The sequence below is a fragment of the Bremia lactucae genome, linkage group LG1 (genome assembly GCF_004359215.1).
Source record: "Bremia lactucae strain SF5 linkage group LG1, whole genome shotgun sequence".
Lineage (NCBI taxonomy): Eukaryota > Oomycota > Peronosporomycetes > Peronosporales > Peronosporaceae > Bremia > Bremia lactucae.
This window is the reverse complement of record NC_090610.1, coordinates 3,634,334-3,703,175: the sequence shown is the minus strand read 5'-3', so window position 1 is coordinate 3,703,175 and position 68,842 is coordinate 3,634,334. Positions and strand designations below refer to the sequence as shown.

At 44.6% G+C, this 68,842-nt stretch overlaps 19 protein-coding genes across 19 annotated transcripts; 11 read left to right on the top strand and 8 right to left on the bottom strand.

Moving 5' to 3' along the window:
• Positions 1-6,483: 6,483 nt before the first annotated feature.
• Positions 6,484-7,082, top strand: CCR75_003722 (uncharacterized protein; the record flags this gene model as incomplete). The annotated part of the gene is made up of 2 exons (XM_067961815.1): positions 6,484-6,525; positions 6,678-7,082. The coding sequence occupies 2 exons, from the start codon at positions 6,484-6,486 to the stop codon at positions 7,080-7,082; spliced, it is 447 nt and encodes a 148-aa protein (XP_067822516.1).
• Positions 7,083-14,154: 7,072 nt separating this feature from the next.
• On the top strand, positions 14,155-15,107 carry CCR75_003720 (uncharacterized protein; the record flags this gene model as incomplete). Its single annotated transcript, XM_067961813.1, has 2 exons — positions 14,155-14,428; positions 14,458-15,107. The coding sequence occupies 2 exons, from the start codon at positions 14,155-14,157 to the stop codon at positions 15,105-15,107; spliced, it is 924 nt and encodes a 307-aa protein (XP_067822518.1).
• Positions 14,194-14,376, bottom strand: CCR75_003721 (uncharacterized protein; the record flags this gene model as incomplete). Its single annotated transcript, XM_067961814.1, has 1 exon — positions 14,194-14,376. The coding sequence occupies one exon, from the start codon at positions 14,374-14,376 to the stop codon at positions 14,194-14,196; it is 183 nt and encodes a 60-aa protein (XP_067822517.1).
• Positions 15,108-15,189: 82 nt separating the features above from the next.
• Positions 15,190-17,738, bottom strand: CCR75_003719 (uncharacterized protein; the record flags this gene model as incomplete). Its single annotated transcript, XM_067961812.1, has 6 exons — positions 15,190-15,630; positions 15,706-16,085; positions 16,152-16,733; positions 16,815-17,343; positions 17,414-17,499; positions 17,573-17,738. 6 exons carry the CDS (start codon positions 17,736-17,738, stop codon positions 15,190-15,192), a joined length of 2,184 nt encoding a protein of 727 aa, XP_067823006.1.
• Positions 17,739-17,863: 125 nt separating this feature from the next.
• CCR75_003718 (uncharacterized protein) lies at positions 17,864-20,833 on the top strand (the record flags this gene model as incomplete). The annotated part of the gene is made up of 1 exon (XM_067961811.1): positions 17,864-20,833. One exon carries the CDS (start codon positions 17,864-17,866, stop codon positions 20,831-20,833), a length of 2,970 nt encoding a protein of 989 aa, XP_067823005.1.
• Positions 20,834-21,392: 559 nt separating this feature from the next.
• Positions 21,393-22,787, top strand: CCR75_003717 (uncharacterized protein; the record flags this gene model as incomplete). Its single annotated transcript, XM_067961810.1, has 1 exon — positions 21,393-22,787. One exon carries the CDS (start codon positions 21,393-21,395, stop codon positions 22,785-22,787), a length of 1,395 nt encoding a protein of 464 aa, XP_067823002.1.
• Positions 22,788-22,912: 125 nt separating this feature from the next.
• On the bottom strand, positions 22,913-23,773 carry CCR75_003716 (uncharacterized protein; the record flags this gene model as incomplete). Its single annotated transcript, XM_067961809.1, has 1 exon — positions 22,913-23,773. The coding sequence occupies one exon, from the start codon at positions 23,771-23,773 to the stop codon at positions 22,913-22,915; it is 861 nt and encodes a 286-aa protein (XP_067823001.1).
• Positions 23,774-23,825: 52 nt separating this feature from the next.
• CCR75_003715 (uncharacterized protein) lies at positions 23,826-25,550 on the bottom strand (the record flags this gene model as incomplete). The annotated part of the gene is made up of 1 exon (XM_067961808.1): positions 23,826-25,550. One exon carries the CDS (start codon positions 25,548-25,550, stop codon positions 23,826-23,828), a length of 1,725 nt encoding a protein of 574 aa, XP_067823004.1.
• Positions 25,551-27,020: 1,470 nt separating this feature from the next.
• CCR75_003714 (uncharacterized protein) lies at positions 27,021-28,772 on the top strand (the record flags this gene model as incomplete). Its single annotated transcript, XM_067961807.1, has 1 exon — positions 27,021-28,772. One exon carries the CDS (start codon positions 27,021-27,023, stop codon positions 28,770-28,772), a length of 1,752 nt encoding a protein of 583 aa, XP_067823003.1.
• Positions 28,773-28,787: 15 nt separating this feature from the next.
• Positions 28,788-28,988, top strand: CCR75_003713 (uncharacterized protein; the record flags this gene model as incomplete). The annotated part of the gene is made up of 1 exon (XM_067961806.1): positions 28,788-28,988. One exon carries the CDS (start codon positions 28,788-28,790, stop codon positions 28,986-28,988), a length of 201 nt encoding a protein of 66 aa, XP_067822999.1.
• Positions 28,945-30,156, bottom strand: CCR75_003712 (uncharacterized protein; the record flags this gene model as incomplete). Its single annotated transcript, XM_067961805.1, has 5 exons — positions 28,945-29,139; positions 29,227-29,317; positions 29,383-29,607; positions 29,669-30,013; positions 30,084-30,156. 2 exons carry the CDS (start codon positions 30,154-30,156, stop codon positions 29,745-29,747), a joined length of 342 nt encoding a protein of 113 aa, XP_067822998.1. The 3' UTR covers positions 28,945-29,139; positions 29,227-29,317; positions 29,383-29,607; positions 29,669-29,744.
• Positions 30,157-30,275: 119 nt separating this feature from the next.
• Positions 30,276-30,684, top strand: CCR75_003711 (uncharacterized protein; the record flags this gene model as incomplete). Its single annotated transcript, XM_067961804.1, has 2 exons — positions 30,276-30,519; positions 30,575-30,684. The coding sequence occupies 2 exons, from the start codon at positions 30,276-30,278 to the stop codon at positions 30,682-30,684; spliced, it is 354 nt and encodes a 117-aa protein (XP_067823162.1).
• Positions 30,685-47,902: 17,218 nt separating this feature from the next.
• On the top strand, positions 47,903-49,966 carry CCR75_003710 (uncharacterized protein; the record flags this gene model as incomplete). Its single annotated transcript, XM_067961803.1, has 3 exons — positions 47,903-48,733; positions 48,805-49,200; positions 49,260-49,966. 3 exons carry the CDS (start codon positions 47,903-47,905, stop codon positions 49,863-49,865), a joined length of 1,833 nt encoding a protein of 610 aa, XP_067823000.1. The 3' UTR covers positions 49,866-49,966.
• A 112-nt stretch (positions 49,967-50,078) lies between these two features.
• CCR75_003709 (uncharacterized protein) lies at positions 50,079-50,841 on the top strand. Its single transcript, XM_067961802.1, has 3 exons — positions 50,079-50,282; positions 50,518-50,578; positions 50,647-50,841. Exons 1-3 carry the CDS (start codon positions 50,107-50,109, stop codon positions 50,785-50,787), a joined length of 378 nt encoding a protein of 125 aa, XP_067822575.1. The 5' UTR covers positions 50,079-50,106; the 3' UTR covers positions 50,788-50,841.
• A 236-nt stretch (positions 50,842-51,077) lies between these two features.
• On the top strand, positions 51,078-51,971 carry CCR75_003708 (uncharacterized protein; the record flags this gene model as incomplete). The annotated part of the gene is made up of 1 exon (XM_067961801.1): positions 51,078-51,971. The coding sequence occupies one exon, from the start codon at positions 51,078-51,080 to the stop codon at positions 51,969-51,971; it is 894 nt and encodes a 297-aa protein (XP_067822576.1).
• CCR75_003707 (uncharacterized protein) lies at positions 51,178-53,193 on the bottom strand (the record flags this gene model as incomplete). Its single annotated transcript, XM_067961800.1, has 4 exons — positions 51,178-52,282; positions 52,350-52,916; positions 52,972-53,047; positions 53,102-53,193. 4 exons carry the CDS (start codon positions 53,191-53,193, stop codon positions 52,052-52,054), a joined length of 966 nt encoding a protein of 321 aa, XP_067822579.1. The 3' UTR covers positions 51,178-52,051.
• An 89-nt stretch (positions 53,194-53,282) lies between these two features.
• On the top strand, positions 53,283-57,030 carry CCR75_003706 (uncharacterized protein; the record flags this gene model as incomplete). Its single annotated transcript, XM_067961799.1, has 8 exons — positions 53,283-55,361; positions 55,475-56,057; positions 56,124-56,137; positions 56,162-56,338; positions 56,398-56,463; positions 56,524-56,574; positions 56,635-56,681; positions 56,751-57,030. 8 exons carry the CDS (start codon positions 53,283-53,285, stop codon positions 56,857-56,859), a joined length of 3,126 nt encoding a protein of 1,041 aa, XP_067822580.1. The 3' UTR covers positions 56,860-57,030.
• A 6,503-nt stretch (positions 57,031-63,533) lies between these two features.
• On the bottom strand, positions 63,534-64,599 carry CCR75_003705 (uncharacterized protein; the record flags this gene model as incomplete). Its single annotated transcript, XM_067961798.1, has 2 exons — positions 63,534-63,550; positions 63,582-64,599. The coding sequence occupies 2 exons, from the start codon at positions 64,597-64,599 to the stop codon at positions 63,534-63,536; spliced, it is 1,035 nt and encodes a 344-aa protein (XP_067822577.1).
• Positions 64,600-66,880: 2,281 nt separating this feature from the next.
• CCR75_003704 (uncharacterized protein) lies at positions 66,881-67,597 on the bottom strand (the record flags this gene model as incomplete). The annotated part of the gene is made up of 1 exon (XM_067961797.1): positions 66,881-67,597. The coding sequence occupies one exon, from the start codon at positions 67,595-67,597 to the stop codon at positions 66,881-66,883; it is 717 nt and encodes a 238-aa protein (XP_067822578.1).
• Between the last annotated feature and the right edge of the window lie 1,245 nt (positions 67,598-68,842).

Sequence of the window (68,842 nt, the reverse complement as noted above, 5' to 3'; positions counted from 1 at the left end):
GCAACCTTAGCTCGATATGAGCTCAAAGATGTGTATAACATGGATAAATAGGTCGGATTCATATCATTAAAAGCATTAATATGCGAGAATCATACTGATTTTTTTAGGCCTACCTACAGCATGGTTCCAGAAAAGACCATTTCACAGGAAAGAATTGAAGGTCTAAAGAAGGACAAAGTGAGCTATATCTGGATTTTGAGTACCTTATCCTAACTGTACTTTACAAAAAAAAATCTTCTGGTTCTTTCTTTCGCATTCAGACGCGTTTCACTATAGCATTTACCGCCAATGCTGATGGCTCCGAGAAGCTAAAACCATTTTTTATTAGGAAATCCAAGATGCCACACTGTTTTAAACGGCAGATAGGAGAACGGCTGGGGTTTTATTACAGGAACAACAAGAAGGCATGGATAACTGGAATTCTTTTCCAAGAGTGGCTAAAGAAACTTGACAATGACATCAGGGTTAGTTGTATTCCATGTGATATTGCAAGCGTACCTGGAATTCAGTTGAACCAAGTCTTGCCAGAGAAAGGGCAGAAAAAATCTTCTATTGCTAGATAATGCTCCGTCCACAGAATGGAAAAACTGGAGCTCGGAAATATAAAGGCCGCTCTCTTTCCACCAAACTGCACATCAAACATTCAGCCCATGAATGCTGGCATCATCGCCTCATTCAAGTGCCATTACGTCTGAAATTACCATAAACCCTGCTGTAACGGGGTGTATTTTTACATGAAATTAACACCTAAAAGTTGTTATTTAATATTTTATCTTAAAATAAATAATATTTGGAGAATATTACTTTACATAGTAATATTCTAAAACCTTATCCATTGGAAGATATATGCCATTATATCTACTTGCTCCACGGTCCAGTCAGCACTGGACGCGCGCAAGAGATACAGATAATACTTTATTTATATTTTATGTTTTAAATAAGTTTATAATTAAGTTAGTAGTAAATAGAGTGAAACAGAATAACTCAATTATACTAAATACAGTTTACTTTTAATCCTCTTCAAAGCAAGTGTTTCAAAGAGAGCCTTCCTCTGCACGTACTAGTGTACGTGAAGTGACGTGAGGCACCACACGCACTGAAGCAGTGCGAAGTTGACTTGTACTGAAGCAGAGTGCCCCGTTACACCTGGAATATAGAGCAACGCGAATAAGAATTTCAATATTACACTAATTTCCAGCCCAAACCTGGGCCTCCACGATGCAAAATATTTCCAGTTACGGGCAATGGGAAGTACAGGAGAATTTGACCTCAAGAAAATCGGTACAAAAACGTTTCCATCAACGAATGCACAGGCCATTGGCTTGGCTGCTTCAAAAAAATTCTATGTGGTAGAATTGTGATCATTTGCTCTGCACTGAAGAAGTGTACTGGCCGGCCATAACAGTTCGCGAGAGCATGACCGAACTTGGGGAAGCAAATCCAGTAATCCAATCCGCATGGTCCGTCTTCCCATATGACCGAATTCAGCATTCTTTCGACTTCACGTTAGTTTCCAGCTACGTCAATCTCTTTATAAAGTTGTTGTTCTCCATAATTTCCGCTCAGATGCGTTCTGAAAACTTTGCCATTTAGATTTCCATAATTATGGTGACGATTCGGTAACCACAATTCCCATCACCCTTGGCATCTAGAACCTGTATAATGTATGATTTGGCAAACTTAGGGGTATTGAAGATGGATGCATGTTCTGATAATGCCGAAGAAAAAAACTAGTTTGAATTTTATATGAGTTTTAAGATTTCTTATCAATTTTGCTTACCTTTACTAAATTCATTGCCATTATATGGCGACATGATAACCGAAGATGGGATATCGGAGGAGGATGCATGTTCTGACAATGCCAAGAGGAAAAGATTAGTTAAGGAATATGACATCAGAATTTGAAATGGCCTTTCGTTTTGCTTACTGGATGATGGTGGTTTTGACATCTTTGTGGGACATTTTCGGATATCTTATCCCTCCTGACTACAAATTTTGCATCGCCGTTTCGGCTTTATTGCGTAATTTATAAAAATATGGGCTGGGATATTAGTAAAAAGCGGGAGATACATTTGGAAGCACGAATTTGAACATTTGTCACTGATGCAGAGAGGGAGAGAGAGAAATCCCCACATAGGTGTCCCTCGATAACTTATCCCTCATTACTTTTAACCTCACGTAACTTATAGGGCATTGGCTCCACCATTACCGATCTATGGTGTCTAACTTAGAGCTAATAACTAATAAGATTTGGAGAAAATGTATGTTTTCCGATGGAGAAAATTTATAACCCAGCCCATCACTAAGCTAGTGCAGCCTGGAATCCAAGGTAAGTTGCGCATAAGCTGCTGTATGTATGGAAATTTGAAGGTCCGGATGCGCCTATGTAAGGCCCTATCAAAAGAATTTGACACATTAAGAAGTGTGCAGTTAAAGTTAAGGAGTTTAGCTTTTCATGCTTGCTGACCTGAACTTCCTCCACATGCTCTGGTTCCTGATTCTCATCCTCTTCCTTTTCTTCTGCCTGCTAAACCATTGCAATGATTTCCTCATCACCCAGCTCTTCGTGCGCCACCTTCTTCTCATCTGGATTCAATAAATACTCAATTGTCATAGCGTTCCTCAGTGGTAGCCTCTCTAAGGCTTCATGCAGCTCTAGCTCAATTCCTTGCTCCTCTGTGTTCACCATCTGCAACTGCGGTGCTGCTGCAAAGAGGCCCGTATGTCTAAAGCAGTTTACCACTGTGGTAACTAAAATAACATGTAAACCGAGATAATTGTTGGTTCGTCCTTCGGTCTGTATAGTGCGGCCCTCCAATAAAAACTAGGTTGTCTCGGTCCACCTCGTCGTGAAGCAACAAGGAGAAAATTTTCCGGAATTTACGAAGAGACAAGTCTAAGCAAATATGCGCGTGATGTCGAACATGTTCATCACTTCCGCTGGAGTCTTTGCATAACAAGCCGTGCCATCTACGAATCCGGCCACCTCGAGCCGGATGGGAAAACGGCCGTTATTTAGCGTTATGCCCTCTAGCCGAGGAGAAGAGTTCAGCTTTCTGTACAACGCTTCCAGCACGATGAGGAAGAGTAGGTGGAGCTAGTGAGCAGCCACCGTATGCCGGACGCGGCTACCGTTGGCCAGGAATGTGACATTTGTGCCGTCATGGAGTGTCCTTAAAGTCTTAACATACGTCGTGAGAAACCGAAGCCACGTCAGCGCTTCATAGAAGAATGCTTTACTTATCGAGTCATATGCCTTTTTGAAGTCCAATAGTAGCGCAAAAGCTTGCGCCAGTCCCGGGTCCGCGTTGAATACCACCCTCGCCGCCATGTATAGGTCGATCGTGGTGTGAAAAGTCCTCTCTGGCACGAGCTCATTTTGGTTCGGGCGTATGAGCAGCGACAGTTTTGCTCTCGTCCAAGTTGTGAGAATGCGGGGGTAGACTTTATATAGTCGAAATTAAGTAAGGCCTGCGGCCTGGAATTCACGGTTTCGTCGCTGCGCCTCCCTTTTCAAGGCGAAATATATCTGCCTCCAGGAAGCTAGCAGGAAAAAAATAGGCTATCCTTTGATTGTAAAGCCGGACAAGTATTGGAACGAATTAGTCAATGTAATTCTGATACCAGTTGTTCCCCAGCCTGTCAGGACCGCGAGCGTCGCCCCGATAAATGCTTAGGGTCGCAGCGCGTACTTACACTTCCTAATGGGAAACTCAGCGCGCTGCCGTTTCGCACGCAAACATACAAGCACCTGCTTGCACCCTTGCGCGTCCGCGGCCTCCTGCTGGAGGATGGAAGTCCATGCGGAGCTCACTCCTCCGGCTCAAGTCAGGTTGATGACACCCCCATACCTGAAATAATATGGTCGAACACGGATTGTACGGTATTTCCTGGTGAATAGACTGCATCTCTGAACAGCCTCGGTTGGATATAGAGAATCTGTTCACGGACGCATTCATTCAATGCCCAGTGGGCTCATTGAACGGGGTGCCTCCATGGTCGTCTTGTAGCGTCATGGTCACGGAGTCAAGCAAGCCCGTGTTGCTCTCAATTATCAGGGCCGTCTCGTATTTTTGCTTTTGGAGCCGGCGGATCCGTTTAACAATTCGGCAAATTGTTTACGTAACGATGCTCGCCTTTAAGAAAGAGACCGGCGATGTTTGAGTCGCTTTGCCAGGATGGCAAGCGAGAAGAGGCGACCGTTAGTTTAGCGAACGGCGCGCTCGTTAAGTCTGAGGGAGTTCAGGTAGAACTTTCCTTCAGCTTTAGTGACTTCTCTTGTAAGGAGAAGCTCATTGTGCTAGGTATGGAGAGTCCGTATGACCTAATCCTAGGAATGCCATGATTGACAAACACCAACTATGGATAGACTGGCATACACGCACAGTTGCGAACTCTACGCAGGACACCGGAAAGGATGTGTGCGAGAGGCGTATGCAACTGATGTCGTGTCGAACACAGTTGAGGGTGCGTAGACGGGATGTCAAACGTCACCAATTCCTACCCAGCTCGTGAAGACTGGGGTAGTGAAAAGGATGATGGCAAGAAGTCATGCGTCCCAATGTCCTGCACAGAGCCGAGAGCCTGCGGCAGTAGACGGCGAGCTAACAGGAAGTCATGCGTCGCATAAACCGGCACACTGCCTAGAGCCTGGTGCGTTTGAAAGAGGTGCGTTAGCCAGGAGTGCAAAAAGCCCTACTGACGCGGACTCTAATGCTACCCTAAGTTCAAAGTTGTGGAACAAATGGGTAGCATAGCCCCTGAGATCTCGAAATTTCGGACCTCAACCCTGCTACTCTATAGCGCTCAAGTAAGTGGATATGACCAGGTGATGACCCTCCTGGTGGATTCGGGTGCATCACAAATTTTGTGAAACTCGCGCACCGCCGCATGCGCTGCCTTATGACAGTGAAATATCTCCCGGCGCATTTCGCATTTCATTTAATTCCAGGAAGACGCAGATGTGAATGCCGTCAGTTTTGTCATTCAACCAGTCTTGAAAATTGATCAACATCTCCGTCACCTCGGTCCGTACCACATTTATTAAGTCCAATGGAAGTGGATACACCCTCGGTTGCTTGCGCACCCGGAGCGGGTCTTTCGGCAAGCGTAAAAATGACGTTACACAGCATCATAGTAGGATGTCTCGCCAGAGATTGTACCACCGCTGCAGCGATCCGCTCCAGGTCCACAGTCGACAGATACCACCATTATAGCCGAGCGGAAGCATCAGGCCCCTGGAGATACCAACTTAAATTCATCATATGGGTTGACGAGAACAGCAACGCTCCCTTTCTGTCTGCTGCTGGCGCCCAAAAAAGGAGCTACCGGCAGCCTGGTCCCGAGCGTAAACCCAACGCCCGAGCGTGAAGTCGCCTCATGTGGTCAATCTTGGATCGATATGTGTACGTCTATTGCGCAAACACGGCATCGTTGCAGCCGTGGTTGTCCTTGCGGCGGAATGCCCTCATTCATTCATTCCGCCTACCCGCGGAGGATCCAAATCCATTTTTTTGACATTCTTCTGACGAGCGACAGAAACAACAACCGTACTCAGTGCTTCGTATCTTGCCCATACGTGAGCATCTCTTTCTAGCTTCCTGTATGCGTCTCTCCTGTGCTCCGCCGTGCAAGCAGCGGCCCGGTTGGCGAGGAAAAACCCTACCGGCGACGGCTGGTATTCAGCGTCAAGCCGCTTCCGTAGCTCGGCTCTTAAATTCCCTCTGTGGGATTGACTATGCCTCCACCTCGGTAAATGGAAGTTGATGCATCTGACCCTGCAATTGTGTCATTGTGCCGACCTCTCAAGGCGTCATGCCATCAGGCCCAGCAATCCTCGACAAGAAGCTCAAGGAGCCGGTTTGCCGTGACATGGAGGCCAGAAGCCCATTTAGCAATCACCTCCAACAAAATGCGTTGCCTTCTGGTTGAAAGAGCGTCTCTACGTCTAGTTGCTCGACGGGTCCGCTTCCCGGATGAAATTTGAGCCTTTATAGGACCAGGTAAGCCGCACCCTTCGTTTCTTCGCGCCGATAACGATAGCATTGGTGTCCCCCGAGTGAATTGTCGCATCCACCGAGTCCAGCATGAATGCGACTAGGTCAATCCGTCCAAGCGCCTCCACTGACCAACCTATCTCAATGCAAGTAGTCCTGAGCCACGCACTATCCTCTTTAGCTTGCTAAGTGATATACCGTTCGCCGTAATGCAATCCGTAAAATGACCAATGTTATTACGTAGGACAAACGCAATGGATACAACGTGTAGATCCGCAAAGGCCTTGAGCGTGTGCTTGGCTTGTTAAATTGCTGACGGCAGCCTGCAGCCGATCTCGTGTGTATCTTCCTCATACACAGCGCACTCCTTTAGGTAATAGAACTGGTCGTGGGCGTTTTCCGTGGCGACAACGTCGAACACGAACAGTGATTCGCGATAATCATACACCATTGCGCCCAACACCTCCGCCCCCGCCCAAAAAGCTTGATGGACTTTGGTTCGAACGGACCTGTTGCGCTCCTGACCATAGTGCGCAAAGAGCGTGGCTGTTGTGCTGCTACACTCACTAAAGCGTCTTGGTTTTAATACAGCCTTTGCGAATCAGAAATTGGGTTAGCTACGCCGCATGCAACGTTATAGCACAGGTTGCACGTCATTAGTGTGTAAACATTGTATTTCAGCAAGTCCGTCTCTTTGGCGACAGGGGTGTTCAGCTACAGTTTGCCAATTTTGCCAAAGTGGTTGCTAATGGACGCGTAGCACGCTGTGTACGCGCATTGCCTGTTGGCGGGAACAGTCGTGAGGACGCAGTGAAATGGCTGCAGAAACATACAGAGCTGTTGGGGCATTCCAACCTTCCCCTGCGACTGGGTTCACTTCGAAGCCGTCTTGGCTCAGAAATGTTTCCGCTTCTACTGGGCCCAGTACGCGGAGGCGTCCCTTCCCGTCATGAGCGGCGGCGTCAGCTTCCCCCTTGGCTCCCTCTTGCGCACTGCCTTGATCCGTCGCCAACGAGAAAGGATACTCCGATCCCGGAAATTGATGCAGGCATCAGAGATGTGAATGGTCGTGAAAATCATAAATAGTCCGAAAGTGCATCATCCTCGTCTAGACAACTTCCCCAATGTCAAATCCTCCCCTTGCCAGCACCACCGGACGCAGGAGAACACGGCAGGACGAACGTGGACCTCGCATCATCAGGTGCAAGGCCAACCACTTCTACGCAAGGAAGATGGCGACGTCGCTGCGACGAACACGACCGGGGGATCATAAGGGCAGCGGACGGCACCTCTCGAAAGGAAAGATCTCCACTTCGTAGCAGCTGTGAGCAGAGTAAGAGAATTAGCAGAAACTTTCTACGACTTTTGAGCTACTGGAGCCCGACTCAAGAACGCCAGATTTTGGAGACGCTAGAGAGAGGGACTGGAGACGTCAAGACAATACCACGCTGGCGACACATATGGCCGAACTCCGATAGGTGGCTTTAGATCCATTGCTGGTTCGCATGGACGACACCTTGCTAATGCTAACGGAATGGGAGGCCCAAGCACTTTTCGCCTATTTAGACGGAAAACTGCACGCTCCGCGCTTCATCAAAGCAATAGTACCGGTATCAGGACGCGCAATTACAGAAACTATATGTCCAACACGTGGAGATGATTCTGACAGCCGCCATTCTTCCTAGAGCTCGCTTCAGGATAAAGATGACGCATGTGCCCAGCTATACGAGGCAAACAGCAATTCTCTGCAAGGCCAGCTATTGGTGAAGCTGCTTCTGGCTACAGAAATGCCAACTTTTTGGGCTTCTTCTCTCATTTCGAGGCAAGTCTGTAGGACGGGTTTTTGCTGGGGCCAGGCAGATTACCAACCTACACCGGTGGCATCAAGAGTCTTGACGAATACTGAGGCTGCCTCGGCCGACATCGCGGATAACGCTATCTTCACCTCCCCAGAAAGGGGGCAAGATACTGGTTAGCAGGAGTTGGGAAGTAGATATATCTTTGCTTACGTGAAAAAAATACAGAAAACTGAAGCCGATACGCGAGGCCTCCAAGCCCACGAAAGATGGGCAAACCAAACAAACGAGCGTCAAGAAGGCGGCAGCTGGGGGGACCCAAAGGCGCACGGAAAGGAGCTGCGGCCACAAAGCAAAGCATGATCCGAAGGAGGTCCGGTAGGCACACTTACACCAGTCTATCCGGGAATTTAACGGGAACGAGATGAAGGTCGCTTTGATTGCATTGTCTCCGACTCGAAAAGCGATGAGGACATAGAAACAATGCAAGAGGTTGTGGCGTACGCGTATGCAGAGAGAGGACGCACGTCACAAGTGGACATGGACATGGACACGGGATATCCACACAAGAATGAGTCAGACGATGGAGCTACAACAGCACCCAGGACACCTGATTGCCATCATCAGTCTCCCGCTGCCACAACGAACTATTTCGCTCACGGTCGCGCTCACCAGCTACATCTCGGTTCGCTCTATGCCTCGCCGTTGCTGTAGAAGCAAATACTGTGCTTTTTTGTGTAACCGGGCACTGCCGACTTGTAGTGCTTCAGTACAAGTCCACCTCGCACTGCTTCAACAGAAGTCCACCTTGCACTGCTTCAGTGCGAGTGGTGCTTTACGTCACGTACACTAGCACGTGCAGAGAAATACTCTCTTCAAAACACTTGCTCTCAAGCAGTTAATTAAAAATGTATTTAATATAGTTAAGGTATACTGTTTCTATCTTTTTAATACTAACTTAATTCTAAACTAATAAAAAACATGTAATAAACTCTTATCTGTCTCTCTCTTTACGCGCGTCTAGCGCTGACTGGACCGCGGAGAAAGTAGATATAATGGTCTTTATCTACCAATGGATAGTTCTTAAATTAATACTTTGTAAAAAATATTCTCCAAATATTCTCCACCTTTTCGATAATATATTATTGAACAACCTTTAAGTCTTATTCATGAAATGATACACCCCGTTTCATCACCACTCACTTAAACGACAATCACTCTGAATGTCTTTGGATAGAGTGGTCACTATAAGACCACTTGATTAAATGATGTTGATCGGTCAGATCCATCCTTTTTAATTCTATCGCATGGTTAATAAGTCCATGCGGCATGCGAATAGTGCGGCGCCTTCGGCTGCGGTTCATGCAGCCGCGGGCGACGCATTATTGTCTGTTGTGGCAGACGTTTCGTCTGCCGTAGTATCTTCTTCTCCCGCAACACTAGATGTTGCGGATGCACGTGGTAAGTCACCAAGTGAATGCGACCCCTGTTTGGAGGTCGACTAAGAATGCGTGTCGGACGAAATGGTCGACTCGGGGAGAAGAGAACAGTCGCCTGATTATCGTCAGGCGGCTGACTATGAGCCTTCGAATGAGGGGGCTCATTCGGGTAGACGTGCTGGTAGCATTCGCTACAGCATGTTCGGGTCCAACGATGAGGATGATTCCTCATAGCCAGCACCGTCAACCGTGCCGTCACCCGCACATAATTCTGTGCGTGGTGGTGACGATGGCGTAAGCCATCGTAATAAAGTTCTTGCGGTATCCCTGCTTTAGTGAGTACCACTCAGGGGGGGCGTAGAAAATTAAATGTCTCGTCTTGCTCCTAACAAAAAGTTGCGGCTTTTGCCCGAATGGCTGGTCAGTAGNAAATATATGGAGCTGTTGGGGCATCCCAATCTTCCACTGCGACTGGGTCCAACTTCGAAGCCGTCTTGGCTCATAGATGTTTCCGCTTCTACTGGGCCCTGTGCACCGAGGCGCCCCCCTTTTTATGAGTGGCGCCGTCAACTACATCCTTGGCTTCCTCTTGCGCAATGCCTTGTTCCGTCGCCAGCGAGAAAGGATACTCCAATAATTGGAATTGATACAGGTCGTGAAAATCACACATAGTCCGAAAGTGCATCATTCTCGTCTTGACGACTTTCTCCCATGCTAACTTTCCCCTTGCCAGCACCACCGGACGCAGGAGGACAACGGCAGGACGAACGTGGATCTCGCATCATCAAGGGCAAGACCAACCACTTCTGGATATTATTTACGTGGACCGCGTGAGGAAGACGGCGATGTCGCTGCTACGAACACTACCGGGATTCATCTGGGCAGCGAACGGTACCTTTTCAAAGGAAACGCAAGATCACAACTTCGCAGCAGCTGTGAGCAGAGGCAATCATAAGACCAACGGAGTTGAGCAGCAGAAGCTTCTACGACATTTGAATTACTGGATCTCGACTCAGCAAGCAGTGCGAAGTGGACTTGTACTGAAGCAGTACAAGTCGTAGTGCCCCGTTACAGGTTCGTAGAACCAAGTGGCATCTAGTGGCCAGGAGGACATACCTTAGAAAGGCTTATATCTCTTATAGATTAATGCACTTACAGGGTTTTATTTTTGGATCGGTAAAATTTCCAGCGCCAAATTTTGGAGATGCTAGAAAGGGACTGTAGGCGTCACGACAATACGACGCTGGCGACACACATAGCCAGACTTTGACATGTGGCTTTAGAGCCATCGCAGGTTCGCATGGACGACAGCCTGTGAAGGCTAACGGATGGGAGGCCCGAGCATTTTTTTCCGTCTATTTTGACGGGAAACTGGAATCTACGCACGCTCCGAGCTTCATCAAAGCGACAGTAACGGTCACAAGACGCGCAATTACGAAAAGCCAACACGTGGCGGTGATTATGACAGCAGCCATTCTCCCTAGAGCTGGCTTCAGGATAAATATGACGCATATGCCCAGCTATACGAGACAAACGGCGATTCTCTGCAAGGCCAGCTATTGGTGGACGGCCGCATGCAAGACGTTCTTTTGACGGTATACACACACTCAAATAAGTGTTCAAGACTCGTTAGGCGGCTAGTCAATACATAGGCATTACGCAGCGGGTCCGGGGAGATCGCATTATGCTCGAGGACAGCGCACCTGTTGGCGATTGGCAATATAACCAGATCGGTTCTGCAACAAACCTTCGCGGTCTGGGTTTTACGGCTTCAAAGATGTGAGAGTCGTGGCTCTAGCAGCAGCGCTCGGCCAGATTCAGGAGATCTCAATCATTAATGTAAAATGTCCACGCGCAGACGCGATTGATAGAACTGACAGCAGGTTTGTTCTGATAACTTTTGACACGACCGCCTGCCCACCACTCCTCCAAGGCGTGTCGGAGATCCAACTAGTGGAGACACAGATTACGGTCCATCATCACTTTACCAACAGCAGGATGCCGCGAGCTAGATGCTACTTGCAACAACACACGGCGGGATACTGCAAAAGCACCCAATCATGCACTAGATGAAATCCGAGGCCGGCGCAAACGGGTGTTCATTGAGGCGGTATTGAAAACACCGGCGGTATATGCTTCTGGCTACAGACATGCTGACTTATTGGGCTTCCTCTCTCATTAAGAGGCAAGTCTACAGGACGGTTTTTTGCTGGGTGCAGGGCAGAACCACCAACATACACTGGTATTATCAGGAGTCCCGACGAACACTGAGGCAAAGACTGCCTCGGCCGACATCGCGGATGACGCTATCTCCAACTCCCCAAAAAGGGGGCAAGCTACTGGTAATCAGGAGTTGTGAATTGGATTTACTTTGGTTACGCGAAAAAAAAATACAGAAAACGAAGCCGAAACACGAGGCTTCAAACCCACGGAGGATGGGTAAACCGAAACAAACGAGCGGCAAGAAGGCGGCGGCTGATGGGAAGCAACGCACCCTAAGGCGCACGGGAAAGGAGCTGCCGCCACAAAAGCAAAGTCTGACCCCAAGGAGAGTCGGAAGACACACTAACACCAGTCTATCCGGGACTTTAACGGGAACGAGATGAAGGTCGCTTTGATTGCATTGCATCCGACTCGGAAAGCGATAAGGACATGAAATCAATGCAGGAGGTAGTGACGTACGCGTATGCGGAGGAATGACGCACCTCCTAAGTGGACATGGACACGGGGCACCCATACGAGAATTAGTCAGACGATGGGACCCAGGACACCTGATTACCAGCATCAGTCTTCCGCTGCCACAACGAACTCTTTCGCTCAAGGTTGCGCTCTTCTGCTACATCTGGTGTCGCTCTCTGCATCTCAGTTGCCGTAGAAGCATGTGCTGTGCTTTGTTGTGTAACGGGGCACTGCCGACTTGTACTGCTTCAGTACAAGTCCACTTCACTGCTTCAGTACAAGTCCACTTTGCACTGCTTCAGTGCGAGTGGTGCCTCACGTAACTTCACGTACACTAGTACGTGCAGAGGATGACGCTCTTTAACACACTTGCTTGAAAGATGGTTAAAAGTAAACTGTATTTAATATTATTAACTTCTTCAGTTTCTATTTATTTAATACTGTCTTTATTATATACTAATAAATAACATCTAATAAAGTCTTATCTGTCTCTCTCTTTGCGTGCGTCCAGCGCTGACTGGACCGCGGAAAACGTAGATATAATGGCCTATATCTACCAATGGATAAGCTTTCCGAATATTACGACGTAAAGTAATTTTATTCAAGTATTATTTACTTTTAGATAATATATCAATTAACAACCTTTAAGTGTTAATTTCATGTAACGATACACCCCGTTACATCACCCCTCCTTTAAACAACAATCACTCTGACTGTCATTGAATAGCGTGGTCACTATAGGGCCACTAAGTTGAAAACGATGTTGATTGGTCAGATCCGTCCTTTTTAATTCTATCGCATGGTTAACAAGTCCATGCGGTATGCGAATAGTGCGGCGCCTTCGGCTGCGGTTCATGCAGCCGCGGGCGTCGCATTATTGTTTCTTGCGCAGACGTTTCGTCTGCCGTAGTATCCTCTCCTCCCGCAACACTAGATGTTGCGGTTGCACGTGGTAAGTCACCACGTGATGCGACCCCTCTTTGAAGGTCGACTTTGAATGCGAGTCGGACGAAATGGTCGACTTGGGGAGAAGAGAACAGTCGCCTGATCATCATCAGGCGGCTGACTATAAGGCTACAAATGATGGGCTGAATCGGATGGACGTGCTGATAGCATTCGCTATAGCATGATTGGCTGCGACGATGAGGATGATTCCTCAGCGCCAGCACCATCCCCCGTGTCGTCACCCGTACATATTTCTGCGCGTGGTGATGACGATGGCGTAAGCCATCGTAATGAAAGTTCTTGTGTACCCCAGCTTCAGTGGCTACCACTCAGGAAACTTAGCTAGTAAAATGTCTCGTCTTGCTCCTAAGAAAAAGTTGTTGCTTTTGCCCGAACGGCTAGTCAGTAGCTTGTCTGAAGAGACTACGTCTCACAATGAATATCCTTTCTTAATTGCGAAAAAAGCGACATGGCCTTGATCCCAGCGCGAAAAACTTTCGCGCTAAGCATCTGCGGTATAGTGGCAACAACAAGCGAGATAAAATCTCGCTGATGCAAGCCTGGAGCGCGTTTATTCGCAATGTCAAAGGCATTGGAAGCGAAGCCTGGCTTCAAAGACTTGACGCGATTCCCGTTAAGTTTGAGAAATGAACTCCAACCGGTGCAAGATTTAGATTGCATCTGTTCTCTCGTGAGGCAGGACTTCCATGCCTCACGTGGGGTGATCCCTGTCCGTGTTGTGTTGACAACACGAAAACGAGTAATAGGGAATGGGGAAGCGCGACGCGATTGACGTTTTGCAATCAAATTACAAGCGCCAAGTGCGCATGTTTTTCGATAGACCTTCTGATCCATCGGATGGGTCTCGTCATACTGACAGACGAGGCCTTCAACGTCAACAACCAGCTGAGAGCGAGGCTCCCATTACACGTTGGTTGTCAAAGTTTTCTGTCACAACTTCCCGTGCTTACTCCGTGTGGAATTGCACAGTGAAAATTGAAGCTATATAATTTGAGCGAAGCTTCCTGTGAAAAGAAGAATGCAAAGGCATTTGTTTATATAGCTTTCTCAATCTTCCTTGAGTTAAATTTGCAAATACTACTGAATATCGGACATTCCAATTCAGTGCTTCATTCTTGCTCTTGAAAATGAAAAGTACAAACTCTCGCAATGTATTCATAAATACAAAATAATTTCAAAACGTATCGGATACCTTTCAGCAGCTGAAAATCCATGTCGTTTGAAGGTTCCCCCAGTGCTTGAATTGCCACGCAAGCCATTTGACTTTAATCGTAGGTCATGCGTTGGCTCCCGTTCCTATCCGTGCTTATAAGCGCACTACCCTCCGACGCGACTGCCTCCCACTGTGTCAAGTGGCGTGCCACATCCCATTGTGACGCCCATGGCGTACGAGAGCCAAATAGCGACGCTGCGTGTTCCAAGCGCATTGCGTCCGGACGTTCCGGCTTCTGTGAGTGCGAGAATCGCCGTCGCGTGCGTGAAGTTGGTTGTGATCACCATGAATTCACGTGTGAAGAAGCGTGTAGTCAAGACTCGTCCGCGGACCTTCAATGTACGCCATTTCAGTCGATGTCGCACTAGTCTGTCTTCTAACAACCTCATCGTTGCCACCAGACCCCCATGGATTCGAGTACGTGACGTGTGGGAGCTCCATTAAACTTGTGCATGATGCTAGTCGTTTTCGTCTTCATTCCCATGAAATCGCGTATGGTTCTGGTAGTGGACAGCAGTCTGTCACGACGCACATGGCACGGAATGACGTAAATAGTCTCTGGCTTGTCAAAGAAGGAGAAGCTGCCCACGTGTGTGACGTGGGACAACCCATTTCATGTGGTGCACTCATTCGACTTGAACATGTGCCAACACGACGGAATTTGCACGCGCACAGGTACAAAGCTCCATTGACCACGAACCACTTGGAAGTCAGTGCGTTTGGCGTTGCAGGCGAAGGCGATTCGATGGATTCGTGGGTTCTCGAGTGTCAGGAAAGCCACCAATGTTCCGTAGAGGGCCAGTGTGAAGACGACGGACTCTGGAAACGTGGAAAACTCGTGACTTTTCGTCACCAAGCGACGAATGCATGGCTTAGTACGAGTTCCAAAGCTCGTTTTGATCCAAGCAATTGCCCCAATTGTCCCATTAATGGCCAACAAGAAGTGAGTGCAACGTCGACACGTGATAGCCACACGATTCTCTGGTATGCTGGAGAAGGCATTTACGTGACCGAGTAGTGGATTTAATTAAAAACACACGTAGACGTGCATAGATTCAATGGCACATGTCGTCTTCTTGTTCCTTCTTCCATGTGTATATTCATTCTATTGTCGATTCCATCACTTCAAAGCCATCGTCTTCGAGATCAAACTTGGTGGTTGTATCACATTCTAGAAATTCGATAGGCACGCCGCCTTGGTTTAATGGCATTGCAAAGAGCGCTTTTGATAATGCAGTGATTTCGTCCATGACTTTTTGAACAAAAACACACGGTGATATGACGGAAGAGACACTTCTTCGGATAGCACAACACGCAATGACGTCGTGATCTTTTAATACATGATCTAATCGTCCAGCGAGTGCCAACATATATGACATGCATGCGTTTTGATACCATCGAATGGACTTTCCTTCGAGAGTGAGAAGTTTTGAAAGGATTGTGCGAAGAGGAACAACGTCTTGTGACTTGACTTGATCAATTGTTGACTGAAGGCACGTCTTTAAATGTAATGCATGCGATTCCGGAGACACCATGTACGACTATGACAAAGCAACACATACTTAACTGAGCGCTTTTTGGAACTCGCAAAAAACAATCACTTTTTAGAAACGTACTGTTGGAAACAGCGCCATGAACTTCTCGGCACGAGCGAGTGATTCCTTCTCACTTGTCTCGACTCGCTTGGCTTCGTCTCGTTTTGATTGTTCCGATTGAATCGATGCTCGATTTAAATCCTCATTAAATTGTCGCTCTTCGATCTTTGCAATAATCCACACCATGCACGCATCGGGATCATCACCAAATTTGTTCACACTTGCCTCGGCATCTTCTTTCGTAAAGCCCATGCCAAGTAATCGGTCAACTGTGAGGCTATGCCGAGGACGATCACCATATGCACGGCGTCGGACTTTACGCGGGCTCTTGGTTAACAACGTTTTATCCGTATCCGAGGTGGAAGATTCTCCATCTAGCTCAAGTTCGTCGTCATCAGTGTCTACATACAAAACGAGTATGTGACGTTCAATTCTATATTCGGACTAAGAAGAGAGATATCACGCACCATCGTCAAGCATTGCGTTTTTCTCGACACTGGCACTTTTCTTTGCAACTTTCTTGGATCTACTTGTCTTATGTCGGCATTTACGCTTCTTGTTACTTGGTAGAGCACTATGTGCTTGTCCTTTTGTAACATTCAATTGAGATGTTGCAAGACTGGACACTGGAGCCAACTTTGTACTCTTCAAATCAACTAATGGCAAAGACGGCATGGCTACGGGAGATACGGGCGCATTGGTACATGACACCTCGGCTTCTTTCGCTTTAAGCACTGCTGTTATAGTGGTATCAGCTTTAGTTGATACAGACTCCGTCAATGGCTTGTTCGTCGTGGGTGCTGCCAAGCTGACTGTATTAACGGATAATGCAGCGGTAGTTAAAGCTGGCAAACCTTTCGAATCAGTACGGATCGAAGCGATAGCAGTGACGGGTTTCTTGACGACAGCTGAAAGAGATTGTGCTGGAATTTCAGTAGCTTTCGCAAGAGGAACAGATGTTGCTTGTATTACCGATGATTCGAGCACCACTGCAGACGCGTTTAAGCTTGATAGGCTTTGTGGCTGTGCAGCTTCCGCAGCAACAAAATCTAAATAAAAAATATAGTACAATCAACGTAAAACGGTTATAAGAAGTTACCAAACAGAAGAAAACCTAAATATTCACAAACCTGGAGCGAGTTGAGTCTTGTCAAGATGATTCGAAACATCTTTTGCTTGACAAGAACTCTGGAGTACCTCTTTGTTGCTTAAAGCGGGTCCACTACTCGTTCCATTGATAATGAGCTGATTTTCAATAAAACGTGTCTTCTTTGCTTCTTTCAAATGAATATCGTCGACTTTTGGACCGTTTGTAAGATCCAAACTTGCACTTTTACGGCCAAATACAGCCCCATTCGTACTTCTTCCACCTTTCGCTACATCTCTTTCGTCACAAATTGGCTTTGACAACGTCGAATTTGACTGTAAAGCTACAGTCTTAGCAGCAAGTTTCGTCCGCATCTTTAGTTGTTTCGATGGTGCAATGCTTGGCACTGCTAATGCGGAGCCTGGTGCCGCAATTGCCCTTCCCGATGGCGTTACTCCTGTTCCTGGCCCTATATCTTGCTGCTTGAATCGTTTCGACCGTGTGGCATCTTCTAAAAGCGCTGCCGCGGCTTTCATTCGTGGCAATTCGCCCATTTCCATTGTAATTCGTGCCTAAGACCGTCCCGAGCCACTTAATGATGCCTCGAGATGCAACAATATATCGATACCAAAACTGCCGTACCTGCCCCACATTGCGAAAGTATTGAGCAACTTGCGCAACTGTTAAACCACTTACGGACTTGTCATTAATCGATCGCACCACGTATCCTACGTAGCACAATCAATACAGAGCGATAGTCAACTCGTGTTTTGCCCTTTCAATTGCAAACGCTTCTTCTACCTTTGCGGACACCGGCACGATCAGCTGGCGAGTTGGCAAATACACTAGATACAACCGTATACGGATTCCCAAGTGCCACGCTTTTCTGAGCAAGCGACATGCCAAACGAACGCTCCCCATCGTGTAACGTAAGGAGCACTTGAATCTGGCGCTTTGGCGCACTCATGACGCTGCAAAAAAGGCTTTGTCCGTAATTGAAGTGCACCACGCCACTTTCAGGATGTACACCACATTAACTTTTGCAAACACAAAACACACACCAATCAATCTTACGACGTCCACGTCGGAAGTATGGGCGTCCCTGCATTCTATCGCTGGGTCCAGGAAAAGTATCCAAAGTGCGTGGTCGATTGTATTGAAAGCCATGCTGTCGTGCTTGAGGGTGAGCGTCACTTTGAGCTTACCGATACCACTGGTCCGAATCCAAACGGTTTTGAAGCGGATAATTTATACATCGATATGAATGGTCTCATCCATCCGTGCGCACATCCCGAGCAGGGTGACGCACCAAAGACCGAGGAAGAAATGTATCGACGTGTCATGGCATACGTCGATCGTCTCGTCGCTGCTGTGCGTCCACGGCGTGTATTATACCTGGCAATTGATGGTGTCGCACCACGGGCGAAAATGAATCAACAACGTGCGCGTCGTTTTCGTGCTGCACAGGAAGCGGAACAGCGTATGGAAGTGGAAAAAGAAGCCCTTGAATATATGAGTGCATTGGGTCATCAAGTGCCCGCAAAGCAAGAGAAGGCCTGGGATTCCAATGTCATTACCCCCGGCACCACGTTCATGGCAAAACTAGCGAAACACTTGCGCTTTTACATTCGTGACCGTGTGAACAATAGTGTTGCGTGGAAGCGTATTAAGGTGATTCTATCGGATGCCGGTGTTCCTGGAGAAGGAGAGCATAAACTCATGGAATATGTTCGTGTTCAGCGGTCCCAACCGGAGTACGACCCGAATCAACATCATGTCCTTCATGGACTTGATGCGGATCTAATTATGCTTGGCCTTGCAACTCATGAAGTGCATTTCTCGATCTTGCGTGAAGAAGTACTATTTGGGAAGCAAAAGTATGAACGAGAACGACAAAAAGAGCAACAAATGGTATTAGATGCCAATGGCACGGCCTTAAAACGAAAACGTGGGGAAGATTTCGAGGAACATGCTTCCGAGTTAATTGCTTCGGATTTGAAACCATTACAGTATCTTCATATTGCGACGTTGCGGGAATATTTACAATTGGAATTTGCCCCGTTGTCGACCGTGCTTCCTTTTGTATACGATTTTGAACGAATTGTCGATGATTTTGTGTTTCTGTGTTTCTTTGTGGGGAATGATTTCTTACCGCATTTGCCATCGCTGGATATTCGTGATGGCGCGCTGGATTTCTTGATTTTAATCTATGCCAAACTCTTGCCTGCCATGGGTGGGTATTTAACCGAGGGAGGCCACGTGAATCTTTCACGTGTAGATGTGATTCTTGCTGAAGTGGGTCAGGTGGAAGACATTATTTTCCAACGTCGAGCTCTGAAACAATCCGAGAACGAAAGGAGACGTCAATCGTATCTATCGAATGAAAAAAAAGATCAAATTGCTGCAAATGCAGCAAAAGACTCGGCAGTGGAGATTGTCAAGAAACGTCGTATTGATAAGGAGACGATTGCCGCGGAGAAGAAGTATGGTGGCATGACGCCCGAAGAAGCCATGAAAGCACGGGTGAAAGAGAGTGTGGAGAAAAAACTCGAGCAGTATCGAGAAGAAGTACAAGATGTCGTTCGACTGGGAGAACCGGGTTGGAAATCACGGTACTATAGTGACAAGTTAAAAGCCGATGATATTGAGGTCGGTGGTGGCCGCGAACGTGTTTTTCATGCGTATATCGAAGGTCTTTGTTGGGTTATGCAGTACTATTACACAGGATGTGCGTCGTGGCAATGGTTCTATCCGTTCCATTATGCCCCCTTTGCATCCGATTTGCGCAATATTGATCAATTCAAGATTCAATTTCAGAAAGGTCTTCCTTTCCATCCATTTGAACAACTCATGGGCGTATTTCCAGCTGGAAGTGCTCACGCGGTTCCAAAGCCGTATCGATGGTTAATGTCGGATCCCAAGTCGCCTATTATTGATTTTTATCCAAAAGAGATTCCCGTGGATCCAAATGGCAAAGCAATGCCATGGCTCTGGGTCGTTCTCTTGCCATTTATTGACGAAACACGCTTACTTGATGCCATGAAAGAGCCCAACGAGAAACTCACGGAAGCTGAAACGAAACGAAATGCACGATTTGGCAAAGAAGTGATTTTTTTCCACACCAAATGTCCTGTAACCACCCACTGTCCGACCGCGGAGGTTACGGAAGCCCTCGTGATCCCCAACCTCTCTCAATCTTTCAATGGAAGGCTCCATTACATTGAAACACTGTACTTCCCGATCGGGAGTGTCGTGCCAAGTCCAGAAAAGGCTCAAAAACATCTTATGGACATTCCAAACAACCAATGCTACAGTTTTCAATACCGCTTACCACCAACACGACCCCATTATTCGAAAATACTTGATGGTGCCAAACTACCACCTTCGGTTTTACTTACCGACAATGATCGACAAATTGTGATTCCATTCTTTGGGAAAGCAAATATTAATATTGTCGATTTGGCTGGCGATGCCTCGAACCATACAAATGCACGTACAAACAGCATGGCGCGTCAAAGTGGACGCGGTCGTGGATTTGGTAATCGTGGTGGTCGTGGTCCGCAAAGGTACCCCTCGCAAAGTAACCCTCGCTTTCGTAACGATAATTTAAACGTAAACCGGTATGGTACCCATCCCCCTGTTCAGCAATATAACCAATATCTCGCCAGTGGGTACGGGAATTGGGGCTCCCAAGAGCCACGCAATAAACACGGACAGTATAGCGATTCGTACCACCAGTTTTCGGAAGGACAGTCCTCGTATGGTCGACCTAGTAATGAATATCGTGGCGGGGGCTTTCATCCGAATGCTGGACGCGAACATTACAATGGTCATGGATTTCAAGGAGGATTTGGTGGCCGAGGACGTGGTGCCGTAAACCAGCCCCCGTTTGGAGGCTCTCGTCAGCCATCACATGCGTATCCATCGGATCGTTTTGTAGCTACTCCGTCTGCACCTCCTGTGCCACGAGGCCTCGAGGCTTTAAAGGCTGGACTGCGTAGCATGCATCAACAGCGCCAGAATCACCCGGATGAAGCCAAAACGTCCCGTTACGATCGGTAATTTGTAGCTTTTTAATCGTAAAATCTCGACGTGGAAGTGAGAAAAACAATATATCGCAATTAACTTTGAACAGCTATTTCTTGAAACAGCTGTCAATCTATTTGACTTGAAAACTGTATGGCAGCAGTAAAGGAGCACGGAATAAACGCGCTGATTGTTGCATTAAACATTGCCGATGCAGTGTAAAGTTTCTATAAATAAAATGAATTCAGATTTTGGAAATTAAGTCGTTTAATCGATTAATATAAACATTAATGACAAAATAATTTCTGTAGAAGTCAGTTATTTCAAATCATGAAGCACTGCTTTGAGATGGGCTTTTCGACACGCACGTTTTGCGCAGTACTGAAGAAGCGCTATCGGATCAGAATTTTACAAGTCTGACGAGGTAGCAACAGCTCTGTCGACTCATCTATACCGAATTTTTTGCACTTGCTGATTGTAAGGTCAAGCCAATCAATTTTCAGTTAGATATTGCAAGGCACGAGCAAACAAACGTATTGTCGCAAAGGTCGTGCGAGTAGAAACATTGACAAGCTCACAATTGAAATTGAAAGCCATGCTGCAGAGCGTGGAAAGTAGATGCTTTTCAAGTGAGGAATGCCATGAAGTGATTGAGCTGGACGTTATCAGCCTTTCGGATCCGCAACAACCGTCTTTAGCTTCTAATTCAAGTACCGTGGAGATACTGGAGTCCATGGATAGCATTGTAATTTCGCCCATTGCGACGAAAAAAGCAATTTCTTCGAAACCAACCAAGATCCTCTTTCTCGATGGAGCTCGAGGTTTAGCAGCTATGCTTGTCGTTATACAGCATTCGCAAGAGTTTGTGCCAACACTTCATCTTGGATCGGTTGGCGTTGATATTTTCTTTGTGCTCTCTTCTTTTCTCTTGACGATGATTTGCATGAAATTATGTCTTAAGCTATTGTCACAAGGTGCGAGGCACCAGACGTGGGCTTATACATTTGCCGATTACTTTCAAAAACGTTTTCTACGAGTCTATCCGCTTTTTTTCGTGACAGTGATTGGCTTATCACTATTAAATTTGAACGATCAAAAGCGCTATTTTGTTAAAGGAGGTCCACCATTTGATACGGTCAAGACACTCACGTTTTCGTTTAAGTATCGGTATCATGTCTTTTGGTCATTGCCATTGGAAATTGCTTACTACTTTGTGATTCCAGTCTTTGTCTTGGCTGTCATTTCGATGCGTTGCTTCTGGTGGATCGCTACTCTTTTGTTGAGTGTGTGGATTGTCAATGAAGGTGTGTTTGGGGATCGGCAAAGCCACATGCCATTGCGGCCTCACATATCGACATTCCTGACAGGGTCTGTGGCAGCCGTGGTTTTCGTAAAAATGGACACATGGATTAAAAAGACAGAGTTTGTCTTTCGTTATTGGCACATTATTCCCATTCGAATGATTGAAGGCGTCGCCATAACAATGCTATTCAGCGTTTGTTTTCGAGGACTTCTCTTTCATTGGGTGCATGCAAATCCAGCACCTCCGCCGAGTGGATTCCCTTACATCAGCGCATTTTTGGCAATAATTATTGTAATTGAAATGCTTTTGCCTTCCTGTGTCTCAACGTTGCTCGAATGGAATTTCTTACGTTATTGTGGAAAAATTAGTTTTTCAATTTATTTGTTGCATTCGTTTGTTCTTTATAATCCGGCACTTCGAACTCAAACGAATTATTTCGATCGGCTCTTTTCGAGGTTATTTATCATTTTAGCCGTTTGCACTGCAACGTACTATCTAGTCGAATACCCGTCAATGCTACTTGCCAAGAGAGTGTCAGCTTTTCTTGCAAATGCAGAGAAAAAGGCGACGGATGGCTGGAGTAACCTAATTATCAAGGAAAATGTCGTGATGCACAAAAGAAGTTGCCAACGTGACGACCAAATGGCTCGGAAAGTAAAAGAACTTCCGAGCAATACTTTGTCGTAGTATCATGTCAAAAAAAACGTTTCAAAAATACACGCATAGAAACATCAAGTGATTTGAAAAAAATCCTCAAAACCTATTTTTCAATTCTATTTTCATTTAGCCAACATGAATCATATCTTACCAAACTACTTCTTCTTGATAATAGCTTTGCTTCGTGTCGGGGCTCCGTGGCTTTTTCCTTTAATATTGCCCTTCCCACGCTTCGATCGAATCCCATTCGTGACCTTCACGCCTCGTGACCGTGCCTTGCGCTTCTCCTCCTTCCGGATCGTGCCTTCCGTACTCAATTCATTCTTCGCATGTTTGTTCACGCTACTTCGATTCGTCATTGCGGCACCATTACGAGGTTTTCGACCATTGCGATAATCAAGCCTCTGGCTTCCACTGTCGTCTTCGACCTCCATGCCACCACCAGCCACACGTTTGTGCTGTTTCTGTTGCCATTTTCGATACACTTCCCCAAATTGCTGTTTCTTGCGAAAATTCACTCCACTTTCATTCCGACGTTTTAAAGTCCCTTGACTCGTCAATTCACCCGCGGTGGTTTTCACAAACTTCTTCTTGCGGACATCCCAATGTAAAATACGTCGTTTCTTGTTCATTTCAATTGCTTCATCGGGATTCACATCTAAAATCGCTTCTTCCAAACGTGCTTCGGCAAAAGCATTCACTTTTCCACCATCGGCATTCGTCGCCAAGAATCCCTCGATCGTAGACTCGCCATCTTTCATATATCCAATGTAATTGTCATCATCTTTAAATGCATGACCTCCCCTTTCGTCAAATTCCGGCAAACCCGTTTCAATCTTCGTGGACTCGTTTGAAACCGCATACTCTTGAATCACATCGACCTCGTTCTCCCCCGCTGCCACACGTTTTTTAAGCTGCTTCCGTTGATGTTTGGATAGAAAAATAGACTTCTTCTTGAATCCAAGTCCTTTTTCCATAATCGCCTCCACGCTTTCGTTCTTGTTTCCACTATCCATTGACTTGATCGTTTCGACTTTCTTCCCACTCGCCAACGCCCTTTCTTCAGCTTTAGCATCCATATACCTCGCCTCTCTCTTTCGCAGCACCCTTGATCGTTTCAATATGAATAATCTTGCCATGGACTTGTCGTTTTTTCACCATCATTTGAACGCCAGGAGACGACCGTTTTGCCGACGAATGCGCGCCAACGGCAATTTCAAAGATTGTCTGCGGAGGACGAAACGTTTGCAACGAGTCAATGTACGCTGCTTTTTCCGCTTTATTCGTCTCCAACACGTATTCTTGCTGAAAGAGAGGATGCACCTTTTTCACAACAAGTTCTTTGCCACGATGAATGGAATGTTTCGATGGATCGGCACGAGTTCGTGCATAGGCTTTGTATGCATTGTCACATACTTTAATCAATGGCGACACGTGTGGATGATTCGCGACGATCTCTTGAATTGCTTCGTTTTCTTGATCAATTAATTCATTTGGAAATGCGCCATAATGGACGTCCGCCACCGTCATGGTACGTAGCGTATATAGCTTCTTGCCCGTGCGTATTAGATCCGGACACGAGTCTTCCAGACGACGTCCAATATACAAGTGCAAATCCACCATAAATGGCGTCTCATCGGGATCAACAAAGCTTAACGCCGTGCCCGTACGACCTGCACGAGCAGCTCGACCAACACGATGCACAAAGAGTTTTGCCGTAGGTGGAAAGGAATAATTCAAGACATTATTCAAAAGTGGAATATCAATCCCACGTGCTGCCACATCCGTGACAATCAATAGCTTTGTTTTCTTGGCACGAAATTTGCCTAACTGAATCTTTCGAGACGCTTGATCCATGTCACCGTAGGCATACGATGCGTCAATGTGACACGCGGCAAGCAATGCATGCAAAAACTCGACGTGATGACGCGTTGCAGCAAATACAATCGTTTGATCGTCTTGAGGTAAGAATTCACGCACGAGATACAAAAACAACGCGGGTTTGTCCCCAGATCGTACGGTAAAGAAAGCCATTTTCAATTGTTCTGAAATTTGATTCTCTACATCCAAACGAAGAAGTTCTGGATCGTTTAAACCCGCACGTGCAAATTGTACCAACCCTTTCGGTAACGTGGCGGAAAACAAGAGCGTTTGGCGATGGACTGGCATGGTTTTTAAAATCTCTTGCAATTGTTCGGCAAACCCCATTTCAAACATCCGATCGGCTTCGTCAAAAACAACGTATTCAACAGCTTGGAGATGAAAGTCTGGAATTTCGTGCAAATGATGCATCAGACGACCGGGGGTTGCAATAAGAATGTCAGGATTCGCGGCAATGGCTTCAAATTGCTGGTCCATGCCTTCTCCACCAACAATGAGCGCCATTTTTAAAGTTGTGAATTTCGACACGAGTTTCGTAAAACGAAGTGTTTGAACTGCGAGCTCCCGCGTTGGGGAGAGGACGACGGCACGAACACCAATCTTGTTTGTGTGTTCTTTGAGTTTTTCGACCATGGGGATTAAAAAAGCAGCGGTTTTTCCAGAACCTGTACGTGCCATGGCAACACAGTCTTTCCCAGAGAGTACGATTGGTAACGACTTGCGTTGAATGGGTGTCGGCACTTTGTAGCCCATGGCCATGACGCCACGAAAGACCAATGGACTGAGACCAAGGTGCTGAAAACCACCTACACCGGCTCCTTTTCCATTGCTTTTGCCATGCGTTGTGCCTGTATTGATGCCGTGTTTTGCGTTCTTGTTCTTGCTCTTCGTGAGTAAATCATCGGCGGCCATGGGATATGTCAAATAATTGAAAAGCATTGGAAGGCACGAGGTTTGGGTATCACGGTGTTTGATTGAATAAAAACGGATTTCTATCGAGTATTGGATTGGATAAAAGTAGGTATGGGTGGAAGAGAGTTGTATTGAAATATGGTGAGGAAGATCATTTTGTCGACGCTTGGATGATCTACTTTATAGTACTCCTCACACCAAAACGGTTTCAAACTACTTCATAGAAGCCAAAGTTGTTTAAAACAACTTCCATTTTGTTGCGAAAGAGGCAACTGATTTAATGAAAGAGAGCGAGAGCTCCAATATCATGTCTGTAGAAAGGCCATCAAGGCTCAATATTTCCCTTCAAAATTTATCAAATTCTTTTATTGAGAAAATCGTGCAACGACTGGCTGATATATCAGTCTTCTGCTTGCGTACTTCTTGATTAATTCCAATTTGTCATTTGCTTTCTCCTTTACCAATTTCAAGGCTGTATATCAAGCATTCCATGTGCGCTCCTAAACGGTATAATTGGCTACTACTACACGCATTGTGACAGTTTCAATATGAGGAAAAACAACTCTAAAGGCTATCTCGTTAAATTTGTGGCGAGGAAAATAGATATTGACAGATGAACGTGTCTTGCATAAGCGTGACGAGAATTCCATAGCGCAAAATGACTTTAATTTTAAAGAAAATTCAGGTGCGTATCTAATGTTTTTGATTCTTTTTTTTTATGTGGACATGTGCTTTTGTTTCGAAATGTTTTCTCCAAAAATATGTAGTGGATTACTTTAGCACGTCAGCTGCACATTTTGTGACCCACCTACGGAATCTAAAGTTTCCGCACGCATGAGCAAATTACTGATCCACTGAATGCGGCTTTTGTTCCTTTGGCATCATGAAGCTTTCCGATGCTGTTAAATCGATATAAAAGTGCCTACCCGGTCAATATCATTATTGTCAATGAGAATTATCATACTTGTATGCAAAGATCATCGAGACCATTTTAACGTAACGCGACAAAAATTTAAGAAAACTTGAATGGCGATAAAAAATTGCCAAGTTGATAGCAAGCAGCAATGCAACAGGTCTGCTTCTAGCACCCGCACTGTCTCATGTGTACAGTATCTCAAGCAACTGAAATCACCAAAAATCGGCTAGCAAAAATCACTTGTCACAAACTTTGAAAAAAAAAGGAAGTCAAACCCAGGTAAAAGTAAAAAAATAAAACGAACAGGACATGCAATTTGTTTCTTACACCTTTTTTTTGCCTTCTGAGACCGTAACAAGTCGAATGTTGCCGAACCATTTTGCACCATCTTGTGAACCCACTATCTACCATATCGAAAAATTGGCCCAAGCTACCCTACAAAAAGTGCAAGTCTCTCCCGTCCGATTTTTGCCTGGCCAAAAAGATGAATTTAAGCAACTGCACTTTTCAAATGCATAAGCCCATTTTAGAACCATAAGTGGACTCACCGAGACATGTCGTCCCCTGTGCTTGTATCGCACGATTACGTGCAAACGCATACGATGCACCAGCGTGCAACACGGCAAATCATCGATGTGCTAAGCGTGTGTCTTAATTCCACGCGCCCCAAGAATCAATGGGCGTGCGTCCGTCGTGACAAGCACCAAGAGCTCTATGCCAAACGATCTCGACACGAAAGTACGAGTCAATCGTCTGTGTATTATCTCGCGATCAATGAAGCGTCTTGTACCTTTGAAGAAGTTTGGAATCTCTTGCACTTTGACTCGTCGAGTCAATTTCGACAAATGATGAAACTCGTACATGGTCGTGATTTCAAAGATGGACAATTGCTTTCGAGAAATTCCAATGAATTTTCGAAAAACCAATCGGATTTCAAAACCGAGCACGCCTCCGTGTCCTTTGTCTATCAAGCGCATGGAACATCGATTTCCATGTTTTGTAAACCGCAGCACCTCACATTCTTTCAAACATTACAAATGATTTATCCTGAAAAAACGCCAATCGAGTACGAAAGCCACAAATCACTTTCGACATCGTCATCTGTGGCTGGAATGAAACCTTCACGATTGTCGAAAGGAGTGCATAAACGCACGATTGCATTGAGTTGGCTTCCGTTTTCTCGCTCTTACGAAACCATGCTTGAGCATGCACCCGAGATGAATCTTCAGTATACGTTGATTATTGAAGAAATCTCAATGAATCGACTGCGATTGTCGTGTGTCACGAGTTCGTATCATGATAGAAATGACGGTCCATCCGTGATTTCTTCACGAATGGCACGTGCGATTACACGGCGACTAGCGTTGCAATCCGTGGGGCAATTACAAGTGGCTATAATGGCCATACGATTGCAAACGTATCGACAATTGGCTCCATCGGAATGGATTAAGAACCAAACTCGAGTTTGTTGTGTGCTGTGTTGGCAACGCTTTCATGCCCTTTTTCGTCGTCGTCATCATTGTCGGCTTTGTGGCGAAGTCATTTGTGGCTCGTGTAGCGACCTTCAGACGATTAATACGATTCATGTCAAGACAAAAGAGATGACAAAGATTCGCATGTGCCATTATTGTAGGAACCAAGCGATTAAAAGCAGTTTGAAGAAGAAGGTCAAGATATTGGAAACGCCTCAATCGCAAGATTTTTCTCGGAAGGCTCAGATGGATGCGCGTGTTGCTCCTTTTAAGCAAATCTTACCGACAAGTTTGGCATTTCGAGTTCCTCAAGACACAAGACTGCCATTTGAAAAATCATTAATTTCCTCGGTCGACAGCCCTAGCTTTATGAAACCAAAACTCGCCGGAACGAGCAAGTTACTTTCAATCCGATCAATGACTCGTAGTTCAAAGAATGTATGGCATTCCGTGCCTTTCACAATGGCGAAGTCAACGAGGTTTGATTGGCTTTCTTTTCAAGACATGCCACGGACTGAAGAGACCGTCTTTAGATCGTTTCTTCACCCTATTGCCACGTCACAAGCGACTTTTGTCCTTCCACTTGCGGATACAACGAATTGGAGCTCTACTAACGCATCGCTCTTATCATCCGACTGTTTCTTTGTCGATAGTGACGAACAAGAGATGGATCATTTTGACGATCGTCGAACGTCTTTAATGAGCTCCAATATGGGTCTTTTGGACCACGACATGAGGGAATGGGACGACTTGGGTATACCCGAGCGCATGAATGATTTTGAACAAGAACGATTCAACCTTTTACATGTGATTGTATCACGTGCATCAACGTGAATCGATCGGACACTGATGCATGAAAGTTGCGAGCTTGTGGCCGCGGCTTTTGGGGTTCGTGGTGCTTATGAACAAGGTGATGATGAGGAGAAGAGTTCTTATAACGATAAGTCGAATCAATTGCGAGGATCTTTCGACAATGCCACGGTTTTATCGAAAGCTACCGAAAAAATGGAAGACGAGTTGGAGACTTTATTGTTTGAATTAAAATTGTAATCTTTTTTTTGCAATAAAGGAATCCAAAAATAGGATTAAATGGGTTCATCTCGTGGCTCAATGAGAAGTTCATTTACAGCAACATAAGGTGGCTGCGTCACTGCGTATAAGACGGCACGACCGATATCTTCCGGTTGTAGCACGTCACATGCTGGGGTATAGTGTGTATAGTACATAATAACATACAATCAAGTATGCTTTTTTATACGTGTAATTAAAAAGCAGCTGTATTTCTTACCGGATGGCTCGCCATATAATTTCATGGCCTCTTTATCCACTCCACTGGCAGCATTGGCATGCTTCACTAAGTTCGTCGCAACATTTCCGGGCTACGTTCCACAAGAATCAAGTTTCACTAAGTACGCATTGCTTTCTGTAAAAACGAATGACCTACCTGAATGCATGTCACTCGGAGGCCACTACCAACGTTTTCGAGACGTAAGGCTTGGGAAATGCCCTCAATGAACATCTTGGACGCAGAGTAGACGCCTAACCCTGGAAAAACCTTTCGTCCAGCATCTGATGAGATGTTGACAATGTGGCCACTTTGACGCGCCAACATCTGAGGAAGCACAGCTGCCACCCCATTAAGTGTTCCTTTGCAATTAACATCGATGGTCTATTTCACTATTTAGTTAGATTTTTTTTGAAATTTTTGAATTCATTCCAGTCGCACTGACGCGTTCCCAACTGTCTTGATTAACGTTCTTCATGAGCTCAAAGGGCATGATACCCGCTACAATTCGCATGAAGACGTTAATTTTGAAGAAATGTAAGAGGCATAGCGTTGATAGGTGTCACTTGACCATTGTTTACGAGGATATCGACAGCTCCAAACGTTTCTTCAGCTCTAAACACGAGATGTTGTACCTCGTTGCGCTTCGTGACATCTGTCTGGACAATAAGAACACTGTTTTCAAGGCCAATCGATTGACTAATCCGCGTGCTGATCGTCTCCAGTGCTTCGAGTCGTCGAGCTCCTAACACGATCTTAGCTCCTGCCTGCGCCAATTCAAGCGCAATGGCTATGAAAAGGTGACGAAGATAAATATTTGAAAGAGTTTGGCATAAACTGTAAGCTTAGAGCATACAGACCGGCGCCAATGCCTCCCGAAGCTCCTGTGATTACTGCGACCTTGCCACTTAATGGCGTATTTCGGGTACTCATTGTTGAAATGAGCTGTTGATCTTGTCAGTGAGATACCGGTAATTCCTTCTACTGAAAATTAAATTTCCGTGAATTTTACCTACTTTACCGGTAGCACGAAGGGATAAAACAAATAAATAATGCAAGCAGCCAGACATGTGCTCGCTCTCACAGTCGCTCGCCGTCCTCGTGCTGTTTTCATGCATTCCTTGCTGCTACAATTTCATACACAACGATGCTCTTCGTCTTCTAGTAGGAAACCATTGCAAAATCCATTTGAGATCGATTTGAGTGTGCTTGAGGCACGTCAGACGAACCTCGACCACTTGCACGACGCAGACATGCAGGACGATATTTGCCAACTTCATCAAGGAAGGTTCTTAAGTACTTTACAAGCTGACTACACAATAATCTAATCAATAATTGCATGGCTATGCAGAAATGTCGAAGCTCTTTGGGGAAGAGATAGTCGAGAACATGGGCGACTCTTCTGGCATTAAGTGCACTGCTAAACTTTTGAAACCTGATGAACTTATTACGGAAGCGTGAAACTTTAAATAATTTACCAGTGTAATGCAACCCCCCTTGCTTCATAGTAATATCGAGCAAATCGGTTGAATATCACATCGTGTGTACATTCCTCACCTTGAAGCTGAAATCCATAATTCATTCAGATTTTTAGCCACTGTTTCATCCTTTGCATTAATCTTAATTTCATACATTATATATTTTTGTTAAGTTTCTTCAATGTTGTTTTATAGTAAGTAAAAAATAGCCCTTTAAAGAAAAATTATCAAAAGCTCCGCTGAATTTTTGGAGCGGGCGCGGACACTGCTAACGAGTGTCAAGGGAAGGAGAAGCGCCGAGATAGCCGACAGAAGAAGCGTATGATGTATCTGATAATTATCTTGCAACGTCCGTTCGTTTGAATTGAGACCATAATTAAATAGGAATAGCGCCGGAACAAAATTCGTATATTTGAAAAGTTTTGTGATTTTTCAAATGGACAATTGTCTTACTGCAGAATATGTATGTATTTTAACGGGCTAAAGATGCCCTTATGTTACACAATCCCCGTTAAGTATACTTTGTGTGCTTAAACATGGTCAACTACTTAAGTGATGTAATTGTACCTACCATCTGGGTGTGGTTCACATTGTGACGCACCCTTGTGTATGTGATGTCCCTGAGGGCATTCACAAGCGAGGATGACGGCTAGCGTCATCCGTTACGCAAGGTATCGAGAAAGTTACGCTCGCAATGCATAGTGTTTAGCTACAGAGATAACATTTTTGGATTGGTTAAAGATAGTCAGTCTGAAAACTGCTTCCTAGTTCACAAGTACGCACGTGGAGCCGGATTACCGCTCCCGTGACGTCACTTAAACTAAGGCACTTGATTCGTTTGGTGGTTCGCTTAGGCCCCACTAACATCCTCACCGCACGTGAGAGAAGACGGTCAAACCGTTTCCTAGCTGTGCGAAAGGTGTGTGCTTAAGTAGAGCGTGGCCGCATTAAGACGTCCCCACCTACCTATATTATTTCTATTTTTAATATTTTTTTGTGGATAGATGTTGCAAAAATGTAGGAGCCTAGTAATGTGTTTTGGACCAATTCATTAATTTAAGAGAAGTCGCGTCCCGGGACAAGTTTTAACAGAGATAGACACATCATATTGCAAGAAACACGGATAGAAGGCGTCAGCACGTGAGAACTTTTAATTATAGAATCGGCCTTTTTGCAGCTGCTTTGATAGTTCCCGTTACTGTACAAGCTTTGACAGCGATTCCAATGTCCATACAATGCGACACTAAGATCATTTGGATGCTCCAGATAGCTTTGTTTCAGATGTAGTTGGTCAACAGGCTAGTGAAAAGATCTAATGCCTGGACGAGTTTTAATGTCACCCTTACCCGCTCCTTGTATGATGACCGATCCTTTCGGGGCTATTATAACGCTTATCGAAGACACCATGTAGTGCTAGCTTTCTGTATGCAAAGAATAGACGCACGGGCTCGGCACTATCACCACTTGAAACGTTTCTTTTGGGTGACTATAGAAAGGTTTTGGCTTCTTCCGTGCTGTCTTACGATCTCTGTTACGATATGAAGCTCATGTGCACTATGTGAGACCCCTGACAGGCACGAAAAAAAGAGAAGCAATCAAATTCGGTGAACTGTTGGTGTGTAACAGGGCACCCTTTCCTAGTACTGATAACAGTATTAGTCCACCTTCACTGATGGGAAGGTGGGGTGCCTCGAAACTTCACGTACACAAGAGTATAGAGAAAGGTTTCTATGGAGCTAAGAGGACTTAGCTCAGAGTGTCTAGACTAGGGCTTAGAATAGAGCAGTAGAACTATTTTTTGACTTAAAACCGTAAAAAAGTAAAACGTATCAATACATTAAGTTGCTACGTAACGATCTTCTATCTACTAGTGACTTTATTATATTAGGGACAAACTCTGCACGCCGCCTACTTGCGCACCGCACAAACGTGTCATATAATCATTGGCGGATTGATTTCTACTTATATCAACCAATACATAGAGCTCGTATCTTATTGCGTCAATACTGCTTCAGTGCAAGTGGTGCCACACGTCACTTCACGTACACAAGTACGTCTCTCTTTAAAACACTTGCTTTAAAGAGGGTTAAAAGTAAACTGTATTTAATATAATTAAGTTCCTATCTTTTTCTTCTAACTTAATTAAATACTAAAACAAGAAATGTTAATAAAGTCTTATCTGTCTTTCTCTTTGCGCGCTAATTGCAAAATATCCAGATGGCAGACAAAAAGTGCTATGTTGCCTCTTTTAGATATTGCTCAAAAACAAAACGGTTGTTGACCAACTACATCTGAAACAAAGCTACCTGGAGCATCCAAATGATCTTAGTGTCGCATTGTATGGACATTGGAATCGCTGTCAAAGCTTGTACAGTAACGGGAACTATCAAAGCAGCTGCAAAAAGGCCGATTCTATAATTAAAAGTTCTCACGTGCTGACGCCTTCTATTCGTGTTTCTTGCAATATGATGTGTCTATCTCTGTTAAAAATGTACTTCTTTATTTATTATCGCTCATAGGAAATTTTATAATGTAACGGGACACCCCGTTACATCATCCCCTTTACCAACCGTCACAATAGTGACTGATGTGGAGCAAAACAGGGAAGAACTATTATGTCTTCTCCTGTAAAATCGCATTTTTGGTTTCTTATATTTTATATCAATTTCATTGCATTAAAAAATTTTTTTTAAATCAATTCGTTTACGCATGTGTCTAATTAAACTTGTGCGCGTCGCCCGCGAGGCCGCAAAGCTGGCAGCTGCACGGATTAGTGCACCTGTTAGTAATGCAAATGTTAAGTAGACGCTTATGCGTCTACCGCGGAGAAGAAGTCACCTCCTACTTCAATTGGAGGTGAGTGCACCTGCTACTCCCATTATGGGTGACTGGCGTCATCGCCTGACTCGGTGAAAACTGTTAATCCCTCGAAAAAACCGGAGCCACTTCCGTGAAATCTTCGGGCTCTGACGTGACTACAAAATAAGTGATGACTGAGTTCTTTAAAGCTTCGTCAGATCCTTTTGGAGCGGAGTTATCTTGTGATGACTCCATGGACGACGACCACTCTAATTATGTCAGCATGCATCACCAGGAACACAGTGACTCTAGGGATCGCGCCGAGCGCCACGTTAGCGTTAACCTTAACATGAGCCAGCGGGAGAGAGACTGCAATGGATGCGGTTTGTTCCCGAAAAGAAACCTTGGTTGCCCCCTAAGCGCAACCTAACTCGTTGGTCTGGTATGATACCATATTCCGTTGTTAGACTTATACAGGCTTCACAAGCCTGGTGAGGACGAAACGGAAGTCTTCATCGATGCCTTTTTCCAACATCGGTGGTACACATGTAAGCGGGCAAAATGCCACTTCTTTGATCCAAGCTTGGATAGCATTTGTACAGAATGTGCAAAGCATAGTCCACGAGCCTGGTTTGACAAGCTGGATGTTTTTGTGAGCGGTTCAAATAACGGAACGTGGTAGGTGCCCGCTCAAGCTGCACCGTTTGTCTAGAGAGGCTGTACAGCCATGGCATTATTGTCATTACTGAGTTTGTCCACTTCAATGTTAACTAAATCAACATTGTTAGCCTTCGCATTGACCGTAGGGTCAATCTGTGATGAGCAAGAGCTAGAAAGTTCTTCGCTCGAGTGAGCCCCCCCCCCTGAATAAGAGTCACTCTGTATGCTTTGAAGAAGCATGCACTGAATTGTTGATGGCAAATCCTACCATCGGCAAGAGCTCGCTCATCCTCGGCATAGAGGGAACGTATTCGCGAAGTATCTCTTCGAGGATACGGTTTGCGCGCTTCGTCAGACCATCTGTTTCAAGATGGTCAGAAGTTGATTTTTTCAAATGTGTTCCAAGTAATTCGAACACAGATTGCCAAAACTCTGCCGTTACTTCAGGGTCTCGATCGGAGACTAGTTCCCGGGGTAGCCCATGGAATAAAATATCATGTCAACAAAGACACGAGCACTGCCTTTGGCTGTGGACGACTCCGGTACTGCAGCAAGATGTACTAATTTGTTCGAACGATCAACAAACACAAGAATACCATTGTTCTTGTAATCGCCTTCGGGAAGTTTAAAGACGAAGTCTATAGATACGGACGGCCAAAACTCTATCGTAACAGGCAGAGGTTGTAACGGAGCACGTGATGAAGCTCTGGGCTTCACTCACTGACAAACTTCGCAAGCACGTTTGTACTTGCGGACGACTCATATGGCGTTGCCAGTAGAAGTCGCGACTTATCGTGATATAAGTATTTTCACGTACAGGATGAACACTTACTGGTGCATCGTGGCATTCATACATGATGTGCAAACGCAAATCATTATGGGCGGGGATGACGACACGAGGTGCGTCGCCAGCAATAGCTGTATAGAAAAGGAACCCATTGCGCGTTGTGTATCGATCTGTTGAAGATCAATACAATTTTGACAATCCTTTTGAGGATTGTTCGGATGGGTTTATAGGGTAATCCATTAACCCTTTTAGAGCCTTCTCTTCTTGATAGACCCTTCTAACGTCGTCAAGTAATGTTGACGACGGAACACTGCTTGTTGCAATAGTGGCCCTATGCTCACTGATGATGCGTGCAGCCGGCTTAAATTGTGCGGCCGCGAAAGGACATCAGCGACGACGCTATACTCTGATTTATACTCCCTGGCGAATCCGCGAAGAAAGACAACCATCTCGGCATTCTTCGCGAGAGGTGTCGACTATTACGGCCGTGCGTAAAGACGCATGGTCCGTTTATACAATAAACGGTCTATCTCCCAAGATATATACCCTAAAAGTTAGTCAGTGTATATTTTATGGCATGGAGTTCCTTGTCATACTGCGTTCAGCTGGTTGAAACTGGAGCGATTGATGACGACGCGCTCTGCGCCGTCTGTGTCATATTGCATTAACGCATTTTGCATCGCTGGCGCCACAGACCACATGAAATGATCGGTCTTGGTCTGCGATCGCCAGGATTAGTGATTGCATCAATCTTTGCTTGATACTTTTAAAGGAACGCTGTCAATCCGCTTCATAACCACTTGGCATTTTCTATAACAAAGAAGAAATATGTCTGTCATCTCGGCATAATTGCGTGGGTACTTGTGTAAGTACTCCACTAGGCCGAGAAACTTTCGAAGTCCCTTTACATCGACTGGAACAGGCCAGTCGGTGATCACCTTATCTTATCCTATCTTATCTGATTCAGGGCGTACACCGTGTTTACCCAAGATGCACCTAAGAAGTGGTATTTCGCTTGCAGCGAATACACATTTCTTGAGATCGTAAGTGTAAGACCTTTCGGACGTGGGTACGATGTACTTCAACGTCCGTACTTTTCATTCGCGGCTCTGCTATGAGCAAAAACGTAATAAAAATAACTCTGTGCCCAATCCCGCACCGATTTCAACAGATTATTTACACATCTTTTAAATGTCGTAGGGGCATTACTAATCCCTGCAACATGACTAGCGGCTCCCATAGAATACCGCGTGAGGTGGTTAGGAATGCATGCACAATCCGCCATCCTCCTGTTGCTTTGCGCACACAGAAGGTCGAAGAGCTATGTGCGGAAGTTGACCCCTCACAATACCCGCTGCTAAGAGATCGGGAAAGAACTTGTCGATCGCTAATGCTTTTCACAAGGCAGTCGCGACACAGTATTTCGAACCTGCCTTTATCTTGAGGCAACTCGCACGGTACGGATTCAGGGAATACATCCTTATATTCGATCAAATCCTTATATAAATGTCTTTTCTTCAAAGACTCCCAGGATTGGGACGTCAAACGCTCCATTCGAGACTTCTAATCGAAGACACTTTCGTCCATCGATGAGCTGCTGAGGACCTGTTAGTTATCAAAAAATACAACTCTTAACCAAATATCGGCCACGTACCTGTCATTTCGGTTATGTATGCAGATCACGCAAGATTCTTTTCGATTCAAGTGTTGGCAATTAAGTTATCGCCGATATTAACTTAAGAGGCGCTATTAGATCAAGTGTATAAGCGCGTACACTTAATCCATTTTTGCTGAGACAATTACTGTTTCGTTTTCCTCTTCATAACTTATTCCCAAAGGTACCTGGAAACCTTTGACCACAACTTTCCGGGGACCTTTTCCCACAGAGTTGACTTGGGAAGTATCCTCTCCGAATGCTCAAGCTGTGGTTGCGCTACCACAGCGTTTACGATCGACTCTCCAGTCGATCTAAGACTTTCGAACTGTCTCTTATAGACGGGCGATTTATACTTTCTTGAATGTTGCATTTCAAGCAAGCATCGTTACTTAGTATCACTCAACTATTCTTGTGGTCGAACTTCGAAGCTGCCTGTGCTTGTGCAAAGCCTTCTGGATCTAACTCCATAGTGTGTTGGTCATTCACACTGATGTCTTGTGCAGTCATGCAAACGACCGAACTACAAGTGAGGACGTCGCACTCACTCGTAGGACATCCACACACTTGTGGACGCTACAAAACGTCCACCAGTTGGCAAACTGATGAACGACAGGCAGGCATCGTCAAGGCTTGATGCTGCCAATTTATGCATAGCTCGTACTTTCTGAGACATGGTGTTCCAAGGATGACATCAATTTTGTCATCCAAATCTAGTAAGATGAAATCATTATCATTCTGTTTACCCTTTAATGTGTGTAAATAACCAACTACACGTTTCGTAGATGTTACAGATGCGCCTGTTGCTAGGCGCACTGTCATCATCACAGAGGGAAACGCGCTCAATAAATTGAGCCTGCGATCTCCTAGCGATTGGCGTCCAATTAAAATTGTTTGACGCCTACAATCGACTAGGGACTTAAGCGGCAACTTATTTGACACTTTTATTTTCAAGGTGATGAGCTTACCTCATCCCCTGAAGCAGTTGCACAATGTTTGCGTGTGAGGAGCAAGTTTCGTCAAAAGGCCTGCAAATTCTCTTAACGTTGCCGGATTGGTAGGGCGCTCCGCACCTATTGACGCCTACCGTTTTTGGCAATTCACCTCGCGGTTGCGAATTTGCAAGAGCGTCGGGTCCGAGTCCTCCGCTGTTCCTAGCGAATGGTCGGTCTTTTCGCTCAGTATTTTTAGGTACTGGTCGTGAGGCACTACACTCGTAGGCGTAGTGGCCCGTCTTTTGACAACGATTATATTTTGTAACCGTTTTCAACTTGAAGAGCGATGTTTCTCGCTCTTTACGTACGAGAAATCGATGGGTTCTGGACCTCCGTTATCTTGTCGCCTCGGTGGACAATATGCACCCAAGTGGACGAAAGCCTGTTTCAGGCTGAAGTCCTCCAGTTTCGCTGTAGAGATCGCTTAGTCGAGCAACTTTAATTCTAGCCGGAACAGGTGGGTCTTAACAGGTCCGTCTGCGAGACCTTTAGTAAACACAGTTGCCTGCGTTATTTCATCAATTGGATGACAAACGATACCAGGTATCGCGTAAGTTAGGCATAAGCGCATAGATCACGCTTGCCCTGCTTCAAATACAGGGGCTCGGCTCGAGCCCTGAATGCGGCACGTATCGGCTCAAATGTGTGTCTGAGCCGGGTCTTAACGACATCATACGACCCAAAGACTAATGGGTCGTGAAGCTGGAGACTCAAGGCCCAAGATTTGGCACGTCCAGCTAATTTGGACATGCCAAATTTCACTTTCGTCGTAGCATTATTACGGCGAGCTTCTATGGCGTCGTCTAATTCGACGAACCATCTTAAAAGGGAGTCGGTTTCATCTGCCTTAAACTTAGAGATTTTGATCTTTAAGCTTTCGGTTTTCTATTTTTCGATTCGGAAGCGTCGGCCATTAGCGGCATTTACATGCTGCTGTCTCAACAGTTCCAATTGTTGAGCGCCCTGTTCTCTCAACACCTCGATGATTTGAGAGACTTGCTGGTGAAGCAAGGCTACTTTCTCATGGGGCTCGTCGAGTTCTTGTTGTATGAGCTCAGCTATGGCCGCACGCAGTTCATCTCTTCCCAAAGTGTACAGCATTGCGCCAACGGCTGGCCCGCAAACGACCGAACTCATTCGTTCGATCGCTCTCCATTCAAAATTACTCCAATGAGTAAACCCTTCACGCATTGCGTGATAGCCTTCTTTAGGTGCTGGAAAATTCCTCCTTCTTTATCCAACAAGGACATGTTGGATGGAACGTGTTTAGGTTGTTGAGCGGACTACGAAGTGCTAACAGGTGTAGCGGGGCACCTTCACTAGTACTGATAAGTACTAGTTAGCCTTACCCTGATTACAGGCACGTGTATTTCCTCGAAACTTCACGTACAAAGGTACAGAGGAAGGTTTCTATGAAGCTAAGGGTAATTAGCTTAAAAATCTAGACTAAGGCTTAAGAATAGAGAAAAAGCAAAACTCTATTAATATATTTAATTTCCTATGTAACGATCTTCTATCTACTACTGGACTTATTATATTAATAGCTAATTAAGTATGGCACCTCCTTGAACACCGCACAATCGTGTCTTCTAATGATTGTCGGGGTCGATATAGACTTAAATCAATCAATAAAGCTAATGTCTTGTTACATCAATTATTTCAAATTTGGTAATACTGGAACTATTTAAGAAAAAATTAATAAAGGTAATATTGTTGTACTTCTTTAATTACTTCTTCCTATAGGAACTAATATTTATAATTCCTTACATTAGATATTATTATGTAACGGGTCACCCCGTTAGATTTTTCCTCTTGTAGAAAATAATACTTATGTAACTGGACACACCTTAGATTTTTCCCTTTATAGGAAATAATGTTTGTTATACCTGTTACAGGAAATGATATATTTGTAGCGGGACACCCCGTTTTATTCATACATTATTGCGAACATAGTGACTTTCGATTGCTGCTGGCGCCATTTAACTCTACTTTGCGAAAATTTTGACACCATAAATTGGCAGACTGTGGACATTGCTTTAATACGCTGGAGATTCGGCGAAAAAAATTGTCGTTGGGTTTAAACTTTCTCAATCGAGACATTTGTGCAAGTCCTAATTATTAACTCCCAATCGCCTTTTATTTAGCCTGCAACTAGCCAGTAGCAGGCAATAAATGACTGAAAAGTCCTCACAGCTGGACGTTCTACTGAGCCGTCACCGTCACATGGAAGTGGGTTACCCTCGTCCTCACCGTCCTGTTCTTCATCGATTGGCGTACATGCGGGATAAGTCTGCTCCAGGCTTAGTCCTACAAGCACTTCTCGAACACACTGATCTGCTCCAATATGTACACAATCGCTTGAGATTGCGTTACATAATGCTCAAAAACTTGGTCACTTTCCCCAAAACTTTAGGCTCAAATACCTCCATGTCAGTATAAATTGATGTATGTCGCAGACTCTCTTGCCAGTCACCAATAGGTCATCCATGCAGATCCTCACTAGTGTGACCGTTGATGCATTCGAGTACAAACACTGTCGGCATAAATTTGTGCAAATCCTATTTCCGTAAGTGTATCATGCAGCACCTGTGCTCACAAACGCCCAGCCTGTTTCAGCCCGTTTAGACTTTTGTAAAGTTTCATTGCCACCTTGCTGTTGTCTATAGTGCTTCAAATCTTTAGCATCGTCGAATCCCATTTCTTGTGGTCCGTAAAGTGCCATCTCGGGCCCTCCTCCTTGTCTGCTTTTAAGATAAGCAATAGGAACATCTCTATGTCGGGCAGGCAAACCCCATAATCGCGCCAATGCTATGCCGTTGTCATCTCCATTACGGCACTGAAAGTCATGAAATCAACAATATAGGTACACATATTACCGCAAGCCACAAGTATCCCTTTAAATCGGCCCAGCGTCCCGTCCGCGTGATTTTTAGCTTATGAAAACCATTTTGAGTGTAGCAAAGTTTGACCAGGACTCCTGATTGTGGAAACCTCCATGTCTAGTTTGCTTTTATCGAATCGATCTCGGAGCGCATTGCCCTAAATCAGGCTAACCATTGCAACCGGTACATATTTGTATCCATGTATTGAGTGGTCATGTGCCTTACACTCACGTCTATTTTGCTTAAAGAGGCGTCAGCCCTGATTATTTGTGCTTACAATTCTTTCCCTTCCGCTGCCCTGCGCTTAAACGATCCTTTATTTTAGCCAATAAATTCCTTTCCTTCACAGCCTATTTTCGTTATTCGACATCTCGGTCTAACCTAAAGTCTTTTTTGCGAAGAAGTTTTGTAAATGACGGCTTCGCTAAATGCCCATGGCCTCCACGTTTCTGGCATGTTCCGCTGTTATTACTAAGCGCACACGTGATCCTTCCCGACGATTATACCAACCTTGGAACGGAATTCCCAAAACCACGAAATCAGCTACAATTAGCCTGACACCGGTCAAGACTTCGATGGGAGTAATCGCTTCAAATTCGCGCTGCTTAAGCTTATTCAATTCGATTATTTGTGGGTGAGTACCGCTGTCCTTCTTTGACTATGCGTTCTTGTACTGTTTTCTTGAGCACAAGTTATGCAGGAAGCGTAACGCCTGAGCCTCACTGTCCATTATCTCTTTTAACTCTGTCATACATTAGATAACCTAGTCGCTCATGCAAGTCTAGAAGCGTGCACTCCCCCAAGACATTCGCGGAAATATCTGCAGCGGGTAGTGCCGCAAAGACTTGCTCATTTCTTAATGCAGCGTACTCGCTCCGCGTGCACACGACAAGTATCACTTTTCTCCATTTTAACCTTGACCCTCGTGCTCCATCACTAGTGCGCTTTTAATAGCGGATTTAGCGGCTTTAAAGGCCGGGACTGATAAGAGATGACACGGTCAACGCCGTCGTTATCCTTTTGCATGTGCGTGCTGCCGATTTTTGCAAAATTACTTGCATCGCAGACGACGCTAAAGGGCTTATCCGCGTATGGCAATGCCAAGACCGGTGCCTTCACAAAAGATGCTTCACTGATGTGAACGCATCTTCGTTGCTCAGTGTAGCTCCCTTTTTTCGAGTTTACATTAGGATAGCAGGTTGTGCGTGAGATCCTATGCAGAATAGACGTTGATCAATGTAACCACGTGCATTAATCCATCCACGGTGCTCGCAACGTGACTTGATCCTTCTTGGTCACCTTGATAGCTTGTCCATCAGAAGCTTTAAACTCGTCGAAGCAGTCGACCGCGTCCTCGAGCAGGCTAACGTCTTTTACCAAATGCTTGCTGACGCCACTATGAAAAATCCAAGTCTGTCTCCGACTGCTAATAGCGATATTAATACTCGGAGCAAATGAAGGCTGCTTTTCACCAATTTTACCTTGCATTATCTTTTGGTATGTCCGATATAATCATATAACTAGCATTTCCTTCCATCGTTAGGAGCAATTACTTCAGCTTCACTATTAACAATGTGGGTATTAAATTTGCTGTAGGTAGATTGACGCCCACCACTTATTATATGCGTTCTTGTATCTTGTTCAAACGCACTGGCGAAGTCCGCTATTTCCAATGCTTGTTTAAGATAGTCGGTACAACGACGATTAAGCCGCGTTTGCATTGCCCGCTTTAACTCCAACGCAGTGCCATCGCAGAGGTACTACAAAACAAATTGAATTCGGACAGTTCGCCGAGCTTGCCACTGCGATCAGTACTAGTATTTTTCCGTCCATACGATCACTCTGTTTGCGTGCTCTCACCAATCGTGTAGCTTGTTCTACAATAATTTTTCTATCGTAAACTGTTGAAATATGCACAAAAAAGGTGCATAGGGCGACGTTTCAAGTTACGCGCAGTGAAGTTAAGTAATACGACTTCTTAAGATACATACAAAGAAGGTACAATGAGTGCAAATTAAGGGCTCATTACTCACCTAGATTTCACTGTCGCATGCTCTATGATGAGTCGGATACTAATTAACTCCTATTAAGTAATTTAGGCTAATTAGTGAGGCACAATTAAGATTAAGATAATTAATATTAGTTTCCCATTTACTACTACGTTCATAAGCTACCCTTTTCTACACCATTTTAACAGGTTACGAGCCCAACTTCCAACTCACCTGCAAGTGATGTCGACCTTCCGACAACTTCTAGTCACGAAAGGGCTAGGTCGGTATCGGCAACAACCATACCACCTCATACCTCTGAAAGGGGTACGGAAACTGAGGCGCTATCCAAGATGATGGATATGCTTACTGGGATGGAAGAACGAATGAAGGAGATAGAAGCTTCTCAATCCAGGTTGGCCGAAGAAGAAAGGTTAAGAAGTGCATTGAAAGTGGGATGTTTACATCCATGCTAGTTGCGGATTTCGCTGGTCGACTACACCGCGATGCCTTGGACGATTCCTTGATGAGGGATCGAATGCTTTGGGTGAATAAAATCGGTACCATCCAAGGGCACGAGCTAGGGTGGCACAGAGGAACAAGAAATTCCTCAAACCCCTGTGCAATTTCCTCTGTATCAACCTCGAAGCCTCCCAGTGCTGATTTAGCGAGCGCCACCCCTGGTATGCCAGACAACGAAAGTTGGCAATTCGAAAGTTCGATTGGACCGAAGTATATGCTGGTCTGGGTTCAGTTTTTTTTGATTGGGTAAAGACGTTTTGGAGACAGGTTGACATGGTCCAAGAATCATGTGGATTTCTTTGGACTGAAAATGTCAAAACTGACGTTTTCGGACAATATCTTACGGGCACTGCCGAAATATAAATCAGCAAACAAGTGGATTCATGGTGGCAAGTTTTACCAACTCTATAATACGTGATGCAGAGGATGCATGACACGTTCAAGACAACAATAACTGCTGCTCAAGCAATTAAACTCTTTACTAACAAAAAGGAGGCAAGGCGGTCTTGGCCTGAGCATTTTTTATACTTGGTGGCTGTCAGCGATGCAGCAGGGGGCAGGGAGCAACAAGCACTGGACAATATTGTCAGATACTCCTCCCTTGATTTGGTTCCCATTTTGATGGCCAAGTGCTCAACCAAAAAAACGATTTTTTGGTTCAAGCTGAGGAATTGGCTCATTTTGCCCAAGCGATCGAGCTCGAATCTCGATCGGGTCGAGCTTCTGGAAAAGAGGTGTTGGCCAACATTGAAGATAAGATGAGGCGCAAGGAAACCCGCACGTGTTATAATTGCGGTAAAGCCGGACACATGAAATTCGACTGCAAATCCAAACGAGAACTTCGAGATAATGGCCGACACGGAAAATTAGCCGAAAATATAGTTTTGGCGATTCAGGGGGTCAGAATAAACCGCAACTATTTGGATAACTCAAACGGTATTACTGAAAGCTTGAGTTCAGATGCCTGGATACTAGACATCTCGTAAATGAGAATCTCTACTAGAAAATCCAAAACCGTGTCAATAGTGCCATTTGGCGGATGGCGAGATAATCCGACTCACTCAAGTCGGAAATGTGGTTTTGACGGTGATGGCTCAAGGTCGTGAGAAATAGATCACACTTACCGAGGTAAAATACCTGGCTTCCGAGCTTTCAAGAAACATTATTTCGTATGGAAAGCTCGAGTGTAAAGGTTTCGGTCTTGGGTATACCGGTAATTATCGCACTTTGACACGAAGGTCAGATGGATTGGTGATTTTTGACATTGACATGAAACATAATGTGCTTTACGTGCAAGTGGTGGACACTGAGAAAAAATCGTAAGTCCTCAAAAGAAGTGATAATCGTTGTGCTTGCTGAAGGACCAAAGTCACCCAGGGCCTACAACTAAAGTGGTACATTGTATCATTTTTACCAAACGTTAGGTCATCTTTCGTACGACACCATTAAAAAGGATGGCAAAGGAACCAGACTCTGGAAATATGATAACGAGCATCTCAAGACCAACACGTATTTCGTGTGCTCAAGGGAAGCAGACTAAAAACGCTTAGTCGAAAAAAGCACAGGTATCAACTCCCCAATAGATCGAATCGGGGAAGGGGGTAGTCTGTTCAGTTTTGAAGGGTCCTATGACGCCTAACGACAGACTGGGAACAGGTACCTAGTCAACTTTATCGATCACAAATCCAACTATTGCAGGGTGTTCTTGGCACCAACAAAGCAAAAGGCAGTAAAGAAGTTTGAACACTTCTTAGCGTTTTTCGAAAGGAGATTTGGTAAGATTCACGTATTGCGTACAGGTGGAGGTGGCGAGTACGAAAAAATGGATTTATTTTGCAAAACTATCGGAGTAGCTCGTCAAGTCAGCAAAGCTCGTAATCAAGCTTCGAATGGCAAAGAAGAGCGTATACACAGGAAGTTTAAATATGGCAATGTCAATGATATTCGCTAGTCGGTTACCTTTATCATTTTTTGGGGTGATGCCGTAGAATACGCCGCCTACATTTTTAATTGTAGCCCTACGAGTACAAATGCAAAACGGGCATCACAATCGAAGTGCTAACAAATCAAGTGCCAGATTTACGGGACATCATGGTCTTCGGTTCCATGTCTCGAAACCCAGGCAAAAATTCACTTGCACAACGATCACAGGTAGGGATTATCATTGGAAAAGTGATGAAGTCAAGGGTTTCAGGGTCTTAATGCAGAAAGCTACTAAGGTCACGGTGACATAACCCGTGCAGAATATTGAAACTTTGAGCACGGACCAGAATAATTTCTTAGAGAACGTTGGCTTTTGAAGGTCAAAGGAGAATAAGTATCCCATTCGAAATCCAAGATCAAGACAGGTGATAAAAAGGCTAAGACCTGGAAAAGAAATGCGCGTCAAACCAGAAGTAAGGTTAGGTCAAATGAAGTAATACAGGCTCGAGAGGAGCCAATGAGACCTGCGCAAGTCGTTACCCATGTCTATGAAAGGGACCCTAAGCAATATGGTGCAGCCATGAAAAGTTCGAAATGCAAAGGGTGGAAGATATCAATGACTGAAGAATTGAAGGCATTGGAAGATAATGAGGTGTGGGTATCGATTAAGCGACGCCCCACAGTAACGCCTTACACACTAAATGGGTGTACAAGACGAAGACTGATTCTAATGGAGACATCGAACGATTAAAGGCCAGGCTTGTGGCAAGTGGTAACGAGCAGGTATATGTAATTGACAATGAATCCACGTTCGCTGCTGAAATGGATATGCCAACAATTAAAGTGTTGCTGGCATTGGCGGCCACTTGAGGAGTTCCAGCCAAGCATGGATATATTCCTAATGCTTACGTTAAGTCGGATAAAGAGCCAGGATTAGTCGGATATATATATATATATAAAGAGCCAGGATTAAAGATATACCTCTACCTATCGCAGTCGATGGAACTGGGTACTGAATTTTTTCAAAAATTTGGGCGTCAAAGACAAACAAGAAGTTGTATTGGAATTACGAAAGAATTTGTACGGCTTGAAACAAGCCTGGCGTCTGTGGAGCCAATTGCAACATCAAAGTGAAAGAAACAGGGTTTCGGCAATGCATCTCAGACATGTGTCTCTATTGGAAACGCGACAATATTGGTATCGTTGTTGTAGGTGTGTATGTCGATGATCTTCTGGCTACTGGGACAATCTCAAGGGCAGTAGAATATATTTTCACTGGATTGAAGATTTTATCCATCAAAGATCTGGGTCAATTTACAAGTTCCTAGGAATGCGTGTAAATTTCGAAGATGCTCAAGGTTACAACCTAGATCAGGAGGAGACTATCCCGGAAATTTGCGTGAGCATTGAATGCTGGAGGCGAACCCCGCGCGTGCACCAATTGGCGCCGACTGCTACGAAGTAGCAACGATGTGATGTCACCTTTCTCGAGAGCTTACCTAAGGATGGAGGACCCTCAATTAAACATTTTCAATCACTTGTTGGGTCATTATTGTGGAAATCGAGGTGTACTAGACCTGAAATAGCTTTCGCGGTTCACAAAGCAACGAGACAGACACACAAGCTAAGACTGCAAGACTGGAAGCTTGCGAAAAGGATTGCCAGTTACTTAAAAGGAATCAAGGCTCAGAAGCTAGAAATGAGGCTGAATCAAGGGAAGTTACCGGCATGTGTTTGGAGTCGTACAGTGACGCTGACTTTGCAGCCGACAAACAAGATCGCAAGTCGCTTACCAGAGGCATTATACTCCTCAACAGTATGGCTATTGGTTGGAAGTCCAAAAAACAAGGGAGGTTGCTTTATCAATAATGGAAGCCGAGTTTGTAGCAGCTTTTAAAGTTGCAAGGGACCTATTGGGCGCGCGTGAAATGCTTATAGAAATTAATTTGAAGCCAGCCTTACCTATGGTTGCGCACGTGGGCAACCAAGCAGCTATAAGCCAACTTACGGGTGAAGCAACGTCGACAAAAGCCAAGCACATCGATGCGAATCAAATTTTTGTGCGATTATTCTAAAAAAGGGGTAACTTTCAGCTCATTATGTGAAAACCGAGTTAATGCTAGGTGATTTACTCACTAAGGCGCTAGATATTCACAATATTGAAGAGTTGCGAAAGTTGATGCATATCAACTTAGATTTGGAGGTGAGCATGACAGAGGAGGAGTGGTGGAATATGCACAAAGAAGGTGCATAGAGCGACGTTTCAAGTTACGCGCAGATAAGGTACGTAATGCGACTTTTCAAGATACAAACAAAGAAGGTACAGTGAGTGCAAATTGGGGGCTTATTACTCACCTAGGTTACACTGTCGCATACTCTATGATGTGTCAGATACTGATTATCTCCTATTAAAAAATTTAGGACAGGCTAATTAGTGATGCACAAGTAGGATTAAGTAATACATATTAGTTTCCCATTTACTACTTCGCTCAAGCAGCAGGTGGGTCTTCCGGGGGCTTGGGCTCATTACCTGTTATTTGTCCTGTCGAGTTGGCTGTAAATGAATAACTACATGTATTAAAAGCTCAAGGTCTATATGCTTATACGTCCGTTACCTAAAATCTCTCATGCTGACTTATGAGGTGCTCTACCTGTTCCGAGGGTCGCATATCTTCATTGCGCCCTCTAAACATCATCGGTTGCGCCATTCCAAATCACCAGTCGCGTCCTTTCAACAGTTTGCACATTACAAGGCCGGGATTTGTTATTAGTAACAATGATTTGATATATACTGTGGCACTTTCTCAGCGTACAAGTACTTTACTAGTAAATACAACTTATAATCTAATCCTTTAAATTTAAATATAAATATTAGAATCCCAAATCTCAACGCTCGAATCAGGAAAATTAGACAACAAATGAAATAACCACATTTTTGGCCATAATCTATCTAAATTTCGCTGGTAGCAAAAACATAAAATTTAACTTACAATGAAAGAATCGCGTGACGGCATCGATTTTTTTCCGTTTGCAATCACACATAGCCATGATCGTCACACCGACTTTGATCGTCAGCGACGTAATCTCGCGCGAATGACCACGTTTAAATCGCGAAGGCTCCCAATCCTGCGCTCTGTTGCCGTTCAAGCCACTCGCATACACCACGTCCATCTGTTACCACCCTCTTCGTTTCCACACGAAGCTCGCAGCAATCGAGCGCCAACTTTGCGGCTACGTCTTCAGCGTCAGTGGCGAGCAAATGTGAACGTCATTTTGACACTGGGACTGATGTGTTGCCTAGCCACGACTGTAACTGCGATCTCACACAATACCGAAACGCCAAGTGATTTGTACATTGCATTAGTTAGCATCCCTGTATTGGACAAGGTCCTTCCGCTCATGCATCTCGCCGAGGCGTTGCTATCGCGTGGCGTCCGTGTCGGCTTTGCGCTTCCGGAGAATTGTCGTCCGTGGGTACGTGACCTCAAAGGACTTGAATTTATTTCGTTAAACGATATTGTCGGCAAAGGAAGGGCAGTCGAACAAAGTCTTAAAGCTTTTGAAAGCCTTGGCGTTTACGAGAGTTACGCGAATAGTTTACGTTATTATGCATCGTTTCAACGCCCAATGTATCGTGCATTACTAGCGACTTTTGCAGTCGATCAACCAGATTTAGTGGTTGTGGACCGATACACTTTTGCAGGGTTTGATATCTGCCATCGGTTGCAACTGCCTTACGTGATAAATAATCCGCACTTGTTGCTGGACATGGATGCCCCTCCTGCATCGATTTCGGCCCCATTTTCGAATTATGTGATGCATGTAAGCGGATAATTACGATAAAATGTGACGTTTTATGTAAATTAATGAATGGGCTTGCTAAAATTTGATAGACCACGAGTGTACTGGAGCGGTGTTTAAATAGCATCTACCGTCTCCGTTTTCGACTCGAAATCGTGCGAATTTATCACGAAATCCACGCTGTGCGGCACGAAGTTGGACTGGAAAGATCTAATTACAATTATCAATTGCCCGGCCACGTTCTGGTGCTTGTGAATTCGGTTTTTGGCTTGGATGAAGCTCGTCCTTTGGTTCCACAGTTTTTAATGGTGGGTCTCTTGCAGTCAGAGTCGCTACAGCGCGAGCATTTATTAGCTACAAGTACCACAGTCGGGCATAGCAAGCTTCCAGTTGCACTCAGTGCGTGGTTACATACTTCTGAAGATCTCGACAAACCGCTCGTGTTTATTAGCTCCCCCTTGAATGAGTTCTTGACCCCCAAATTCATCGTAAGTACTGTCAAATGTCAAGTCTTGGAAGCAAATTTAAAGACTTGTGGTGCATGTAGTTGAACGTATTGAAGACTGGAAATGCCCGAATATTGTGGAGACTTGCACCTAAAGAGCAAGAAGCTATGGGGCTCGTCTCTTTGCCGTATAATAATGTCATGATAATCGACGACAGACTAGATGATGCCACAGTGCTTGCATTAGTGCCTGAGATTGCGTTACTGATCACTGCAGGCGATTTTTCGACGATTCAAGAGGCTCTTGTGGCTGGAGTCCCGATCTTAGGTCTTCCACACTCTGCAGAACAATTTGAAGGCGTGAATGCCGTTGTGCGGGCAGGAGCTGGATTGCGACTCAAAGCCAAAGATGGCGAAAGCACTTGGAGTGATGCAATACATAAGATATTGGTGACAGAGTCTACGCACTTTAAAGCTAATGCCAAATCCCTCGGAAAACGTGTGAAGATTGGAGGTGGCGTCGAAAGAGCAGTTACTGAGCTACTTATCGTTGCTGAACTGGGTGGGCATCACTTGGTACCGATGCCCGATTTGCAGCCACTGTACAAGACGTATCTTGTCGATGTCGTTCTGATCTATGCAGCCATTTTTTGCGGTGCAGCGATTATCCTGCGCACGACAATTTTGGTTTTCTTGTCCATTTTGTAGCTTTAAAAGAGACGATGGTGTTAGCTTGGGCTAAATGGGGCAGTTTATTAGCATCACAACACTGTTAAAATTTACAATGCAAAATGCCCTTTTAATTGTAACTAATTTTGAAAAATTTGAACTTTTAGTTAGAATTTTTTTATGACAATTTCTTGTCGCATTTGCTTTTACATTTCGTTCAACGTATTATACAGAATTATCAAAAATATTCACTAAATGTTTAAAATGCTTGGATAATTTTATGAAAGTCAAGAAGAGAACCCATTCGAACCCAAAAATGTCGAAGCAGTGCCAGACGAACATTACAGACGCTTTCGATGCTATCTCCAATTACGAAGAAATGCTCATTGCGCAAGGTGAAGCGATGGGTATGGAGCGAGGTCGTGAACATGGTATCGAAGAGGGCTACGAACTTGGGTGCGTTCCTTGCGTTCGAAAGTTATGCCGATACCTAGCGCTAAGAGCTCGTATCAAAGCACTATAAAGGGCGCGGAAATCGGTAGCGAGCTGGGATTTTATCAGGGCTGTCACTTAATGTGGAGTCATATGTTGCAAAACAGAGACTTAAAGAGCAGTTTACCGTACGTGAATTCGTCCACGACATGAAGCTGCGGTATTGATAGATAACCGATGCATCACTCTATTGGCGCAGTCCTCGAGCAGCTAAGTCGATAGCGTCCTTTGGGGAATTGATAAAGACTTTTGAGCTGAAGGTACGTCAGCCTTCATCGTGAGAAGACGATACTAGCAGCGATTTGAATGCTGCTTTTGATTTGGGCAGAACTCGTTAGACGACGATATCATACACAAGCTGCTTCTAATACGTGCCAAATTCAAAATCATTGTAGCAATAACGGGTCTTCAGAAGAAATTAGTGTACAGTGAAGAGGAAATTAAGGCACATAAGGAAATGTCATTTTAAGTAACCAATTCGACAATTTCGGAGCAAATGTCTCTGTTTGAAGGGCTATTTTGACCAACAGAAAACGTTTCCTTGTATTTGCACACAGCTCTACATTAGAGCATTGCTACCTCAAAGCTGCAACAACTTTTTTAAAGGCATTGCTTAATTAAGGGTCGATTGATAACGTCACAGTCAAGTTTATAGAAATAGATAAGATAATGTGAAAACGAACTCGATATATTCTCATTACTGCGAAGCTATTGGCTGTAGAAAAGCTATCCCAATGATATTCCTCAACATCGAGCATAATGTCGCTGGGGAACCGTGTGGATTCGGAGGCAGCGGCGCATGACGAGAGCGAGTGGGTGTCCCGCGGTGAGGCAGAAGCTTTAATTACGACAGTAACTACGCAGATCACTGTAGCCCCTCCTGCCTCATCCAACGGCCAAGTGATCGTATCAAGCGAAGACGAATTAGATCCTCGCGCAGCGGACTTGGCCGTGCTTGGGGACACCTGCTCCATCTGTCTGCAGATGTTAGAGGACCCTGTGATGCTCACAACCTGTCACCACGTCTATTGCTTTGAGTGTCTGAGCACGTGGTCTCACAGTCAGGCACTGCACGGTGTCGAGGTGCCAACATGTCCGTTATGCAAGAATTCATTCCAGGAAGTGTACGCCAACGTGCGCAGTGAGGTGGACTTTGAACTTCTTCGCTTTCAAGGACGATGCATACGTGATCAAACTGGTAGGCCAAGACTAAAGGATCATAATGACTGCAATCAGGAACGCTTAAGACGCCGCTCACTTGTTTACCGACGCCATATGCGCCTCGCTCGAGTCGCTAACCAACCCATTATCGACTCGAACGCATTTCCAAGGATGCATAAAGTCAAAGGAGAGTATGAAGTATGGATGAAAAGAGAGCTGAGAGCATGTATTGGACGTGACGTGGACGTGACCGTTCTAATCGCGATCATTGAGTGCTGTCTTAACAAAGTGTCTCAGTGTGGACCACAGCACTGCTACAGCGAGTTGCAAAATGCCTTGTCGCCGTTTTTATATGATGATGCCAGCCATTTTGTGAGAGAATTGGCTTTCTTTCTTGGCTCTCGATTGAACGTAGATGCATATGACGATGCGGTGGAATACCGATGTGAAAGTGCTTCCGAGTGTTCGAACGCTCTATGCTGCGGTGGGTAATAGTCGTTGATCAGTTCACCATTTTGAATATTAAGTGTAACATATGGGCATAGTAAATGTGAAAATGGGTTACTATCGTTTTATGCCTTGCCTAGTACGAGCGCAAGCAGCGCCATCCGAACGTACATGCCGTTCTCCATCTGGCGAAAGTAGGCGGCACGGGGGTCAATATCAACTTCTCTAGCAATCTCGCCAACACGCGGCATTGGATGCATGATAACCATTGTCGACTTGGCCTCTTTAATCGTATCCCGTGTAATGCAAAAACTGTCTTTAACAGCATTATAATCAGCTTCGTTTTCGAAACGCTCCTGGTTACAGTACCCCTCGCAATTAGTCGGAGTATTGCACACTAGTAGTACACAATATACCACAGACCTTTTGTACGCGCGTGACGTAGAGGACGTCAGTCTGCTTAATTACGGAATCCAAGTCAGTGGTCTCGTTCTGCACAATTCCTTGCTCGCTGAGCTCCATGTATACATCGCGCGGCATCTTTAAGCTTTCAGGAGACACGTAATGAAACTTAGCGCCATACATGGCCAGAAGCTTGGACAACGAGTGCACGGTGCGGCCGTTCTTGAGATCACCTACCATAGTAACCACCTTTCCGGTAAAAGTAGCCATGTCACCGAATTCACTGTAGATTGTGTATAAATCCAGCATGGCTTGGGTAGGGTGTTCGCCCACGCCGTCACCAGCATTAAGCACGGGCTTTGTCGTAGCTTCCGCTGCTATCAGAGCGCTGCCCTTTTTTGGATGTCGCAGTACGATGACATCAGCATAGCTCGCAAGGCAGCGGATTGTGTCGTGTAAAATCTCGCCCTTTTGGCTGCTAGACGAACTTTCGTTGACGCACAGAACAAGGCCACCAAGACGCTTCATAGCAGCCTGAAACGAGCTGCTCGTGCGCGTGGATGGCTCCATAAATACATTGGCGAGGAGCTACATCGAACGGGTCTGAATCAATTCGTACGAGTAGCTATTTTGAAACGTGTACCTTGCCCTTCAGCAGGTCGTTGGCACCCTGCGTCTTGACCATGTTCTTCATTTCATCGGCCACATCTAACACACGTCTACAAATGTCTATCACAATTATCTTGCAGTACTATGCAACTTAGTCTACGTACTGTGCGCTTTCTCTACTAAATTGCACAATGGACAAAATGCTTTCGCCTTCCCAGGCACCAACCGCCGTCTTGCCGTCCAATGTGTGCGCCATTGTCTCACTGTTTTGGCTCGATTACAAGACAGCTGTACCGTGTTTTCTGTGTTAATTTCGAAAAAAATCGCACGTTTGGTCACATCGATATGAGCGAACATGATGAGCCCAAGAAGGCAAAGCAGGGATCTGGTAAGCGTCTGAATGATCGTCAGCGTGTGCAAATCATTCAAATGTCAGAGAACAGTAAAATCTCTAAGCGACAGCTGGCTGACAAATTTGGTGTCAGTGAGGCAGCAATTCGAAAACTCTTGCTTAAAAGAGACGACTTTTTGCGGCGCTACTATGACACCCCTGAGGAGATTCGTGATCAGCGTCTGCGTGGAAAAAGCACGCGCCATTCAATACCTGAAGTGGAAAAGACTAGTAGTTGCAATAACTGCGCCACTTCATCTCCTGTAAGTGCTACAACGCCCTCACAGATCTCGCATAGCAATACTCACGCCATGAACATGTATCCATCGGATGACCCATGGAAAGAGGGACTGGATACCATGCTGACCACTATCATGCCGTACGTTTGTAAGTTCACACAGCGTAAGAACCCGCTGGAAACAACTGTGCAAGCAATTGAGTCGTCGTCGATTTCTGCTACTGACGAGGTAGTGAAGGAGGTCAAAGGTTCGAACGAGAAGGATGCAGAGAATTTAGAATGGATGGGCTTTTCGCGTGTGCTACGTGACATTCGACGCGGATTTCATATGTATCCCGAGACAGGGTACCAGGAATTCCGCACCCAGGCGTTTATTCGACGATTCTGTGAACAGGCCTTGCATATTCCAAGCAAGAATATCCGTGAGATTGCATCCACTGGTCTCGTAGTCGACGTTTACCACGACAATGCCACAATTTTAATGTCTGAGAAGCGCAAATTGCCTATTATCGCATTTCGTGCTGACATGGATGCATTACCAGTGAAAGAGCTGAATCAACACCTTTCATATTGCTCTACGGAAATGGGAGGACACCAAAGAAAGCGTCACAAGCACAAGAAACGCAAAAACTCGTGTTGCCAAGATCAGACACAAGTCGAACGAGTTTCGGTTAGTAATAGCAATGGAATTGCTTCATCTGGAACCTCTGACGTCGGTCTCGATGTGAGTTTATATACGACAACGACAAATCTACTACCGATTCCTTCAACTATTACAACGACAACAATAGGAGCGCCTACCTTCGGTCACGACGACGATCAGGACGTTCAAATGTCGACTCCTGCAGCTCACATGTGTGGCCATGACGGTCACATGGCCATAATCCTTGGACTCTGTGTCATGGTCGTACGCAGGGCCCACTTACTGCCACCAAATACTTTCATACGCTTTCTATTCCAGCCTGCCGAAGAAGGACCAGGTGGGGCCATGAAACTGATCGAAGAAGGTGCGCTGACGGATGTAGATGAGGTCTACGGATGCCACAATGCCCCTTTTTCATTATACAGCATCCACGTCCGTCCTGGCGCGGTCATGGCTCACGAAGTCGAATTTACCATTGATATTCATGGACTTGGAGGGCATGGATCGGCACCCCATCAGTGCATTGATCCGATTCTTGCGGGCTCTGCTGTCGTCCAGGCCCTGCAGTCTATTGTGAGCCGGTCCCTGGCGCCAACGGATACAGCGGTGGTTTCCGTCACACAGTTTCGAGGAGGGGATGCTAATAATGTGATTCCATCTCGCGTACTTCTTGGTGGGACAATTCGAGACTTTGATCTTGAAATTGCCGAAAAAATTAAAGATCATGTCGCCAAGTTGGTCCATGCGACGTGCGCAGGGTACGGCGCCACTGCTAATGTCCACTTTTTAGATGGTTATCCTCCAGTGATTAATCCACTTGTTGAATCCCGTCAAGTGCAGCAAATTGCAATGGACATGGGGCTATACGTGAGTGAGGAAGGATTACCACTTATGGCGGCTGAAGACTTTTCCTACTTTCTTCAAGAGCGCAAAGGGTGTTTCTTTTTCCTTGGCACGAAAGAGGAAGGCGATTCGGATAAACTACGTGCGTTACACTCGGACTACTTTGACTTTAATGACAAAGCCCTTCCTCTTGGTATACGTGTATTTATGGGCATTCTACAAGCGCGCTTAAAGTGTGAGTTGTATAGTATGGAGGAGTTGCAGGCTTTTCAAATGGCCATGGAGCGAATTTTGGTTAATGTGTCGGTGGTATAATAGAAATTTGTTTGATCAACGTTTTGATTGGTATAAATTGTTTTTTCGATGGTTTGATTTGTATAAATTGTTTTGTCAATGTTTTGATTGGTAATAATTAATCAAAGGTATACTACTCACTTCATGCCCCATCGTACAGATGTATACAGGATGTCGCCAGCAAAAAGGAATTTATCGTAGCTCATCAAGAGCAACTTGTTGTCGCCATGAAGGAACGAAAACTTAGTGGCCGGCAGATCATGGAGCTTTTTTACTCGGAGATCGAACAGCCTTCATCTTTGATAGAAAATTCCGACGCCCCGACGGTCTTTCGTTGTAAGTGTGGCAAGACGCGTGCTCAGCGATTGAAGCACGGATACACCAATTTGGTGCAGCATGTGCTATTGAAGCACATGGACTGGGTAGCAGCAGCTTTACACGATGCTCGCATGACTCCGAACAAACTTAAGTCGATAAAACATCAGAAAGATGGAAAGGGAAGGGACAAAAAGGAGCAAATTAATAAGACAGCACAAAGCAGCATTGACCCCATTCCAAATTCAAGCGTTAATAGCGAGACGTTAAATCGGCTAACGACGATGACACCGCTGCAAACTTTTACGTCATCAAGCGTGCAAAAACGAGCTGATTATTTGTCATGGGATGATTACTTCATGAGCGTCGCTTTTCTAAGTGCCATGCGGTCGAAAGGTTGTTTAAAGTCGATTATTTTTTACAAGTAATTGAAAATTTTTCATTGGTTTTTGTATAAATTAGATCCGTCGACTCAAGTTGGTGCTTGGTAAGAATATTAGGTGGACACGGTTACGGACATTTTCCAGCTACTCATGTCTGTTGATTTCAGTATTGTGAGTCCGGAACGGAAGATTGTTGGCATTGGCTACAATGGATTTCCAAATGGTTGCGATGATGACAGTTTGCCGTGGGCACGGGAGAGTGCGACAGACTCTCCGCTTGATACAAAGTATCCGGTGAGTGAATGTGGGTCCGATTATTATTATTATATAGGCTGACTACATATTGTGGGTAGTATGTTTGTCATGCAGAAATGAATGCAATACTTAATAAAAACTCCACCGATATAAAAGGATGCACGGTAAAAATTTAATTGTGGGAATTTGGTTTTAGGCAGACTCAATTTTGATATTTTGAGCAGATTTATGTGGCACTTTTTCCTTGCAATGAATGTGCCAAGCTTATTATTCAGGTACCAGATTATCGTCACAGTATGTAGCGTCTTGACTTTTTTTTTTCTTTTAATTTCTAGAGTGGCATTTCGCGCGTTGTGTACTGTTCAAACAAGTACAATTGCGAGTATGTTAAAAGTATAGCGGTATATCAATTTGGTACACTTGCTGACGTAGTTGTCGCTGGATTTTGTAGTTGGAAATTTGTGGCATCACGCCGGTTGTTGGACATGGCTGGCGTGCGCTATACACAGCATATGCTTCGAGTCTCTAAAGTGGTGATCGATTTCAATTCAACTCTATAAGTTAACACTCAAGCATCAATTCTTGCCATTATGCGGCAAAAGATTACTTTACAGAATTAATGAGCAATCAAGCAACTTTTTATGAACCTGATTTTAGACTTTGATGATGTTATTGAGAAAGTCACGTTTAAAGTAAATAAAAGCAAGGCAATAATTCAAGGCGATAATTCCGTTTTACCACGCAAAGATTTATTTTAAGAAGATGCCGCTTAATGCTCAGTATAAGGAATCCAAAAGTTCTCATGGCCCGGCTTCCAATTTAAGAGCGCGTTCGATAACGCCTTCACGGAAGGTGCTTGTGTATAAAGAGAGGTTTAACCATGTCTGGTAAAATAAGCCTTAAAAACAGTCTACAATGTATCCTCAATACTCAAAAATTCTTTTAACATTGCAATTAAGCTTGTAATGGGCTTTCTTAAGTACACTTTACGAAGAAGTCAATTATTCATGTGAATTAATATGACATGCCACTAGAGTAAGGTTCACATAGTAACCCACCCTTGGTGTGTGATGACATAGGTGTAACGGGGTGTATCGTTACATGAAATTAACACTAAAAGGTTGTTAATTAATATTATTAAAACAATACGCTCGCCATGTAGAGGTGCACATCTACAGAGATGGCATCTATTAACTGGATAAAGAGGTTTAACATTTACATCGTGCTCTAAAATATATTTCCAGCTTTGCCTTTTAGGTAAGGCTGTTGAGATGGAGATCAACTTTGTCTTTCTATTGAATATAAATCAGTCATAAACTTACTTTCTTGATAAGAAGTGCGCACGTGAAGACGCGCAACCGCTTCCGTGACGGCAGGTGTAGGCGGGCACGTCGTAACGCGGCCACGCTCTACGTAGACACACACCCTAGCACAGCGAGGAAGCGGATTAACCAGCTTCTCTTGCGTGCAGTGAGGTAGTTGCGGTGGGCGCGTTAGCGACCTCACCCAACGCACTAAATACTTTGGTTAAGTGTCGTCACGGGAGCGGTAATCCGGCTCCTCGTGCGCACTTACCAAGTAGGAAGTAGTTTTCAGACTGATTTATATTTAATCGTATTAAATATAAATACCTATTTTTACCAATCAAAATGCCATCTCTATAGATAACACTTAATATAAATAGTGTATCTTTCTAGATACCTCGCGTAACGGATGACTCTAGGCGTCATCCCTCCTAATGTGAATGCACCCATGTACATCACATACACAAGAGTTGATCACAAATGTGAACCACACCCGAGTGCTCGGTCTAATTACTCTAATTTCGGAATTGACCATCCCCTTAAGTACACCAAGTGCACTTAACAAGGACTACTTTGCATTTGGGCAACTTTAGCCCGTTACACCATTCCCCCTTAAAGAACGAATTTACATGTTAAATTCGTCAAAGAGGAGCGAGGAACTGCGAGCAGCTTTACGCGCCGCTAGCTCACTCATCTAGCGACCTGTGTTTCCATACACGGCGCCAAAGATGCCACCTAAAAGGGGCAATGTTGGTGGGTCGTCTGCGAAGACGCCCACTCAACCTCGCACTAAGCACACGATCCTATATTTTTCGTTGGTCGGCTCCGCCGGTACCATCAGTACGCGGATTCTTCCGCGGACGGATCTGACCACCCCTTTCAAGAATCCCCAAAAGATTCTTGTGATCACGAGCCAAAATCTAATATTTAGTTTGAGATTCTCATGCCGAATCCGAAGTTCTTCATAATCGCGATGGGTGTCACGAAGAGCGTGATACTTCCGTTCGTACTCCAACATTGAGTACGCACTTTTCGAATGGTTTTCAACCGTTTTCAACCGTTCGATACAGTGAGCCTACACCATCTGTTCCAACGATTGTTGCTTACCGCACTCGTGATCAAGACCCTCCTCTAATACATGGAGGTATTGGTCGAGTTTGTCGATCTTCGACTCTAGATCCGACACATAGGTCGAATCTAATTTTCCCTCCTCCACCACAATAATTGGCGGATTCCCACGATGGTCAACGTTGTGAAACGCATCGTAAGTTACCGTGATGTGAAGAGGCAGCAAACACGTTATCTGGTTCGCTGGCGCGATTATACACCTTCGAATGACAGCTGGAAGCCTCGGTCCCAGCTGGTTGCTGACGTTGAGGGCCTCGTCCGTCAGTATGACAAGATCCATCCGATGGATCAGAAGGTCCTTCGATAACATGCGCCGCTGACGCTTGTAATTCGATTGGAAAACGTCAATCCCATCGCTCATCTCGATAGAGATGCGAGCCCTTCCCCAGGGCAAGAAAAGCATCCAATTTCTTTAACATTGCGAATAAACGAGCTTCAGGCTTGCTTTACGAGCTTTGATCTCGCATGTTATTGCAACTATACCATCAATGCTTAAAAAAACATCGAGATAAAAATCTTCTCTAGCGCGAAAGTTCTCCGCACTTAGATCAGGCCATGTAGCTTTGTGATGTAAATAAAGGATATTTATGAGTAGTCTCTCCAGACAAGCTTCTGACAAGCCATTCGGACAAAAGCCACGGCGAGACGTTTTATTGTCTGCACTCCCCTAAGGAGTACCCACTGCAGTAGGAATACCACAAGAACTTTTATTACGATGGCTTACGCCATCGTCATCACCACTCACAGCAACACGTGCGGGTGACGGTACGGGAGACGGTGCTGGCGATGGGGAATCATCCTAATCGTCGGAACCAAGCATGCTATAGCTAATATTACAGCACGTCTACCCGTTTGAGCTTCCTCATTCGAAGGCTCATGGTCGGCCGTTTGACAACGTTGAGGCGACTGTTCCGCTCTCCGGACGTCGGGGAGTCGTCCATCTCGTCCGAACCGCATTCATAGTCGACCTCCAAAGAGAGGTCGCGCTCGCGTGGTGACTCACCACGTGCACCCGCATCATTTAATGTTGCGGGAGAAGATGATACGACGACAGACGAAATGTCTGCCGCAAGAGACAATAATGCGCTGCCCGCGGCTGCATGTACTCCGCTGCCGAAGGCGCCGCTTTAGAATGTGCCTCTCAGTACTAAATAATAACTCACACGAGTGTCACGATAAAAAATCGCTCTTCCCGACGCAGCAGGCAACACCTCACAGTACCTTTTGTGATTATCCCGTCTAATCCATAAAATATTAGTGCTAGGCAAGAAAGCCGCCCTAAGAGATCATGGCAAGCCAGCTGACGTAAGGGCTAACGACCATAAAAAGTAACTACGAAATTTAACAGCTATAAGTTTCATTGTGCGTGTAAAAGGTTATAAGGCGCATAAAAGAGCATTGCGAAGGCAAGAGCAATCATATTCTGGCGAAGAGCCGTACTTCGATCGTCTTTACTACTATTCAGCTTCCTGAGCTTTTGAATGAAGTACTGCTGATAGATCGTCTGTGAGTTTTCAAAGGTACATCTCTCAACCTTTAGCTTGTTATGCTCCGGTAGCCTGCCACGCGTCGATTATTTGCATCATAACCGGTATGCATTTCATGACGAATTATTACCATATCGTTGTTGTGGCGGCAACGACACGATATGGTAATATTCCGTCATTAAATGCCGGCCTATTTATTTAATTTATGCGGCAATCATTGCGTCATAAGAATGGCAAGTAAAGTTAAGATCATACTTATGAAAATTTTTAATTGGTTTTGCAATGTTGTAACGGGGCACTGCCGACTTCTACTGATTCAGTGCAAGTTGTACCACACGTCACTTTACGTACACTAGTACGTGCAGAGGAAAACTCTCTTTTAAACACTTGCTTTAGAGGGTTAAAAGTAAACTGTATTTAATATAATTTAGTTCTATTGTGTCTATCTATTTAAAACTAACTTAATTATATACTAATACAGAACATGTGATTAAAGTCTTATCTGTCTCTCTCTTTGCGCGCATCCAGTGCTGACTGGACCACGGAGCAACTAATTTTAATGGCCTATATATATTAATGGAGAAGCTTTTCAAATATTACTATGTAAAGTAATTTACTCCAAATATGATCTACCTTTTACATAATATATTTGTTAACAACCTTTAATTGTTGATTTCAGGTAACAAGTACACCACGTTACCCCCTCCCCTTAAACGACAATCACTCTGATTGTCATTGAATGTAGTGGTGACTATAGGACCACTCAATTGAAAATGATGCTGCATGGTCAGAACCATCATTTTCAGTTTTATTGCATGGTTCACGAGTTCATGCAGTGAATGAATAGTGCAACCTCGACAAAAATTGTTTTCCGATCCCTTACCCTGAGCACTTGATAAGTGTATTCGAGTGCATGAAAGCAAATCAGATTGATGGCATAATGACGAACTTAAAACGGCACAAAAAGAACCTTGTATTATGTGTCATTTCTAAGGAATAGGTGTTTGAGCCGATCCGGCAAAATAAATCAATTGTGAGAATATATTGTTGCAAGTGAACAGAATTATCTACGCCAGTAGCTGTAGATATCTAGCTACTTGCGTAAGCATGGCCTTAGCGATGCGAAGATAGCGCAAACGCTATCTCCTCTCCTTGAAAAGCTGTAAATTGAACATGTCGAGTAATCAGACAGAATAATTTTGATGGAAACAATCGATGGCTTTCTTAAAAGGATGATGTCTGCGATCACGACGAATAATTCGCTCGGTACCCTGTCAATTTTTCAATGCAGACGTGCATTTTTACAGCCCATAGTGAGGAACGTGCAAACGCAATCATGTCTGAGTCGAGGCACTTTAATCACCTATTTATTTTTTTCGTTCATGACAAACTTCCAGTTGCATTGAAGTATCCTCTTATAAAATTTAGGGGCCGCCAGCTTTTTATTGGGCAAACAAGGGTTTGTGGCATGTACAGATCACGCGTTCTCTAAATGGCAACACAACAAGTCTTCATACCTCTCGCAACAATTTGTAGCTTGTTGCGAAATGTACCTATGTTCGAAAATGAGCAAGCGCAGCGTTCTTGCAACAGTCGCAAATGGGTTAGGTAGTTGCGTATTTGCATTAAATGTCGACGATGTAAGTATATGCTTCTGATCAAACACTTATTTAGTACGACACAGATAAATCCAGTCTGCAAGCACACTTCGTGCAGAAGTCCATCAATAACAAACGCGGGTGGTCAACGTTTTATGACAGTGTTGATCTGGACATTCAGTGAAAATCGTTGTACCCTCGTTCGAGAATATTTATTAGGATAACCTACGCAAATAAGAGGTCAGAAAAAAATACAATTTGCACTAAGCAGCCAATACTGGTGATCACAATCATACTTATAGGTTACACATGTATTGCGACCTGTAAGAGATGCCAACCAATCGACTACCCGAGTCCGCCGTCTCGAAATGAGATCCACGAAATACTCTTACTTTTGAAGCTACAAGACAGTCGTAATAATTGTCATCAGCCAACCTCCGCAATCGAATTGCCAAAAAGAATGGTAACGCCTTGTAAAAGATATCATACTTCGTAGCTGCCGATACTTTAACACTAAAAGTCGGGACTTGCTCCAATTCTTAGATAATCAATAAATTTCACATGTATAAAGATTCTTTAGAAATGCGATTATTGCGGAATCCATGTGCGATGTGGTGGACGCGAAGACAGCTGACCTAGTATCGTTCTCACGTCCGTTTCTCTTCGCTTTAGAAAGAAGATCATATTCGCTTTTGTTGTATTTTAGTTTTCTGTAATGGTCCTGCTCACAGAGATATGAACACATTCTTGCGGTAACATTTCGTACCATGTAATGAACACTTTTGACTTGTACTGCTTCAGTACAAGTCCACTTTGGGCTACTTCAGTACAATTCCACTTTGCCTTGCTTCAGTGGAAGCGGTGCCACACGTCACTTCACGTACACTAGTACGTGCAGAGGAAAACTCTCTTTTAAACACTTGCTTTAGAGGGTTAAAAGTAAACTGTATTTAATATAATTAAGTTCTATTGTTTCTATCTATTTAAAACTAACTTAATTATATACTAATACAGAACATGTGATTAAAGTCTTATCTGTCTCTCTCTTTGCGCGCATCCAGTGCTGACTGGACCACGGATTAACTAATTTTAATGGCCTATATATATTAATGGAGAAGCTTTTCAAATATTACTATGTAAAGTAATTTACTCCAAATATGATCTACCTTTTAAATAATATATTTGTTAACAACCTTTAATTGTTGATTTCATGTAACAAGTACACCACGTTACCCCCTCCCCTTAAACGACAATCACTCTATTTGTCATTGAATGTAGTGGTCACTATACGACCACTCAATTGAAAATGATGCTGATTGGTTAGAACCATCATTTTCAGTTTTATTGCATGGTTAACGATTCCATGCAGTGAATGAATAGTGCAACCTCGACAAAAATTGTTTTCCGATCCCTTACCCTGAGCACTTGATAAGTGTATTCGAGTGCATGAAAGCAAATCAGATTGATGGCATAATGACGAACTTAAAACGGCACAAAAAGAACCTTGTATTATGTGTCATTTCTAAGGANAGTGTCCGAAAAAGACTGGGTCGTTTATCCACATCAGTTGCTTCGACATTGTGTTGCAAAGGCAACTCGTTGGACATTCTCGAGTTGCCATGACGATCGGGAGTGGTGGGTAACGATCGAGTTGAAGTGGTTAAAAAATGGCAACTTGATCCTGGTAACGATCGTGTCGAGTCATTGGAAAAGGAATTTAAACTACTACGGGAACTATTGCAACTCACGGTACTCGTACACGAACGTGTGGATAAAGTTGAAGACAGTTCAGCCAAATGAAACCCCGTGTTGGGAGAATGCAGACCGGCAACAAACGTGTTGTCACTCTCGCGCAAATAAAACCCATCGCGCAACTTAAGTCGAATATTATTTTCCATCACATTAAAAAATTGACGCTTTTCATGAGTTTCCGCGGCAATTAATTCCGCGGGTTTTTTCCAAGTTGTTTCACGGGTTATTCGATGGTAATAGTAAGGTTTTTTCGACTTGGGATCTAATGCAACTCGCCATGCCACTGGCTCGGACGTAAGTGGGGCCGGTCCCGATGCGAGACTAGATACGTCGTTTTGGACACTGCGAGACGAACCTTGAATTGGAGCTACTACCATTTGAGGCTCTCGAGAGACTTGATTGTCCGTAGTTCCGGAGCGTGGGCGACTTTGTCTTGTTGTTGCTTTTGTTGCCGGTATGCTACTTTTGCAATTGCCACGAAATCCGCCACTTTTGCAATTGCCACGGAATCCGCCACTTTTGCTGTTGCCATGAAATGTGCCACTTTTGCTATTGCCATGCAATGTGTCACTTTGGTTGCTGCCACGAGATTTGTGGCCGTAGTCGATTCGATCAGCACGAGGCAACTCCGTTACGTCATCAAATTGCAAATCATCCTGATGTAGTGCAATCATTGCTGGACGCCCTACGAGATCCTCATCCCGCACGACGTAATCGGAGCGTTTCCGCACTATTTCACTGGTTGCTGCTCGATGCTGTCGAGTCGGTGGCTCGTTTCTCTGCGGAACATTTGCCTTCGAAGGCTTGAGCATCCCATGAAATTGTCCCGGTTTTATTATTCCTTGGCACTGTTGCAAATACTGTCCATCGTAACCCGTGTACCCCTGTTGCATATGTGTCCTTGCAGGGAATCTCGGGTCCTGGGTGTCTCGAGTGCGCATGTCTCCGCGATAGAGAGGATGGCGGCGACGCGGTACACTTGAGCTTGACAGTTCCATCTGAGGATGGCCTGTCGTCGTCGTCGTCGTCATGTTAACTTGCCGAGGCAACGCCACACTGTGCATACACGACACTCGTTGATTTCTTCTCTTGTGGCCACTTTTTTTCAGAGTGAAGGTCACTTTCACAAAAAGTGATGCAAAAAGCCGCAAACTCGACACAGCCTGTCCTACCGCAGGCTCAAGACTGGTTCGCGCAAACTGGATAGTAAGCGATACGTGCCGCTCGCGCCACTGCAGTTCCTGCTTCACTTCCTCCCTTTGTTGGGAGAAGAAGCTCCTTTGACACGAAGGGGCCTCAATCGATTGGTCTCTGGACGCGATTGGGGCTATTTGGACCCTACCCCGACCCTACACCTTTTTAAAAATCCTGGTCGCAGCGATGCAAGTACTGACTTTTGTTAATTATGGTCTTTCTTTTAAGACTAAAAAAAAAGGTTCTGGAAAGCCTACAGTTGCTAACAGTGACGGAGGACAGCCGATTACATAAAAGCCGGCAACAGCTCGTAAAACATGAATAGGGCCTTTGAAAAAGTCTACGCGAAAGTCAAATATATAAGCGTTTATGCAAGGATTTGCGTCACGGCCAGACGTGCCATAATCGAGTCAGTACACGTTGACATGCACGGTACTGTAATTGTTGTTTGTACGACGAATACATCGTACAATTTTCCAAAATAAAGTCTGACAATCGACTTGATTTGCTTTTTCAATGGACCAGAGTAAATTAATGAACGGCTGTATATGTGTAATACGTGCCAAAGGCTGGTCGAATGACATCTGGGGTGATCATGAGAGCTGTTTCATAGCGAAAACAACAGTTAGACATCGGTATTCCATGCCGTCTGTTCGTGGGTGTGCCGACTTTATGAATACCACGACGACCACCGAACTAATAGATGGTAATGAAGCAAACAGTGGTCGTCGGAGCACGTGACACCTTTTTAACTGAATGATCGATCAACTTTACGAATGACGTGGTCGCGAGATCAGCGTCAAGCGGTGTATATGAGCATTTTACACGCCTTATCCTATATAACTGGACGATGAACACGAGCGTCACACACCAAAAAACATCAATGTGTGACGACGCTTTAACGATGTTTGTAGAAACCACACGAATAGTTCAATGTAGCAAAGTATAGAAGCTTGACCACCTTTGCTGATTGCATTAAATAAGTAAAATTATCAGTCCTTGGGCACGTCCTTTCCGACATACGCTTTACTCTTGCATGCCGCGTTATGTCTGACTCGTTTGAAGTTAAGTCAAACTTTTACCCAAACTGCTTTAAATGCATGAACAAATACACCGTCATAAAGCCGTTCAACCATTCAAGGACGGTCCATTCATCGAATCAAATGGTGGCCGCGTCAATGTATTTGAAATGGACTTGCACCTCCTATCGCTACTAACCAGATCATAATTTTTACATATTCTTCTCCATGCTCATGAACAACGATACGCGACGTTGAAGCCACGACCTGGCCATTGTATATTTGATCGAAACGACATGGTAAACCGAATCGACAAAATCTCCGCGAAAGGCGAAGAGTTAAAATTAAAGCGACGTTGGTATACTACTTAAAGTCCGTATTTTTCTCCAAAGTACTACCACGTAACATGCCTTTCGGGACCGCTGTCGAGAACAGTCATCAGTGCCCTCTTAGACTTCCGCAGATTGTTGTTAATCACGAAGAAACCGGATGCCTCGTGGCCTCATTCTTTGCCAAATTATCGCAGCGATGGTAATTAAATCGGCATAGCTGTCACAGCGGCACTATACTATTGCTTTATAATCGAATGGATGACTTTAGTCAACTCCACTGCACTGTATGTAGTTGAAAGCTCAAAACTGTGCTTATGACGCAGAAATGTTCCAGCGTGAGCTTGTTATTTGCGATACTGTCTCGCTCATTTCTTAGGATTCGCTTACGACAAGTCTCACAATAACTTCGTTTTGCACTAACTGAGGTTATTGCTTCGATACTGCTCGCGTCCGCTATGTTGCTGAACCTAAAAACGGACTATATTTAAATTGTCTTCTCAGCTCAAAAAGACAATTAAAAATTGGTCCATACTGTTAGTTTGTACCCACAAGTAAAAAATTATGTTAAGCGGGTGCGTCCAATTGAAATTGCAATTATATACTAAAAGAAGTGCCTGTCAATTAATTGTACGATGAACACAAACAAACAAAAAAACAAGGCTTTATTAAGGAGCTCAACCAACTTCTACTGCTAGCAGAAAAAGATCCTGCTTAGGTGCGACGATGGTCAATTGTGCTTCCGTCGAGTCTTTGTTTGTCTCGTCCAATTAGTGAGGTACGACGCTCGCCTTGAACTTGTTCACCTTGAGAGCCACATTTTTACCGACAAATGGTTCAGTTCCGCATTCGAGTTTGAACAGAAATTGTTTGCTGTTAAATCCATGACTCGCGATAAGGTATTTGAAAAAGAGATTGAGGTCAGTCTCAAATTTCAAGATATTATTCGGGGACACGAACGAATAGACCACCACGTCACCGTTCATTCCTTTATAGACGTCCCACGTTGTAGTGCCAATTTTGTTCGTGGCAATTTTCGCGCCAATTGGACTCGCTGGTCCAGTCTTGGTCAACCAGATCATGATTTCAAACTCTTTTTTTTCCGAGTTTGTCGAACTCGTGAACAGATCATAGGCGACATTGAATATTGCCGACTTGTCATAGGTTACCGTGTAGTCCATGGCCGATGGAATGGACTTTATAGCCGAGAGAGGAATGGCTTTGAATTGATAAGCAGCGTTCGCATATGACTTGACGTGTTCCGGGGCGCCAACCCACGTCCAAGTAGTATTCCACGAGGCCTCGAGTGCATTATTGCTGATGCGTGAAGTGCACTGAGAGCCACTAGTAGCCTTGTTTTTCCCATAAAGATTGTTGTAAATAATATACGGGCCGGCACGCTCTTGGCCCCATTGGTCGCAAAAATTCTTAGCGTTGGTGATTGAACCGGCGATAGCTGCCAGAGCCGAAACGAAGAGCACTTTCATACTTGTTGAAGGAAGAAATTGGTCGAGTTGTTTGGATTGAGAAAATTAATTAATGAATGCCTGTGTAGACAATTTCATGGCGCTGCATCGCTCATGTTGTCGCGTTAAGTATGTTCAAACATTTTTTATTCCGCAACTCGCTCATCGAAGATGAACATTACGATTTATAGTAAGGTACATAGAGCTTAAGTATGGATATCACTTGAAAATATTACGGGCAGGGTGGACAACAGCCGACTGCGAGAAATTGTCCTCTTAGCCAATCAATCTGCTCTTCGCCTACGGATCCGTGGACTAGACATGATAACACCATCTATACAGAAAATAATGCCAGCTAGAGAGCTCGGAGTAGATATAATACAGAGACGTGAAATGCACACTGTCCTGAAAGGGCACTAGCAACGGATAAGTTGTTTGTGGTCATCTTATGGGAAATAGGATCAGGTATTGAGTAATCCGGAGTTAAGCATCTATTTTCACTTACTAGGCTTTGATGCGATCAACGAAAAATTCGACCGTCTGTTGCGACAAGCGCTGTAAAACCCAACCTCGTCATGCGCAACAAAATTCAAGGAAAGCGCAGGCACTCTTCGCATTGTGACAAAGAGATTAGTAATATTAATTTCGACGATAAGCAGGCAGTGTAAAAGTCGTGAGCTCGCATAACGAACGACGTCTAGATGTAAAAATTTGAAGCGCGTGTTGCACGTTATACTTCTGACTACTTGTAGTCGTGTCGAATGCTTTTCTGTCGCTGAATTCTTGAAGAGGACACTATTTACAGTATATCCTTTATACAATGAGAATCGAAACCGACTCACCATATATTTTTTCTTGAAGCAGATCGATAAATAAATCTTAAATTAAATTGTTTTATTCAGATAACCTTTTTGTGTTACTTTACCGTAACTACCATGTGACGGGGTCACAGCATGCAATAGAATATAATTGTGCGACTGTGATATAACGATCTAGCAATTGAAAAAAGTTACTAGTAAACAAACCATACTTTACGCTTTTACCTTACCGCTATACATATTTCTTATGGCTCCTGGCTCCAACCCATATGGACCTTTGTCCATATGTAAGCGGGTGTCGCACCCTTTGCTTTCCGCAACCCACAGCCGTACAGAACGTATTTTGGCTATATTCCTAACTTTCTAACAAGAAACAAATTTATTTAAGCACTTGAGTAAATATTTTAGGCCAAATATTTTTTTCTTTTGACATTTTGACATAAAATTA

Coding starts and splice junctions, on each gene's coding strand:
- CCR75_003709 (XM_067961802.1), top strand. CDS start 50,107: ATGAAAGTCAAGAAGAGAACCCATTCGAACCCAAAAATGTCGAAGCAG. Junction 50,283..50,517: donor GAAGAGGGCTACGAACTTGG/GTGCGTTCCTTG, acceptor CTATTGGCGCAG/TCCTCGAGCAGCTAAGTCGA. Junction 50,579..50,646: donor TAAAGACTTTTGAGCTGAAG/GTACGTCAGCCT, acceptor TGATTTGGGCAG/AACTCGTTAGACGACGATAT.